At 36.7% G+C, this 72,089-nt stretch overlaps 4 protein-coding genes across 11 annotated transcripts; 2 read left to right on the top strand and 2 right to left on the bottom strand.

Moving 5' to 3' along the window:
- Positions 1 to 16,487: 16,487 nt before the first annotated feature.
- On the bottom strand, positions 16,488 to 16,853 carry LOC121990967. The gene has a single exon (XM_042545007.1). The coding sequence runs from the start codon at positions 16,851 to 16,853 to the stop codon at positions 16,488 to 16,490; it is 366 nt and encodes a 121-aa protein (XP_042400941.1).
- Positions 16,854 to 29,632: 12,779 nt separating this feature from the next.
- Positions 29,633 to 31,412, top strand: LOC121990154 (transcription factor HHO2-like). Its single transcript, XM_042544362.1, has 5 exons — positions 29,633 to 30,053; positions 30,144 to 30,316; positions 30,393 to 30,687; positions 30,771 to 30,847; positions 30,926 to 31,412. Exons 1-5 carry the CDS (start codon positions 29,648 to 29,650, stop codon positions 31,172 to 31,174), a joined length of 1,200 nt encoding a protein of 399 aa, XP_042400296.1. The 5' UTR covers positions 29,633 to 29,647; the 3' UTR covers positions 31,175 to 31,412.
- A 1,497-nt stretch (positions 31,413 to 32,909) lies between these two features.
- LOC121992427 lies at positions 32,910 to 51,114 on the bottom strand. 3 transcript variants are annotated; one of them, XM_042546800.1, is made up of 14 exons: positions 50,596 to 51,113; positions 50,409 to 50,506; positions 50,246 to 50,332; positions 49,976 to 50,129; positions 49,606 to 49,899; positions 43,668 to 43,813; positions 43,402 to 43,593; positions 43,245 to 43,335; positions 42,963 to 43,128; positions 41,796 to 41,915; positions 41,620 to 41,716; positions 33,555 to 33,667; positions 33,383 to 33,472; positions 32,910 to 33,209 (listed from the first exon to the last, which is right to left on the bottom strand). In XM_042546800.1, exons 1-14 carry the CDS (start codon positions 50,761 to 50,763, stop codon positions 33,187 to 33,189), a joined length of 1,839 nt encoding a protein of 612 aa, XP_042402734.1. In that variant the 5' UTR covers positions 50,764 to 51,113; the 3' UTR covers positions 32,910 to 33,186. The 3 variants fall into 3 exon arrangements, 2 of the variants coding, with proteins under 2 accessions (XP_042402734.1, XP_042402735.1); XM_042546801.1 differs by having other exon boundaries at positions 41,796 to 41,912; positions 50,596 to 51,110; XR_006114905.1 differs by lacking the exon at positions 32,910 to 33,209 and adding an exon at positions 35,805 to 39,391 and having other exon boundaries at positions 50,596 to 51,114.
- A 6,765-nt stretch (positions 51,115 to 57,879) lies between these two features.
- On the top strand, positions 57,880 to 61,702 carry LOC121992425 (DNA ligase 1-like). Of its 6 annotated transcripts, none has more exons than XM_042546796.1 (8): positions 57,881 to 58,041; positions 58,129 to 58,344; positions 59,111 to 59,178; positions 59,249 to 59,337; positions 60,757 to 60,798; positions 60,887 to 60,977; positions 61,071 to 61,142; positions 61,254 to 61,702. In XM_042546796.1, exons 1-8 carry the CDS (start codon positions 57,975 to 57,977, stop codon positions 61,284 to 61,286), a joined length of 678 nt encoding a protein of 225 aa, XP_042402730.1. In that variant the 5' UTR covers positions 57,881 to 57,974; the 3' UTR covers positions 61,287 to 61,702. The 6 variants fall into 6 exon arrangements, 4 of the variants coding, with proteins under 4 accessions (XP_042402730.1, XP_042402729.1, XP_042402732.1 ...); XM_042546795.1 differs by having other exon boundaries at positions 57,883 to 58,041; positions 61,233 to 61,702; XM_042546797.1 differs by having other exon boundaries at positions 57,886 to 58,041; positions 61,257 to 61,702.
- The last annotated feature ends 10,387 nt before the right edge of the window (positions 61,703 to 72,089 follow it).

Below are 72,089 nucleotides of genomic sequence, written 5' to 3'. Positions count from 1 at the left end.
GATTTGGGGTTGTGAGGCTTACGTTAGACGTCAAGTCTCAGACAAATTGGGACCCAAATCCGACAAGTGTTACTTTATTGGATATCTCAAGGAAACTAAGGGATATTACTTCTACATTCCCAGTCAGCACAAGGTAGTTGTGGCAAAGACTGGGGTCTTTCTAGAAAGGGACTTTGTTTCTAGAAAAACTAGTGGGAGTACATTCGATCTTGAAGAAGTTCAAGATGCGGACCATAGCACTGAAGCCTCGATGGAAGTTGAACTGGAACCACAAAGTGTTGTGGATGATGTTGTTCCACAAGCAGTTGAGGAACAACAACCAGTTCACGTAGACATACCTCTTCGCAGGTCTGATAGGGTACGTCGTCAGCCTGAGAGATACTCATTTCTCTTGTCTGACCATGATGACGTTGTGCTCATAGAGGATGAGCCTACTACCTATCAGGAAGCTGTGATGAGACCAGATTCTGAGAAATGGCTAGAGGCCATGAGATCTGAAATGGAATCCATGTACACCAACCAATTATGGACTTTGGTTGATCCACCTGAAGGGGTAAAACCCATTGGGTGTAAGTGGGTCTTTAAGAGAAAGACTGACTTGGATGGACTTATCTATAATGGTCGCTTGGTAGCGAAAGGTTTCAAGCAGATTCATGGTATTGACTATGATGAAACCTTTTCTCCAGTAGCGATGTTTAAGTCCATTCGGATCATGCTTGCTATTGCAGCATACCATGACTATAAGATATGGCAGATGGATATCAAAACCGCGTTTCTGAATGAAAACCTGCTCGAGGATGTGTACATGACACAACCTGAGGGTTTTGTAGATCCACAACATACTAGCAGAGTATGCAAGCTGCATAGTCCATTTATGGACTAAAGCAAGCTTCTCGAAGCTGGAATCTTCGATTCGATGATGCGATCAAACAGTTTGGTTTCATCAAGAATGAAGATGAACCTTGTGTCTACAAGAAGGTTGTAGGGGGCATAGTTGTCTTCCTTATATTCTATGTGGATGACATACTACTCATTGGGAAAGACATCCCTTTGTTTCAGTCTGTCAAGACCTGGCTAGGGAGTTGTTTCTCAATGAAGGACTTAGGTGAAGCATCTCACATTCTAGGCATTCAGATCTATAGAGATAGATCTAAGAGATTGCTTGGCCTAAGTCAGAGTACATATATTGACAAGGTACTCCTACGGTTTGCCATGCAGAACTCCAAGAAGGGATTTCTGCCGATGTCACATGGCGTGAGTCTTTTGAAGACTCAAGGTTCCTCTTCTAGAGAGGAGAGAGACCGCATGGATCAGATCCCTTATGCCTCAGCGATAGGATCTATCATGTATGTCATGCTATGTACTCGACCTGATGTCTCATATGCTTTGAGCATGACGAGCCGATACCAGTCAGATCCAGGTGAAAGTCACTGGATAGCGGTCAAGAATATTCTTAAGTACTTAAGAAGGACTAAAGAATATTTCTTGATATATGGAGGCGATGACGAGCTTGCTGTAAAGGGTTACAGTGATGCTAGCTTCCAGACCGACCAGGATGATTATCGATCACAGTCAGGGTTTGTGTTTTGCATAAATGGTGGTGTTATGAGTTGGAAGAGTTCGAAGCAGGACACAGTCGCTGATTCTACAACAGAGGCCGAGTACATTGCTGCATCTGAGGCAACAAAGGAGGCAGTTTGGATCCGCAAGTTCATCACTGAACTTGGGGTGGTTCCTAGTATCGCTGGCCCTATTGTGACAACAATGGAGCTATAGCACAGGCTAAAGAACCTCGCTCACACCAGTGGACCAAACACATACTACGACGCTTCTATCTCATTCGAGAGATTATCGAGAGAGGAGATGTGAAGATTTGCAGAGTACCTACAGAGGCTAACATCGCAGATCCCTTGACCAAGACTTTGGCACAGAGGAAGCATGATGGTCACACTAGGTCATTGGGGCTTAGAGCCTACACTGATTGGCACTAGTGCTAGTGGCAGATTGTTAGTTAGAGCCCTAGAACCAATCATTTGATGATTGTTGTATGGACTCATTGTATCATATTCTTGTATATTAATAAAGACATTTGTTTTGGTTATTATGCTTACTTGTATTGGTGTCAAATAAACTAAGTATAATAGCGTCCTTGAGTAGAGGGTTCTTACCTATATCAATCGGTTAGTTGAACCGATAGTGAGATGATATAGGGAACACTACTCTTAATCATTCCTAGTCGAGTATTAACATTCAGGGACAATGTTAATACGATGAGACTAGCATGTAGGTCAACTCGATGACTTGATCTCACAAGTCATGGATATAGAGATATCAAGTTGACACATGGGTATGCATTGGAGAATGTATACTGAATGACCCGCCATGAGAAAGTATCATGGATCGTTATATGATTGTCATATACTTTCTCATGTGGCTATTAGTATGACTACTAGTCCTTGGACTTGAAGTCACCATGGATCCCTACATAAGGAGTTACGTACTTTGGCTTCGTCAAACGTCACCCGTAACTGGGTGGACTATAAAGGCGATTACTGGGTATGTAACGAATTATGCAGAGGGATGTGAGTGATGTAGATGGATCTATCCCTCCTATATGACGGAAGCGACATCGATATTCTTGATAGAGTGAGACTACGAAGTGCATGACCATGCCCAAATGAGTCAATATGAGATATTGAGCTCATTTGATTGAGTGAGTCTACTTGGAGTTCAAGATTTAGATTGATTAGAGGATGACACGGTATATGCCTCACATTGATCAATCTAGATGTCTATGATAGACGGACACTTGTCATATATTGTGAGGAGTCACAATTAGTAGTCACAAGGTGATGAGGATCTCAACATTCTTATAACTTGGGTAGTAATGATGTGTTGCTAGATACCGCTCATTACTTATGCTTCTAAATGGGTTTAGGAGCATTGCCAACGTTATAAGAACCTATAGGGTCATACACAAAGGACAATTAGATGGAGATTAAGTTCATATGATGAACCAAGAGGGTTAGATTCATGTGATGAATCAAATTAGATTAAGAGTAATCCTAATTGTACTAATTGAGTTGGACTCAAGTTGATTCATGTGTTCAATGAGTCTAATTTAGATTATGACTCATTGAATCAATTTAATTAAATGAATTAGATTCATTATATTAAATTGGCTTGAATCAAATGGTTGGATTAGATCAACCATGGGAGTTATAATGTCAAGTTTGACTTGACTTGAGAGGAAGAGGAAAAGTCAAGTTTGGCTTGACTTTATGCCACATCATTTGTGAGTTGGCATTAAGTGGCCAATAATGGTGTTACACATCATCATGTTTAGAACATGTGTGTGCCACCTCATGGAGGTTACAAATCTCCTCCTCATTTTAATGGCCACATTAAATGAGAGGATGTTACAATAGTGGTCGGCCACTTATTGTGATGAATGGAATTCATTTTTCATTCAAGGCATTTTATTCCATCTTCTTCCTCTTGCTCTCATTCTCTTCTCCCTCTCCTCCTCCTTGGCCGAACACTTAATAGGTGCTAGCACACCTTTTGTTTGGCCTCTCCACCTAGTTTGTTCGTGTGGATACTTCTAGAGGATCGTACGCTTGACGATCTCGAGATCGAGTGAACCGTTGGACGAGGGGGATTGCGAATAGCGTCGCATCGAAGGTAACTTCCTTCTCCTAGTGTAGATCTAGATGTAAGAAACTCGTACTCGTAAAATTTTTGTTTTATTTTACTTCGCACGGATCCGGTGGCTTGGGGTTCGGGGTTTCCGCAACGCGAAAAAGCGGTTTTTGCGGTCTGAAATTCCCAACATTTTAAATTTAAGTTTAATTTTAATTTTTAATTTTAAGTTTAATTACTAATTTTAGGTTTAATCTTAATTTTTAATTTTAAGTTTAATTTTAGTATAATTTTAATTTTTGATTTAAGGTTAAGTTTAATTTTTGATTTTATGTATAAGTTAAATTTTTTTTAAAAAAAAATAGGTTTAATTTAAATTTTTCCATTTTGGGTTTAATTTAAAGTTTAAGTTTAACTTTTGATTTTAGGTCCTTAGTCATCTCACCCGATCTACGTTTTCAATTAGAGAATCCTATAATTTTGTGAGATAGGCTAAGTTTAATTTCAAGATTTGGTTTAACTTTATGTTAGATTCAGCTTTAGTTTTGAGTTCAACAAACATACATTCTTTAGATAAACTTCTGGATTATGGTGAGTCACCTAGACATCATTAGAGTAGTCATGCCTTTAAGGTTTTTCAAATAGTCTCATCCACTGAACTTAGTATAAAATCTTGGTCTAACTAGTTAGGATTCATACGGGGTAGCTTCAGTTAGTTCTACTTAGTCAAATACACTAGGTCTAAGTCATATCTTCCTAGACATGCATAGATAGAGTTTCTCTAACCTACTATCATCTAAAACTTCACCAGTACATTTGTTAAGTTAAATTGTTGTCTCTATTGTAACTAGTCCTAATTACCCAGCTGGGTAAGTTATTATTTTGGAGGTGTCAACTAATTTTGAGTCGCCCCTTGAATTATTGAGTTTGATTTTTAAGTTTTAGGTTTGTGTCAATTACTTTTATAATTATAGTGGACTTGATGGTAATTTGATTTATTTTATTTTATTTTATTTTATTTTATCTTCTGGATTTAGGTTTGATTTTATTTTGTTTTTAAGTTTAGAATTTAGTTTTGAAGATTTATTTTGGTTTGAATTTAAGGCTTTAGTTGGATTTGATTTTATATAATGGATTTCATTCTTAGGTACATAATATTGGTTAATTCCTACATGCTTGGTTAGGCACGCTTTTGGAACCCAAGCTTTAGTTTAGGTCTTATTTTGATTAACTAAGGATATAAAGGTTTTGTTAGTTGAGCTAGACTTGTATCTGAGTCCGGACTTGTTGTACACAGCTCTTTATGATCCAAATATCATGTCGAGATACTTGGATCTAGTTGTGAATTTTTGTAGTAAATCTTTTACTTCAATTATTTCATTTTTCAATCTGAAATTATCCTCCTCAAGTTTTGCAACTTGAGTTGAGATTTCAACTTGAATTGGTTCAGTTGTTGAACTTGATTTTAATTATTCATTAAGTTTGTTATTTTCTTTTATTAGTTTGTTTATGTAATTTTCAGAGTTAGTTAGTTTTTTATTTAAATATGCAATAATTTTTTTAAAAAAATCTTTTGCTTAAAGTAGAGTATACTTCATCGGAACCTTCAAAAATGAGTACGGACTCGTGGCTCGATTCGGGTTCGGACCCATCTTTCGATTCGTTCTCTGATTCTGATTTGTAAGCCATCAGCGTGAGGTAGTTGGTGTGCTTCGGTTCTCCGCTATCTAATTCATCTCTAGATGATTCATCCCACATTGCTTTAAGGGCCTTCTTTTTCTTCAAATTCAGACAGTCGTTCTTGTAATGTCCCTTTTTGTTGCACCCGAAACATGTGACGTTCATTTTGTTGTTATTTGATGATGAGTTGATCTTCTACAGGTTCCTTTTTGAGAAATTCTTCTTTCTCCTGATGAACATTTTTCTTATCAAGTTCACCAGGTGTTCTTCATCATCTGAGTCTTGGTCAATCTCAACTTTTGATTCTAGTTTGGTGCTGGTCTTCTCTTTTGATGTTCCTACAATAAGAGCAATACCTTTCCCGGTTCTAGCGTTAGTCTGTTCATGTAGCTCTAATTCACAAAACAATTTATCTAATTTTAATTTAGACAAGTTCCTCGAAATCTTATAAGCATCCATGATGGATGGCCACAGTGCATTTCAAGGAAACACGTTTAGCGCATACCTTATTAAGTCTCGATTCTCCATTTGATGGCCGATTGTATGAAGGCCATTTAGGATATCTTTTATCCTTACATGTAGTTGACTCACAGATTCTCCTTCCTGCATTTTATGTTAAATAATTTATTCAAATAAAGGTCCCTTTTTGTTACCTTTGCATCATTGGTTCCCTCGTATAATTCTATGAGTTTATCCCACAGCTCCTTCACATTTTCATGTGAGCTGATGCGATTCAGTTCTTCCTTCATTAGCCTGCACTAATTGTGTTGACATCCTTGAAGTCGATCTGAGCCTTCTTCTTCATTTTCGGATTCCAATATTCCAGGTCTATTGGAATTCCGACATTGTCGACAGGAGCCTTGTAGCTTCTAGTGATGCTGAACCACTAGTCAAAGTTAGTCTTTAAGTATACCTCCATCCACTTCTTCTAGTATGAGAAGTCGTCACCGTTGAAGAGAGGAGGGAGGGCGGTGCTGTATTCCTCATTTTGAGCCATGAATCTTACACACAAAGAGAAAAAGAGAAAGGAGGTCCCAAGACTTGATCTTGGATTAGAAATGTTTGAGATATAAAAAAAAATAAAAGAACTCAAGAGGTGTTGCACCAACTTCGAGTTCAAACCAAATGGGCGAAAAAAATTATCTGAATAGGTAAAGTTTTACCAATTCAGATAGAAAAAAAAACTGAAAATATTTTCCCCCGGCTTGATTGGTAGTTACACCAATTCAGAGCAAAACCTGCTCTGATATTACTTGTTGGATTGATACGCACGTGAGAGGGGGGTGAATCACGTGGTTTTTAAAAACTTGTTTTCTCATTTTTGAAATCACGAGTGCGAACGCAGCGGAAAGTAAATAAAAAATTACAAAAAAACATAGTCAGTTTCCTTGGTTCGGAGCCTTCGGTGACTCCTACTCCAAGACCCAGGTCATGTGGACCTACCGATGAGTAATCCACTAAAAACTTCTTTCGGTACCTCCAAAAGAAGGGATCGAGTACAAAAAAAGATTAGAACAAGTGCGACACACTACACTTGTCCTTTTGCAGAAATTAAGTACACAAACAAAATTCATTACCAACACTTAAGGATCGAAATAGGAGCACTCGTGTGTCGTTGTCAGTCTACCGGCCACGATCGGAAGTCCTCAGAATAGTCATCGGATGTAGTAGCTTTGCAGCAGAGACGTAGCAAAAGCCTGGAGTAATCAGAAGCTCAAATGGATGTGTAGTAGCTCGTATATCCATGTTCTTTCAAAGCCTTCTTGAGACTGCCTTAAATAGGACTTGGAAGGCACCTTCCATAGCTGTTGAAGGTGCCTTCAACCTGGTAAATTTGATCCTAAGCAGCCCAGCACTTATCCGAGACTACGTCCAAAATTTATTCTGTGGAAGACGCCTTCCCTAGCCATAGAAGGAGCCTTCTATGAACAGTACGAAGGCGCCTTCATTACTTGAAGGCACCTTCAGACACTGTTCATCCGAAGGTAAATTTTCTCATTTGTCCTGTAAAATAATGTTAGTCCAAATAATCTGCAACACAAGGATAATAATAATTAATAATAAAGAGTAGTAATTAGTTCCTGTCCTCACAGGACCAGGAACTAGTCAAGGTCTCAATTTAGGGATCTCAAATGGACCTAAACTGGACCGACACCTACTGTCCCTCAATCGGGGCGCGTTCTCACAAGGTCACTCTCCTCTAGTTACTTACCTTAACTTACCGATTTGCCAGACATCCGGTCAGCCCGTCGACTTGTCTAGACTTCATGCTAACTATCTGATCAGCCCGTTGACCTAGTTGGACTTCTCTCCAGATATCTAGTCATCCCGTCAACTTATTTGGACTTCGTATCCGGTAGGCACATTGACCTAGCTAGATTTCTACCAGATATCTAGTCAACCCGTTGACCTATCTGGACTTCTCTTGCACACTTAATCAAGTGGTTTGATCACAACAAAACCTAACTCAACTTACTTGTCATTCATCAAAACTTGAGTTAGACAGTTACTACAAGGCCCCCCCCCCCCCCCCCCCAAACACACACACACTCTTAGGATTTGTCCATCCTGGACAAACAACTAGTGCACACAAATTAGAAAATTTCAGCTAACTTGACACAAAACACTCCCTGCTTTATTTCTTTTTTTTCTACCAACTTAACCCTTTCGAAATATTGTAACTTCACTTGCATATAAGTATTCCATCAATGTACTTGAACTCCATTAGTCTCAGATCAGAAGATCAAGTAGGTATAGCTTCCAACATTTCAAAAACTACTTGATCAGGTTACAGCACTTCTAACAGCACACTGTGTCTGCATTTCAGCAGCAAAATAGTTTTAGAAGTGACCTTGTAGTGTCATCCACTTTGGTGAGTCATAGAAAGAGATGAAACGCCATTTGTTATAGATGATGCAAGAGTATGACTCTTCTATCTCACTGATTTATGAGATATTGATATATGTTGGTTTGTTACTGCACTTGATACAACACAATACTTCTACACCATTCTTTTCTTCCTTTTTTGTACTTCTTTTGAAAAATCACACTCACTTGTCCTTTTGAAACTCACAACTTCATCTTCAATAATTGTTAATGAGAGAATTACAATCTAGCCTCTGCAATGCCCAAAATCATTCTGAACATTAAAATCCAGCACTAGAGTTTGCTCATTATTGTTTATGCTCATTCTTGGTGTTAACTCCATTTAATTTACATTCCTTGCTACTGCATTATGTTGAAAGTTAGAGTACAATACTCCTAGAAACAATTCCGGTAGCAACTTCATTACATAAAATTGCTCAATATACAATTCTTCCATTTCCCTTTTCTAACTTCAAATATTTATCCAAGAAGCCTTCATTTGTCTACAAAAATCTTATCTACTCAACATAAAATCTTGGTACATAACTCAAAAAATCAAACTTGAGCAAGAAAATCGAAGTGCTCAAAATGCATCAATACTTTTAGCTCCGAAATTTAATTAAGCAACTCAAACACAAAGATAATGTATCAAGCTCCATGAATCCTTCCAAAATTTTCACAATTTCCAAATTATGCAACATCTTTCCCTACACTTAAATCTTTGTCCATCTTAGCCAAATCATTCATCATATAATATTCAAAGTATCCACATCCAAAAGATTAAGAAATGAGAGAAGATAAAATAATATGATGATTAACAAGAAGATTAGAAACATGTGGAACAACCTTCATAAGCATGATTCATGGTGGTTTTGAAAAAAAAAAAAAAATCTAAGCAAGTTCTAAAGTAACAATCACACAAGTTCATCACATAGATAAGCTAAATCCTCAATATGTATTCAAATTATCATCTCAATTCATCAATCAAGAATCCATCACTAAGCAGTAACTTCATGCAATTCAAGATTCCATTCATGACAATAAATGTCAAACTTAACAACCAAATTTAACTAACTTTCAGAATTCTCTAAGATGATATATAGAAATGCCAAGGGTTACATTTTATTCTGAAAAACCAAAAAAATTATTTGCAAAATTAAAATAACCAAGCATAAAGGAATGATATTTACAATGATGAATTTATTTTTCAACATCTGAATTCATTCTATGTGAAAGAAAAAAGATTGCAAATGTAAACAAAGGAATTATTCATGCAACAAAGTAAAGGTATAGATATCTACAAATGAAAAGTAAGTATGAGATGGAATAAATGTTAGGATCCTTCGTACGGAGGCTAGAGAGGGGGGTGTGAATAGCCGACACCAAATCGTCGCGTTTCTACGAACTAGGTTAGCGCAGCGGAAAATAACACGTAGAAACGAAGGAAAAGAAGACAAACCTCAAACAAACTGATGTAACGAGGTTCGGAGATTAGGGACGAGTCCAGTCAATCCGTCGGTGGATGAGCCCCCAGAAAACCGGCTAAAAATAACTCCTTATGGGTGGAGAAACCTCGCCACAATACTCTTGCAACAGCAAGATGAATGTACAAGAAATACAAGAAAGCAGAAGACAATACAAGTGTAAAAACAATCTTGCCTTCTCGTCGACTGGAAGAAGCAACAGCTCCAAGCGCCTACAACAGCAGATGATCCAGCCGGAAGCTCACGCGAAGCTTTGGAGGAGCTCAACAAAGCTCAAGCACAGCAGCACTTAGGGACAGGAAGAAGAAAAAGGATGGCTCGCAGCAGCAGCCCTCCTTTTATAACCTGCGAAGAAAGAAGCACAGAAGAAATCTAGCCGTTGCGTCGCAACGGCTAGTGCCCTGATCGGTCCACAGACCGATCAGGAGTGTGCCTGATCGGTCCACAGATCGATCAGCGCTTTCTCCCGGACTTCGCTAGCTACTGATCGTCCTCTGATCGGTCAGGGCTTATTGAGTGCGGTTCCTCGCACTCCTCAAGATCGTCACCTGATCGGTCGGCAGACCGATCAGGATATCGCCTGATCGGTCTTGCAGACCGATCAGGCTCCATGCTGATCGGTCCCCAGATCGATCAGTAAGCTCACAGAATCGATGCGTGCCTTCTGTTTGTCATCTCATATCGCTGGATCGGTCTGCAGACCGATCCAGAGCTTGGTTTTTACCCAAACCAAGTCCCAAACCTTCCAAACCAATATCCGGTCAACCTTGACCTATTGGTACATCATGCTTAGCATCCGGTCACTCTCTTGACCTGTTAAGACTCCCCACCAAGTGTCCGGTCAATCCCTTTGACCCACTTGGACTTTCCTCTTCGTGCCAAGTATCCGATCACTCCCTTGATCTACTTGGACTTCCCAACACCAGATGTCCGATCACCCTTGATCCATCTGGATTTTTCCTTGCCCGGCTTAACTCACCAGGACTTTCACCTAACTTCACTCACTAGGGTTTTCACGTGGCTTCACTCACCAGGATTTCCAATCCGCCTGGCTTCACTCACCAGGACTTTCCCGAATGCCTGGCTTCACTCACCAGGACTTTCCCGAATGCCTGGCTTCACTCACCAGGACTTTCACCTTCACCTAGCTTCACTCACTAGGATTTTCACCTGGCTTCACTCACCAGGATTTCCCGACTGCCTGGCTTCACTCACCAGGACTTTTCCCTGCGCCAAACTCCCTGTTTGGACTTTTCCCGTGCCAAGTCTTCATACTTGGACTTTTCACCGAATCAGGTCAACCAGGTCAATCTTGACCTATGGTTGCACCAACAATCTCCCAAACATCTATTCTTATCAAACATCAAGAATAGAACTTCTCTTCTCGTCAAACATCGTCAAACATCAAAACACAACTCGAGTCAGGTCAACTCGAGTCAGGTCAACCAGGTCAACATTGACCTAAGTTTGCACCAACAATCTCCCCCTTTTTGATGTTTGACAAAATCCAAAATCAAGTTAGGTTAACCCGATAACCTAACTTAGGTTTTCCAATGTTCTTCCTTGAACATTCTTCCAAAACCTACACTCTCCCCCTTGGGACATCTCTCCCCCTTTTTGACACACATCAAAAAGAGGGAATCAAGGTCAAGAGTTTCTTCCTAATGAAAGTCCCATATCTTTCATTGAAACCCTTAATTTCCCCCTTGATACTAAACTCAACACTCAACTTAGTGACAATCCCATATCACTAATCCTCAAAAGTCTTAAGGAGTAAAAAAAACTCCCCCTAAAAGTCAACTCCCCCTTGAAAATTAGTTAAGACTCCCCCTAAAGGTCAACTCCCCCTTGACCATTGCACCAACAATGTCTTGGAGAGTTTCAAACCTTTAGAAACCCGAAACTCAACTCCCACAACTGAAATTTCAGACCACAGTCGAAATTCAGCAAAATCAGCACGCCTGATCGGTCACCGGACCGATCAGGACCCCTCTGGATCGGTCCCCAGACCGATCCAGCCTTCCCTGGATCAGTCCAGTGACCGATCCAGCCTTGGACAGACTCGAGTTCTGATTTCCTTCTCCCGAAATTCAGAAACTCACAACAAATTCCAGAAAATTCCAAAAATTATAAAATTTTGAGGATATATTCCTCATAACATATACTATCAAGGAAAAATAGTTTTCTATGAAAATAATTTTCATTTTCAAATCTTGATACAAAATTTGAAAAGTTTTGAAATAGCTCAAAGTTTCAAAAACTTTGTATCACTTTGTTCAATGATGAATGCTATCACTAGAAAAGCTTCATCAAGGTTTTTCAAATCAATTTCAAAATTATTTTAAACCTTTTAATTTAGGACCATAATCTTAGGACTAAATGTACATGACTTGTACATAAGTTTTCCCTATGATCCCCCTTCTTGAATTAGTCTCATCTAGGTACAAGAACTATGCACCTTGATCCTAACTCATGATCCTAATATCTCACACACATCTAAGGTGTATCAAACACATCCAAGTCAATTTTGATGTGAGATATGGGTTTAGGTTATTTTAGGCTAGATTCTCATGCATTTTCTAAACATCAATTTGATCTCAATATCAAATTGTGTTTCTATCCTTAAATCAATTTAAATTGATCATTAATGCAAGAGATGATGACATGGCATGAAATAATATCATAAATAGAAGCATGTGCCAATGTCATGATGTCATGGCATAAAGTTTGAAACTTAAATAAACATGACATAAAACTAACCTAAGCATTATCATGACATTTCAAAAGATAAACTTAAATATGATGTCATGACATGTGAGGGCAAACAATTATGGCAAGATTTAGCATGAATAAGACATACCTAGATTACCTATCTAAGTATCCTTAGCCTTAGCTAATACTTAAGCTTTAACCCTTGATTGCCCTAATATGCCAAAATCCTAATTTTGACACTTCTTGAACTCTAGATTCATTCATGCCACTTAAAGATCAAATTTATCCTCAAATCTTGGCATGTTTCATTTTTCCTCAAGAGTTCTCTAGATTTTCCCAAATTGTGCCAATTGAAATTAACATCATCATTTTCCATGATGGCACATTTTACTCTTCCAAGGAGTAAATATTAATGATTGTTCCATTTCATTTTCAAAGGTTCCCAAAAACCTTGAAAATGCTCCTTGAGTGTCAATTTCCTCAAAGTTGGGTTAACTACCCTTCTAATCGGAGTTGACACTCTCTAACCCATCTATGGGGTAGAGAAGATGCTCCTAGGAACCCAATACCTATTTGAGCTCATTGGGTTCACTAAATATTCACTAGGGATAACTTCCCTAGCAACCCTCCTAATGACCCTCTTAGGCTTTAAAGCCTTGGTCATTTGGGACTCATCAAGATCAACTCTAGGGTTGACTCCCTTTGTGACCTTGGTGATGGTCTTCCTAGCCCTAGATTTTGTTCCATAATCGAATGGAACATTATGATAAGTGGGCTTGACCACTTGGGACTTAGGTTTGTGACCCAAACCTTTCTTGTCCTTGGACATTGGTTTTTGACCCTTAAACCCTAGAGATGACTTCTCCAATTTCTTAAGAGTCTTTTCTAAAGTATCAAGTCTTGACCTCAAGACTTGATTCTCCTTCTCTAATACCTCAAGTTTTAATTTGTCATTGTTCTTTGAGGCATTCCTAGGCATATGTCTAGTTGATTTGGGATTCCTACCTAGGTTTTCCTTAGCCTTAGATGAGTTAATTCTAGGGTTGGCTTTCCTAGTGTTATCCTTATCTAGGCTTACATGTTTGGCTCCTAAGCACATATATTGATTCCTAAGATTATCATGCTTATCATTCTTGACAATTACAATAAAACTACTAGCATGAGTCTTATTATTATTGCAAGAATGTGCCTTAAATGTTACCTTAGGGTTTGCCTTAGCTCCCCCTATCGACGTGCTCGGTCTCTTGTCCTTGTGAGATTGCCTCCCCCTCGGACATTGACTCCGATAATGTCCCCTTCGCTTGCATTGAAAGCACACCACGTGCTCTTTGCCTTTGCGTATCGGGACTCCGGCTTTCTTGACCTTTGGCGCCGGTGGAGTCTTCCTAACCCTCTTTGGACACTTACTCTTGTAGTGCCCAAATTCCCTACACTCAAAGCACATTTTGTGTAATTTGCTAGAAATTAAAATGCTTGAGTTACCTAGGTTTGAGGATGGATGAACGCTCTCTCCTTCATCCCTTCCGGAGGTAGAAGCTTCTTCTTCTTGCTCCGAACTTGAAGAAGAACTCTCCTCTTCTTCTTTAGATGTTGAGTGGCCCTCAACTTCTAAATCCATTCCTCCATGATGTGAACTCCTTGGCTCACTTGACTCCTCTTCATGACTTGAAGTGGAGTTCTCCTCATGGAACTTTGCCAAGTTATTCCACAACTCCTTGGCATCGTTATATCCACCTATCCTACACAAAACATCATTAGGTAAAGAGAATTCAATGATTTTCGTTACCTCATCATTGATGGTTGATTGGTGGATTTGCTCCTTGGTCCACTCCTTCTTCTCTAGGGTTTCTCCTTTCTCGTCCATAGGAGGCTTGAAACCTAATTGAACACAACTCCAATTTTCAAGGTTAGTCATAAGAAAATACCTCATTCTTACCTTCCAATACGCGAAGTCGTAGCACTCGTAGAAGGGTGGAAACGTGATGTCTTCTCCGAGTCGATCCATTCTCTAGCTTGTGCTCCTCCGGGTGTTAATCCGACGAAGAGCAACCTTGCTCTGATACCACTAGTTAGGATCCTTCGTACGGAGGCTAGAGAGGGGGGTGTGAATAGCCGACACCAAATCGTCGCGTTTCTACAAACTAGGTTAGCGCAGCGGAAAATAACACGTAGAAACGAAGGAAAAGACGACAAACCTCAAACAAACCGATGTAACGAGGTTCGGAGATTAGGGCTCCTACTCCTCGGCGTGTCCGTAAGGTGGACGAGTCCAGTCAATCCGTCGGTGGATGAACCCCCGGAAAACTGGCTAAAAATAACTCCTTATGGGTGGAGAAACCTCGCCACAATACTCTTGCAACAGCAAGATGAATGTACAAGAAATACAAGAAAGCAGAAGACAATACAAGTGTAAAAACAATCTTGCCTTCTCGTCGACTGGAAGAAGCAACAGCTCCAAGCGCCTACAACAGCAGATGATCCAGCCGGAAGCTCACGCGAAGCTTTGGAGGAGCTCAACAAAGCTCAAGCACAGCAGCACTTAGGGACAGGAAGAAGGAAAAAAGGGGAGGAGGCTCGCAGCAGCAGCCCTCCTTTTATAACCTGCGAAGAAAGCGAAGAAACACAGAAGAAATCTAGCCGTTGCGTCGCAACGGCTAGTGCCTGGATCGGTCTGTGGACCGATCAGGCTCCATGTGGATCGGTCCACCGACCGATCCATTCCCTAGCCTTCGCTTCTGTTCCGTCTCTGATCGGTCCATGGACCGATCAGGGAACCTCCTGATCGGTCCACAGACCGATCAGGGAACCTCCTGATCGGTCGTGGGGACCGATCAGCACAGAGAGTTACCCAACTCTCGTGTGGAATCTGATCGGTCCCCGGACCGATCCCACCTCGTGGTAGTGTCCCTGATCGGTCCCGGGACCGATCAGTAAGCCCACAGAACCATGATCGCACATTCGTATCACTGGATCGGTCTGCAGACCGATTCAGAGCTTGGTTTTACCCAAATCAAGTCTCAAACCTTGCAAACCAATATGCGGGGAACCTTGACCTATTGGTACATCTTGCTTAGCATCCGGTCACTCCCTTGACCTGCTAAGACTCCCCACCAAGTGTCCGGTCAATCCCTTTGACCCACTTGGACTTTCCTCTTCGTACCAAGTATCCGATCACTCCCTTGATCTACTTGGACTTCCCAACACCAGATGTCCGATCACCCTTGATCCATCTGGATTTTCCCTTACCCAGCTTAACTCACCAGGACTTTCACCTAGCTTCACTCACTAGGGTTTTCACCTGGCTTCACTCACCAGGATTTTCAATCTGCCTGGCTTCACTCACCAGGACTTTCCCTTGCCTGGCTTCACTCACCAGGACTTTCCCGAATGTCTGGCTTCACTCACCAGGACTTTCCCGAATGCTTGGCTTCACTCACCAGGACTTTCACCTTCACCTAGCTTCACTCACTAGGATTTTCACCTGGCTTCACTCACCAGGATTTCCCGACTGCCTGGCTTCACTCACCAGGACTTTTCCCTGCGCCAAACTCCCTGTTTGGACTTTTCCCGTTCCAAGTCTCCATACTTGGACTTTTCACCGAATCAGGTCAACCAGGTCAACCTTGACCTACGGTTGCACCAACAATCTCCCAAACATCTATTCTTGTCAAACATCAAGAATAGAACTTCTCTTCTCGTCAAACATCGTCAAACATCAAAACACAACTCGAGTCAGGTCAACTCGAGTCAGATCAACCAGGTCAACCTTGACCTAAGTTTGCACCAACAATAAACTCCCCTTCAAAGTGGGTAGATAGCATCATTATTGTCCACTTCTTCCACCACTAGTCCATTAACTCCTTTATGAAACTTCTTTATCCTGTGTCCATTCACTTTGAAAATTTGACCAGTAGACAACTCCTGTATCTCAATCACTCTATAAGAAAAAATATTAGTAAAACAAAAAGGGTCCTCCCATCTTGATCTTAACTTACCCTTTATCAGTTTAAGATGAGACCTATATAAAAGCACTTTGTCACCAATTTAGAATTCTTTTACTACAATATGCTTGTCATGGAAGCTCTTGGTGTTTTCTTTGTAGATCTATGAGTTCTCATATGCCTCGAACCTAATTTCTTCAAGTTCTTGAAGTTGCAATTTCCTTTCCTCTCCAGCTATGCTAGCATCGAAGTTACATGCTTTTACTGCCCAATAAGCCCTATGCTCATTCTCCACTAGTAGATGATAAGCTTTTCCATAGACGATCCTGTATGGAGACATTCCTATAGGGGTCTTATAAGCAGTGTGGCAACCCCATAATGCCTCTTCAAGCCTTCTACTCCAATCTTTCCTATCATGTCCCAATGTCCTTTTAAGAATAGATTTGACTTCTCTATTTGACACTTTATCTTGCCCATTTGTCTGAGGGTGATGGGTGATAAGGAGTAGCAATCTTATTCGCAACCCCATACTTGCTTAGTAAAGCTTTCATACGCCTGTTACAAAAGTGAGACTCTTGATCACTGATGATCACCTCGGGTACTCCAAACCTGTAAAATATATGTAACTTGATAAAACTAACAACAACTAAAGAGTCATCAGTCCTAGTGGGAATGACCTCCTTCCATTTGGAAACATAATCAACTGCTAGTAAAATGTATAAAAATCTGAAAGAAGCAGGAAATAGACCCATAAAATTGATACTCCATACATCAAAAATCTCACAAAACAATATAAACTATCAAGGCATTTCATTCCTAAGTCCTATGTTTCCATTTCACTGACACCTATCACATGATTTATAAAAAATGTATGCATCATGAAACAAGGTGGGCCAATATAAACCATACTCTAATACCTTCCTAGCAGTCCTTTGGGGTCTGAAATGCCCACCACATGCTAATGAATGACAAAAAAGTAAGTATAGAATGAAACTCATAATCAAGAATGCATCTCCTAATGATCTAATCACTACAAAATTTTCAAAATTAAGGATCATCCCACACATAAGATTTTGCATCACTTTTTAATTTGTTCTTTTGAGCTTTTGTAAATTGTGTGGGAAAAACATGTGCAACTAAAAAATTAACCAGATTTGCATACCATAGCGACGCATCATGCATCTGAAGGAGTTGCTAATCAGGAAAAATATCAACAATAGTCGTATGATCTAAATCCCTCTCGATCCTACTCAAGTGATCTGCCACTAGGTTTTTCTTCCCGCTCCTATCGCATATCTCCACGCTGAATTCTTGAAGTAGAAGCATCCATCTTATCAACCTAGGCTTAGCATCCAGTTTCTTTAGGATGAATTTCAACACTGCATGATCAGAAAAAATAACCACATAAGAACACAATAAATATAATATAAATTTATCCAAAGCAAGCACAATAGATAAAAGCTCTTTTTCTATTATGGTGTAGTTTGCCTGTGCAACATCTAGAGTCTTTGAAGAGTAGCAGATAGCATGTGGTGCTCCATCAACTCTCTGGGCTAGGATAGCTCCCACCGCACAATTTGAGGCATCACATACTAACTCAAATGGGAGAGTCCAATCTAGGGGCCTAATGATAGGTGCTGATACTAGAGCTTCCTTTAGTCAGTCAAAAGCATCCTTGCTGTAACACCCCAGAATTTATTATTATTATTATTACATAAACTGCAGACGTCACTCGCCCATACTTCCATAGTGGGTTCTCAGTTTAATGAAATTACATAGATGATTCAGGAAAACATAGCTAAATGCGGAAACTAAACTGGAAGGTCTTCGGGTTGTACTGCTGGTATTCCGAGTTGGCTCACTAGTCAACGCCTCCTGTCCCATTTGACCTATTGTCTAAAAAGGAAATGTTTAAATCTATGAGTCGAGAGGCTCAGCATATTCAAAACTATGTTATGCACTAGTTAGTATCTATATCCTAGTGTATTAAGGGAAACATAGGCTAGGTAACTTAGAACTTGATCATTGGCATATCCTAGACAGGAACACAAGCATTGGGGTTGACATAAGCATAAGAACATATAACAAACGTAGACATGAGTACGTACATAAGCATAGGCACAAGTATACTTGCATAGTATAAACATACACATAAGAATAGACTCAATCATGAGCATATACATAGGCATACATGAGCATGGGCATAACATATCATGAACCTAACATATTCATAACATATCATGGACCTGGACATAACTTGGACATATTATTTGGGTGTCTTAGTTGCACTTAGTGATACCGTAACATAAGTTGTTAATCAAACAACTACCCTAGTGCTAGGTTGGTAGAGGTCCGAACTTTAGACTAGAGCCCCTACTGGTAAGGATCCGAAATTTGGACCAGAGTCCCCATTATTCTGGCATGCTCATCGGGCGTAAGTTCCTTGATCATACCACCATCCCATAACATAACTTGATTGATTTTAACATGCTCACCGGGCGTAAGTCCCCGGATCATACCACCATCCCAGAACATAACTTGATTTATTCTAGCGCGCTCACCGAGCGTAAGTCCCTGGATCATACCACCATCCCATAACATAACTTGATTGATTTTAACATGCTCACCGAGCGTAAGTCCCCGGATCATACCACCATCCCAGAACATAACTTGATTTATTCTAGCACGCTCACCGGGTGTAAGTCCCTTGATCATACCACCATCCCAGAACATAATTTGGTAAGCTTCCAGGCTTACGTCCCCGGTTCATAACTTAACTCATACATAACATAAACTTACAACCAACATCCACTTACATTAAATTTTCTATTTAATTCTTATACATACACATATGCTAAAATATCCTAAAACATTACTTATATAATAATAAATTCTAAATTTAACAGTGACGGTTCTTGAGCTCCTAGCACACATGGTATATATTCTAAACAGTAAGTAGCATGCACATTACTTCTATAAAACCCTCTTCAACACCATGAGGCCAAACCTATACATGCATATATTTTTATGGAGCACTATTAACACATTTAAGCATGAAACGCATATGCACATATTTCCATAAAACATTATAAACAAAATAGAGCCTAGAAGCAAGAACCACACCTACACTTACTTACGCTTAACATATTACAACATAAAAACACGCATGCATATTATCATTACTTCCATAACAAAGATGTCCCTAAATTATGAACTAATCTAACATACTAAGTTGTCAAAACATGATTGAGTGCATGATATATTAAACCCAAAAACTCCAAAACTAACCTATACTACATGGTTATCAACGTAAACACTTTCTTAACATGTTAGCCCTAAACAAAATTTAACTTCTAAAATACAATGTCATCATGATACAGAGCATGAAGGAACATAAGCAATACTCTAAACCTGTGCCAAAATTACACCTATGTATTATAATGATACCATGATACGAATTAAGAAGATATATATACATAAACATAACTTAATTCAAAAATCACACATATCTCTTGTACTATTATCACATTCAGAATTAAGGTGAAACATAGACATAACTAGAACAAATCCGAATCACATAAAGATTAACATGTAACTCATTATGTTATTGTGATAAAAAAATTAGAAGACACATAGGCATAAAAAATAACATGTGACTCACTGAGTTTTCTTGATAGGTAGCAAGAAGAAACATAGACATAACTAGAATAAAAATATATGAAACACATAGAATTGACATGTGACTCATTAAGTTAGCAAGATGAGGAGCAAGAAGCAACATGAACTTACCTAATCTAGGGGTCCGAAACCTAGATGTAGCATATATACATAAACTTGAGGAACTAAAATAAAACATAATATGAGAGAAACACAAAAAAAAAACATAGAGCAACATCGTGATAAATATGGCTTCTAAAATATATATATATATAAACTACTCTTATCATGTTTGAAACTTGCAACATAATTTAAGCATGCATAGTTTTCTAGTTTCTAAGGGTAAACAAGTAGTAAAACATGAAGCCACTTATAGTCCAACATCATGATAATTAATCCTCTAAACAGAATTTAAACAAAACCTTAAGGAATCCGAAACTTGGAAGTTCTATTTTATAAATTGAACATGCAAAGTTCCCTAACTTTTAAGGGTAAACAAATAGTAAAACATGAAGCAACTTGTAGTGTAACTCATGATAATTAAACCTCTAAAATAGAATTTAAAACTACTCTTATGGATCCAAAATTTACTAGTTTTATAAGTTGAGTTGAGCATAGAAACGTTTCCTTCTCCTAATGGAAAATAATTAGAAGCATGACCCAAATTGTAGTGCAACATACAAATACATAACTCTTAGAAAGAGAATTCAAAACTACTCTTATGTGTCTAAAATTTACTAGTTCTAAAATCAATGGGAACATAAATAATTCTCTAGCTTCCATGTAGAGATGAGAAAAGAACCTAAGACATGGTATCATCTTCTTAAAAATACAAGAGAACATAAAGATCCATAAAATAAATTCAAAGCTTACAAGTCCTAAAATCAATAGGAGCATAAAAAATTTTCTAACTTCCAAGTAGAGATGAGGAAGGAACCTAAACCATGGTAGCAACTTCTTAGAACCGAAAAGAACATAGGAATCTATAGAATCTGAATTCCACAAGACATAGAAACTAATTAAATCTTTAACAAAGTTGAGAACATGCCTTAAGTACTTAGCTACTAACTCCTTGTCTTCCCTTGAAGCTCTAACACCGGTGGAAAAACAAAGGGGGAGGGGAAACCTTATTAGTATTGGGGTTGCAAGGTTGCAAATATAGTCCCACATTGGAAACACATGAGAAAGATCAAGGATTTATAAGAGAAAAGATATCTCTATTGGCATGAAGCCTTTTGGGTAGAGTCCAAGAGAAAAACCATGAGGGCTTAGGCCCAAAGTAGGAAATATCATGTAATTGTGGAGATATCTAAATTCTTTTCGATCATACAACTGGTATCAGAGCTCAGACTATCAAAAGGTTTAATCGTCGATTGTGCACAAGAGCTATGGTCTGATTGAGTCATGTGAGTACAATATTGACCTCGAACAAAGAAAGTGGGGGCTCCTATGTTCGGATCAAGAGGACCAGACACCAGACAGGAAATCCTAGTTGCGGCTAGGCAAGGAAGTCCTAGTAGGTTGAGTGGACCGAGGGGAAGAAAGACCTAGTGGGTCGAGGATCGGACGTGGGAAGCTTGTGGTCCTTTGTTTGAGGGGGGGATTGTTGGGGTTGAAAGGTTGCAAAAATAGTCCCACATTGAAAACACATGGGAAAGATCATGGATTTATAAGAGAAAAGATATCTCCATTGGCATGAGGTCTTTTGGGTAGAGCCCAAGAGCAAAACCATGAGGGCTTAGGCCCAAAGTGGGAAATATCATATAATTGTGGAGATATCTAAATTCTTTTCGATCATACAACTGGTATCAGAGCTCAGACTGTCAAAAGGTTTAACCGGATTGTGCACAAGAGCTAAGAGCTATGGTCTGATTGAGTCATGTGAGTACAATATTGACCTCGAACAAAGAAAGTGGGGGCTCCTATGTTCGGATCAAGAGGACCAGACACCAGACAGGAAGTCCTAGTTGCGGCTAGGCAAGGAAGTCCTAGTAGGTTGAGTGGACCGAGGGGAAGAAAGACCTAGTGGGTCAAGGATCGGACGTGGGAAGCTTATGGTCCTTTGTTTGAGGGGGGGATTGTTGGGGTTGAAAGGTTGCAAACATAGTCCCACATTGAAAACACATGGGAAAGATCATAGATTTATAAGAGAAAATATATCTCCATTGGCATGAGGCCTTTTGGATAAAGTCCACGAGCAAAACCATGAGGGTTTAGGCCTAAAGTGGACAATATCATGCAATTATGGAGATATCTAAATTCTTTTCGATCCTACAATTAGGGTCGGTGGCAATATCAAAGGTGAGACTTTTGAAGATAAGGTTAAATAAAAGAAGGATATATATATACACACACACATTAGGTACATAGGTTGATATATTAATTCTCATATTTTTTTTCTACATTAATAAAATTTATACACTAAGTCTTTATAAATTTTTATACATATTTATATTCTATTATTTTCTTAATATAATTGATTAATCCGACTTCCATAATAACTTCTTAATTAAATCTAACCTACTTAAATATGTGGACCCTCTTAATTGAACAATTGAGGTTTTGGACACTATACTTACACCTATGATCAAAATGAAATGTCACATCCTTCTACAGTAAATAGGTCAGTGGAAGGGTGGTTTTGCTGAAATCTCTAATAAAGTGTCTGTAGAAACCTACATGACCAAGAAAAGCTTGAATCTCCCACACACATGCGGGGTAAGATAGGGAAGATATAACATAAATTTTAGTAGGATCTACTTTAATACCCTCCCTAGAGATGATATCATCCAAAACTTTGTCATTCTCAACCATAAAATGGCATTTCTCGAAATTCAAAACTAGATCGATCTCAATACATCTACGCAAAACTCGCTACAAATTATCCAAACATGCATCAAAAGAGGAGCCATAAATTGAAAAATCATCCATGAATACCTCCATGCAATGCTCTAATAAATTACCAAAAATACTAACCATGCATCGCTAAAAGGTCCTCAGCAATAGCGACAAAATTTGATAAGTCCAAATTCAATGTCACGAGTGGACTCTAAATTAACAATTTGTATCCAATGAACCCCTTAACTATACAACGATGCTGTAATAAAGAGCCCAAGGTCAAATCTCTCGAGGAACTAACAATTGGATGTTTGTCTTAGACTTAAAATTATTTTTGGAGTTTTCTCCTTACAAATGGGGGTTGTTAAGTTTTCAAATTTAAATCCTAAAGTACGGAATGAAATGCAACTAAATAAAGAAAATGGAAAGTGAATAAATCTGATCTAAAATAGTAATTAAATCCTAGCTAAAAGAGAACTAATCCACTAAATAGAGTTGAAATCTAAGCTAAAGTGAGATTAACAACTTCTTGAGACTCAATTGAAACTAAATTACCAACTATAAGATAGAAGCTTACTTAAACAATTCACTAATCCACTTAACAATGACACCAATGTAAACAACTTCTTAACATAATTGAAGCTAATGGGAGCTTGAGACACACATTACAACTTGACAAAACCAAACCCACACTAAGTAATGTTACGAAAACTACTAATGAGACTTACAACAATTTTCTAAATTACTTGAAACCTCAATTGAAGAAACTAGGTTACCCGAAATAAGATCTAAGAATTAATTATATGAATTGAAAGTGCAAAATTTAATTGCAGTAACTCAGAAACTTAAGGAAGAAAAAGAATTGAAAGTGCAATAATGAAGTGTACAAAAACTGAAAACAAAATTGGAATTATAGAAATGAAAGTTGAAGAATAGAATTTCATCAACACAAATTTAGAAACTAAAGGAACAAAAACATCCCAAATCCCTAATCACACTCCAACACTTCTTCCCCTTGCTGTCACACAAGGAACCACAATGACTACTTCATGCTGTGTTGGTGGAAGAGAACTTTAGCTACAAGCTCAATCCTAAACAGCTGAGAACACCTAAGAAACCTCCCAAGTGAGCGAAGATCAATTAGGACTGTCAACGAATGAAAAACTAGAATTCTGCAAATTAGAATTGTTGAACCTTGATGAAGACTATGGAGGATAGATTGTCATCGGAGAAAGCTCAGTGACACTGGAGGAATGCCTCCCGTGTTGCTGAGGTGAAGATGAACCACTAGATCGGAGGAACGCCTCCAATCAATGATGAAAATAGAGAATCGAGGAAATGGAATTACCACCGTGAAACCTCTCGTCGATGGTTCCTAATGATTAGAAGCTGGATGCCAGTGGTTGAAGACCTCAATGACGATGAAGTTGTGCTGAGATACAGATCTAGGAGAGGGGATGGGGTTGTACGATCACGTGAAGAAGACGGCACAGTGAACAGTAGCACGGGCCACTATTCACCATGCCAAAACCTGGGTTAAATACCTGGGATTGGCTAGGTTCAAAAAAATAGACTTGGGTTGGGTTCAAGTGGGATTTTTAGGGCATTTAGTAGGAGATTAGATTTGGGTTAAGCTCAATGGATTTACTCCTTGAGATAGGTTGGAATCGAATTGAACCCAAGTAGGGTTTGGGCTTCTTTACTTGGTTGAAATGAATCAAGCATGTTCTTGAATCATGTATCAATTTCAATGTCCTACAAGACCAAATTCAAATTGTGAGGAATATATCATGAATTAAGAGAAGAAATACAATTTAGCTCAAAACAATTCTCAATTTGTAAACAATCTAAAATATATCAATTAGCAAATGTCATTAGCTCAAAATCACCCAATATCAAACAAAATGATGTGTCGAATAAATGAATTATCAATCCACTAACCAATTAGGGTTTAGGAGCATGATTCTATATAAATAACATAGAAATAATGGAAAGGGAATTTTCTTTTAGTATAAAACTCTATGTTGGTGATGGGTACATAACATGTAACCCAATGTTTTGATATATGACTAACATTAAAGTTAGGTTAATTATGATCTAACCAATTATATCAAATTTGCAGGTGTAGAATACTTGGCAAGTATTAAAGTCCTGGTTATGAACTAGGCAATGATCAAGTTCTAGTGAATCTAGGCATGAGTTAAGTCTTAGTTGGAGTCAAACAAACAAATTCCTAGCTAAAAGATAGGAGAATCAAGTCTAAATGATCAAGACTTGGTAGACAAATTGCTTGGTGGAAGCAAGGTGAATCAAGTCCAAGTAGTTAAGACTAGGTAGACAAATTCCTAGTTTAAGGTTGAGTGAATCAAGTCCAAGTGGTTAAAACCTGGCAGACAAATTTCTAGCTGAAAGTTAAGTGAATCAAATCTAAGTGATTAAAGTTTGGCAAACAAAATTCATAGCGGAGTTTAGGTGACTTGAGTCCAAGTGTGTGGAATCAGCTAGAGGTTGATTGCTTGGTAACAAGTCCAAGTGAGTGGAGCTAATTGCTTGGCATAAGTTCAAATGTGTGGAATTAGTTAAAGGTTGATTGCTTGACAAAATCGAACTAGACGGGTTAATCTACTCAAGTATGAGTAACTTAAGATTCTATATTATACTCATTACGCATAACAACTATAGGAAAGCATGCTAAATTGTTCCAAGCAACTCGATGGAGTTCGGAGGTAGACTAGCTGGTGACAACTCTCAATGAAGGGATTTAGAAGGATCCAGGCGACCGAGTATACAATCGACCAAGCAGCTTTCAAGCGACCATGGAGCAACATTATCAGTAACCCGAACATAGCTGTCAAGATGAAGTTTGTGTTGAGGTTGCAAGTTGCAAACATAGTTCCACATTGAAAACACATGGGAAAGATCATGGGAAAGATCATGGGATATCTTTTATAAGAGAAAAGATATCTCCATTGGCATGAGGCCTTTTGGGTAAAGCCTAAGAGCAAAACCATGAGGGCTTAGGCCCAAAGTGGACAATATCATACCATTATGGAGATATCTAATTTTTTTTTGATCCTACAATTGGTATCAGAGCCTGAACTGCCAAAAGATTTAACTATTGATTGTGCACAAGAGCTATGATCTGATTGAGCCATTTGGGTATAATATTGACTTAGAACAAAGAAAATGAGGCTCCTATGTTCGGATCAAGAGGATTAGACACCAGGCAGAAAGTCCTAGTTGCGACTAGGCAAGGAACTTCTAGTAGGTCGAGTGGACCGAGCGGTAGGAAAACCTGGTGGGTCGAGGATCGGACATGGAAAGCCTATGGTTCTTTGTTTGAAGGAAGGATTGTTGGGGTTGTAAGGTTGGAAACATAGTCCCACATTGAAAACACATGGAAAAGATTATGGGTTTATAAGAGAAAAGATATATCTATTGGTATGAGACCTTTTGGGTAGAGCCCAAGAGCAAATTCATGAGGGCTTAGGTCTAAAGTGAACAATATCATACCATTGTGGAGATATCTAAATTCTTTTCGATCCTACAATTAGTATCAGAGTGAAGGAGAAGCTCAGACGAGTCAACAGACTGACCTGACATCTGGCACAAAGTCCAGCTAGGTCGACGGGCTGACATGATAGCTGGCACGAAGTCCAGATGGGTCGAAGGGCTGACCTGACTTCTGGCACGAAGTTCAGTTAGGTCGACGGGCTGACCGGATAGCTGACACGAAGTCCAAACGGGTTGACGGGCTGACAGGACGTCAAGCAAGTAAGTTGAGGTAAGTCACTGGAGGGGAGTGATTCTGAGGATGCGCTCCCGAGAAGGGAACTTAGGTGTCGATCTAACTTAGAACTATTTCAAAACTCTAAGTTGAGATCTTGACTAGATTCCAATCTTAGTAAGACGAAATCTAATTACTATTCTATTTAATTATAAACTGTGCTAACACTTTATTTTGCAGGATATATAATTTACATTTGCCTCTGGACTAACGTCTTCTTGCAGGAAGGAGATTGCTGAAAAACAAGGGTCCGGGCTCCCGGAAGGGATCCGGGTGCCCGGAGGTCCGAGCGCCTGGAGGCAAGTTTTATCCTCCAACGCACGTCGACACGTGGAGCTTTGTGATTGGCTGGGCTACATCACATTTCAAGCACCCGGAAGGGATCCGGGCGCCCGGAGCCTCCTATATAAGGAGGGTGAAGGCTGGAGCAAAGACAACCGACAACCCAAGATCTTCCATTGCTTGCTCTGCTGTGCTCCTGCGACACTGCGACCGATAAAATGTTGTTTTTATTTTTACTCTTTATTGTCGGTATTTCTTTTTTCTAAAAGTAATTCTGTAATCTACTTTTGTAATATTCCGAATTGCTAATGGATTGTCCAACGAAAGTACTCAACGAGTGCGGGCCTTGGAGTAGGAGTCGACCAAGGTTCCGAACCAAGTAAAAAATTACTTGTGTTAGCATTATTTTGTTTTCATGTTTTCCGCTGCTTACTCGCTTAAATTTTAAAATCGATATTCACCCCCCCCTCTATCGACTTTCACGATCCAACAAGTGGTATCATAGCCCGGACTGCCAGAAGGTTTAACCATCGACTGTGCACAGGAGCTATGGTTTGATTGAGCCATGTGCATACAATATTAACCTCGAACAAAGAAAGTGGGGGCTCCTATGTTCGGATCAAGAGGACCAGCCACCAGGTAGGAAGTCCTAGTTGCGACTAGGCAAGGAAGTCCTAGTAGGTCGGGTGGACCGAGGGCAGGAAGACCTAGTGAGTCGAGGATCGGACGTGGGAAGCCTGTGGTCCTTTGTTTGAGGAGGGATTGTTGGAGTTGCAAGGTTACAAACATAGTCCCACATTGAAAACGTATAGGAAAGATCATGGGTTTATAAGAGAAAAGATATCTCCATTGGCATTAGGCCTTTTGGGTAGAGCCCAAGAGCAAAACCATGAGGGCTTAGGCCCAAAGTAGACAATATCATAGCATTGTGGAGATATATAAATTCTTTTCGACCCTATAGTTTGACCTCTGCCCAAGCGACCGGGCGGTACACAGGTGACCGGGAATCTTCGTTAACGTTTTCTTATGGATAGAAAATTGCATCCATGTCAACACTTGTACAAGCGACCGAGAGGGCTATAGGCGACCAAGAGAATACTACTATATAAGGAACTTCAAGGCAAAACTTTCAAATCATCCATTTCTCAATCATCTAGTTTTTTTCTAATGCTTTGAGTGCTCTTTTCGCTTTCTATGTTGTAACACACTATGACACACTTTTTATTTTTAATTGTCAAGTCCTAGAGTAACATTTTCATATTATTTTAGTGTTGTCTTAATCTTTTTAGTGTACTTAATTTTTAGATTTTTTCTATCAAATTTCTCCTTTTAGAAGAAAATAAAAATAAAAATTAATTTTTTAAACTGATGTGTATCTATTCTTTTAACTTGCTTAATCAATTTATGTTTATACTGATAGATTTCAATATAATATTTATTTTACTTAATTGAATTAGTGTAAGTTAATTTATTATTTCCGTTGTACGTCTGATTCAGTTATTATCTGTTAATTATTTTTATTTTAAAAAGTATTATTACTATTCACCCTCCTTTTAATGGGATCTCGATCCTATACTATAGCCCTTTTTCTTCTTCTACGTTTTTATTACTTTATTTTCTTCTATAGTACCATGATAATTTAAACATCAAAGAGATCTCACTAGGATGACTCTTGACGAGTCCTCTAAGGCGTATTAATCTATACAGAAGGTGCTGTCATCGAGGTCCAGAGAAGTGGTCAAGCAGCATCAACAAAAAAATTCTCTCCTCTTCAAAACACAAAGAAATATGAAAAGATAAGGAAATTTAAAAAAGTTCTTCCTTCATTCAAGTTATTTTCCTAAAAAGAAATGCTATGTTTTTTATTAACCAACTATTGTTTTCAAAAATATAAGTTTTCTTAGTAAAAATTAAAAGAGTGTTTCAAACTATATAAATCCTCAAACAGGCCGGCGTTCCTTAATGAGAAAAAAATACAAAGACGCTCCACCACTATAATATGAAATTTTAACTATTTTATTTTAATCAAAATTATTATACATAAACAACTATAATATCAAAATATTTAAACTCCATCACTTTCAATTATTTGTGTGGCTACTTAGCTAGTTGCAACCTTGTTAAAACTAAATCTTAAATCCTAAAATCTAAATATTATTATATCAAAATATTTTTTATCAATTTAATCAAAATTATTTAAACTTCATTAAAATTATTTTAAATTGATCAAAATCATTTTAAAATAGTATAACAGTTATTTAATGGTTGAACAATACTATAACAATTTGATCCTTAAATGTTTATAAAATTGAGAAGACATCATATCGTTGCACCATTGCCTAAGGGCGAGAGTATTTTCAATATCAAACATGATAGAATGTAAGACAGATCTAAGAATTAGGGTTTGGGTGACTTCAACTTAATATAATAAGCTATACATTATTACTTTAAAATATAATAAATTATATATATAATAAAAAATCATTAATAATAATAATAATCTATATGTGTTTATGGAAGAGATATTCATTTGATAATTCGTTAAATGTGAAACGTCCATTCAATCTTTATCCATTTTCATTGCACTGAACACTCAAAATAATCTATAAAAAATTCCTCAAGAATATTCTATCAGCCCATGAAGCACACTTTGCAAATAAAAATAAAATAAAATAATCTAACCTCTTTAATTTTTTTTCGCCAAGTAGCTATTCAGAACGGAATATACTTATGAATTCGCTGCTGAAGCAGCCAGCAGCATGAACGGAGGCGACCACTACAATGACAGCACCGCGGTATCTTCCCAGCATATTCTCCTGCAAGGAATCCCCAAGATTCCCTCCGCGATCCCCTCAATCACCTCTCAGGAGCATCTCGGCGGTCCGTCCTCCTTCAAACAACATCCTGCCCCTTTGTCCTCGATAGCGAATCCCAATGCAGAATATTCAAAACGTGTTCCCTCATCCTTCTCCTTTACCTCCCGTCGCCGACGCGCCGAGCCATTTCTGAACAACTCCGCTCTCTTCCCTACCTCAAACATGGCGATGGCTGAGCGGCCGGCCCAGGGGTGTCTCGGCGACTACATCAGGGCGCTCGAGGAAGAGCGCAATAAGATCGAGGTGTTCCAGAGGGAGTTGCCTCTTTGTCTCCAACTGATCACGCAAGGTATTCCTCTGTTTCCATGCCGCGCCTTTCTATGGGATCGATTTCATCTGCACAATGAGCTCGATGTGACGATCTGAGACATCGTTGCAGCGATCCAGACTGCGAGACTGCAGATGGCGAATAATCGGCCGGTTCTGGAAGAGTCGCTTTCTCTCAGGCGGAGCCCCACGTCGACGGAGGAGGAGGAGGAGGAGGAGGAGGAGGAGGATGCCCCATCGGAGACTAAGGCCGATTGGTTCATATCGCTCCAGCTCCAAAATCGAGTGAGCTATATCGACAAATAAAACAGTTAATTGTTGCTTTGATTTGATTCGATCTGATCTAAGTTTGCGTTTGAAGGAGTGGCCGAAGAAGCCAATAGCGGTGAGCCTGAAGAAGACGGGCGGCGGCGCATTCCGGCCATTTGAGAGGGAAAATCACAGAGCCTCCACGACGGTGGTGACGGCGGCAAGCAGCTCCGCCACTGTTGTCGCTGAGGGCGATGGTAATGATGACGAAGACGTTGTGGTAGTGGATAAAGATAAGGGGAATAAGGAAGGCGAGGCTCAGTCTCATCGGAAGGTGAGGCGGTGCTGGTCACCGGAGCTCCACCGCCGCTTCCTCATCGCCCTCAACCACCTCGGAGGTTCCCACGGTAATAATAATGCCACGATTGAATTACCAATCAATTATTTTAAGATTGCGAATCCTAATTAAACTTGGATTCATGGATCGCAGCGGCGACGCCAAAGCAAATCAGAGAGATGATGAAGGTGGACGGTCTCACCAACGACGAGATCAAGAGCCACTTGCAGGTCAATTTGATCGATGAAATCCGTAACCTTTTGATCCAGAAAGTTTGAAGCTTTCGATTTTGTTTTTTGGTTGATCAGAAATATAGGCTCCACCATAGGCGACCGAGTCCGGCATCTCAGAGCAGCAGTCATGGCTATCAGCAACCGCCACAACTTGTACTGATCGGAGGAATCTTGGTTCAGCCGCCGGAGTACGTGATAGCCACTGGCGCCGTAGCACAACCGGCTGCTATCTATACGCCCGTGCCGTCAAATCTGCCTCCACTAGATGCCGGCGTCAACGCAACCTCCCCAGCAACCTCGGCAACTACTGCAGATTCCATCTAACTCATCGGCGATTTAGATTGCTGGGTTTTTTAATTAAATTTTGCAGGGAGAGAAAATGATTTCTGTGATTGGAGATGAAAAGAAAATTGAACAATTAGTGAAACAACCAAAGATAAATGGGGAAAAAATTGTATCAAGGGAACTTTTATAAGTTCAAACTCCAAAGTGATTCAACCATTTCGAAATTACTAAATTAACACGGAGAAAATAAATTATGGATAATTATTAACTATTAATGCAATAGTCAAGATAGGAAGAAAGACATGATAAGAGATGTCAAATTTGGATCCCATGACAATATCTCATATTTAATCATCATACCATTAAGAAGGAACACTACAAATTTCAATGATCAATAACATAATTGATAATACTAACCTTATATACTCTATTGACCTGGGCAATCCACAACATATGTAACTTGTTATATAGTCCACGACATGGTTTACTGTATTCAATACATTACTTGAGTCTAGGAAGACGAAAGCCTAGCAGATGTTCCTTCTTAGCATATAAGTGCTTTCGTCTGGTCAGTAGTGAGCGACTCATCACAAACCGTTTTTCCCATTATGATAAATTGATAATTAAGGTGTTCTTTTGATTTTTCTATAGAATATTATTAAATTCGCAAACCTTTTTTCTTATGATTGAAATGGAATGTTTTTCAAAAATAAATATTTAAGATATAATAATAATAAAATCTCTACCCGTAATAATTAAAAAGATTTCACTTTTATTATCATAAAAAAACATCCCGTATTGAAAAATTAACAAAATAAAACTCCTTAAAATTTAAATTATCCTCTTACTCAACCAATCTAAATACAAACAAGATTGAACAAAAAAAAAACATCAAGTTTATCATGGTAAGATATCTTTGAATCTTGAATAAAAGTTTTATAAAATGATGATTAACCTTGTTATATTATATAGAGCTAAAAATTAAATTATAAATAAGTAAACAAATAAAGATGAGAGTTACAAATATAAAAAATATTAAAATAGATGTGCGAATATAAGAAAATCAATAAAATAAAAAATAAAAAATAAAAAATAAAAAACATTAGAGAAAAGAATCAAAATTACACCTAGTGAGGAAAAACTTACGTTTAATGAATAAAATAAAAAATAAAAATATTAGAAAAAACTTCAAAGTTACACTTAACAAGAAAAAAAACTTACACTTTTATATATATACACACACAAGTACACAACCAATAAATACCTCGCTATAAAGCCTATAATAAATATGCACATTAACAAAAAAAAATCCAATAAGACTTAATCAACAATAATAAAATAAAATAAAATTTATTTAAATATAAATAAAAATACAATAAAGGATCAAACCCAATGATATAAAAGAACCTATATAGTCATAATCTTTATGATTGTTGTTATACTCAACCAGCTCAAATATTAGCTAAACCTGCTTCTTATAATATTAACTAAAACTACAACACATTAGACCAATTATGTATGAAAAAGAATACTTACAAGAAAGAAACTTAAGATAAGAAATCCTCTAAATTTTTTAACATAGGAGGCACTTCTAACGAAAAAAAATATTCTCATAACCTTTGCCTAATTTGAATTTGTATACTTGTCCTTTTCCTTCAATTTTGTACAATGCATAAAGTTCAAAAAATCATCTTATTGATCAAATTACAATTTTTCTGAAGTAAAATATTGGCATGCTTGACAATGTCCAAATTTGACCATTATTTTTTTGAAATTTTAGGATCTTTATAAATGAAGAAAGTCTTGATGGCCACATAAAGAAACCTGAGATGCTGTTGATGCGGTGGTGAGCTACTTATTGGGGCAACTCTGGCAATAAATAGAGACAATTTGCAAGCTACTTGTGTGGAATCAAATGCTGGAGAAGAAGGTTTGAGACATTTTCCACCTCCCTATCATGAACCTTTTATAAACTTACAGATGTTGGTCACTAAAGGAAGCAAACCAGTGCAATTTCCAATCCAGTTTGCCTCAACCATTGATCTTTTTTTCTATGATGACAGAGAGAAATCACCTACAGTTAGTGCAATAGCGGCAATGAGTAGATGGGGCTTCGAATGAGAAACCAGACCCAGAAGAATCAAATATTGCCATGGCCAGCTTAAGGGAAAAAAAACTCTCGAGGACTTCAAGACATCATTGTCAATGTTAGTTTAAGAATTGGATTTTTCGTCTCTTGGACAGTACCTGAATCCAATTGCTGCATCTCCTGGCCACTTCCGGAATCCAATTGTTGTGCCTCTTGCCCAGTTTCTGAGTTCCCGCTTCCACAAGCACCTAGTAAAATAGATAAAATGAAGACTCACAAAGGATCGAGCAGTATTCCTCCAGCTTTGAGGTTAATAAGATCACATAATACCTTCCTCGCCCTCCGTGTCTGAGCAACTTGAAGATGGATCGTTGGAGGAATTATTGCCAGCACTATGCAATAGCACTGACTTTTGCCTCAGTGAGCTTTCCACGTTCCTCTTACTGTTTTGTAAATGAACTGTGTTTTAGAGAAATGACAACAAACCAAAGGAACAGATTGTTCTAATCTGCTATAATCATGAGTGTAAATCATTATATTAACCAAATGATTAAAATTGATAACTTTAAACTAACATCATAAATTTAAGACCTTAAACAAAATGGAGCAACCCTTCTGGAGTTTTCACTCAATATATCTTCTATTTATTTATTTATTTTGCTCCAGCTTGAACAAAACAACATTGCATACCAATTCCAATAGAATCAACAGGACCAGCTAATCAGATAAGGTAAATTGCCATATAAACATAAAAAATTCAAACGGTTACATGTATGGCCAAAACTCCGCCCATGACGAACCAGTCATGGCTGATCCCAAGCACGGATAAAGGAGGAGGGTTGCGTTATGTTGCCAACCAACATAAAACTATGACAAATATTCAACGAATGGATTCATTAAACTTATGATAATACTAGGTTGTTCCCCGGAAGGAACGCGTTACAAGATCCGACTATAACGTCTCGGCAAGGATCGCTACATCTCTAAAATTCGGGTATAGTGCTAAATATGCAAAAGTTCGCGTTGCAAGGTCCGACTGTAACGTATCAGTAAGGACCACTACATCTCTATGAGAACTTGGGTCTACTGTTAAATAGACAAGAGTTCTCACACCATAAGTTGGATAAGAACAAATATGATAGGAAAACTAATAATCTAGGATTTGAAATATGGAACGCACCCTCACTGGTAAATTAATGTAGGTAGTAGATATGATAATTAAGAGAAAAATTAGTATTTTGTGTGTACAAAAGACAAAATGAATAGGCGAGAGAAAGCAAAATTGATAGAGAACTCGAGTTTTAAGTTATGGTATATAGGAAAGAGTAAAACAAGAAATGGAGTGGGTATTGTTGTAGATAATTCGTTAAAAGATGTTATAGGAGTAGTTAGAAGAGAGGATAGAATTATAGCCCTTAAGATAATATGACAAAAGAAACTATGAATATAATTAGCGTATATGCACCGCAAGTAGGATTAGATAAAGCTAACAAATCAAGATTTTGGGACGACTTAGATGAAATATTACAAAACATTTCGTCAAATGAAATGATTTTAATAGGAGGCAATCTAAATGGGCATGTCGGAGTGAAAAATGAGGAATATGAGAGGATACATGGAGATTATAAGTTTGGATCAAGAAATGAGAAATGGAAAACTATATTAGATTTTACGATAACATATGACCTTATATTAACTAATACGTATTTTAAGAAAAGATAAGAACATTTAGTTACGTTCAAAAGTGCGAATAATAAATTGCAAATTGACTTTCTTATACTTAGGAATAATGATAGAAAGATTTGTAAAGATTACAAGGTAATCCCTATAGAAAGCTTAACTACCCAATATACGTTAGCAGTGTTGGATATACGCCTCAAGCATAGTATCAATAGAGAAAATATATATAACTCCTAGAATTAAGTAGTGAAAGTTAAAGGATGGAAAACAAAATATATTTAAGGCGAAGGTATGAAATATACGGCGATTCTAATACGACATGGGATAAGATGGTGTCAAAGTTGAAAATAGTAACTAAAAATATACTCGGTGAGTCAAAAAGGCATACACCACTAAATAAGGAATTTTGGTGGTAGAATGAGAAAATACAAGAGAAAGTAAACGAAAAACGAATAGCTTATAAGAAATTATATATTTGTAAGAACGCAAAAAATTCAAAAATATATACAATAGCCAAGAAAAAAGTTAAGAGAATAGTGAATGAAGCAAAGAATAAAACTTTTGAACGACTATATCAAAAATTAGATACAAAAGAAGGGAAAAGAGCTGTGTTGTTAAAGGCGCGCCTGAGGCGCGCTTGAGGCGTCAAGCGCACAAGGCGCTGAGAAAATCTCCTTCTACAGCGCGAGGAGGGCGTTGTTCGCTAGGCGCGTGCCTAGGCGCGCCTGGGCACGCCTAGGGCGCTTTCTCGCCTCACAGAAGGCACAATCGAAGTGCATCGCGCGATCCTTCCCGTTCACGATTTCTAACCAAAAAAAACATTTCAAACCTAATTTGGTTTGGAATTAGGGCACGGAGAAGAAAAGGGAAGAAGAAAATAACAAAAGGAGAAGAAGAAACCTTGTAGAAGAATCGCGCCATCCTCCACTGCCGCCGCCGCTGCTGAGTTGCTTCCGTCGCTGCCCAGGTATGCGTTTTTTCCATCTTTTTTTTTTGTTTTTCTATTCTTCACTTCATCTTCTTCTTTTGTAATCTTCTTCGCTTCGCTTCTTCGCTCCTTCTCTTCTTTTTCTGTTTTTCCTTTTTTTTTCTTCTTCTTCTTTTCGTCGTTTTCACTATTCAATATTTCAAGTTTTCAATGTTTTTTCATCACTTTCGTTTCTTCTCTCTGTTATATCTTCTTCCTATGTTTTCTTTTTTGTTTTTTCCCTTCTCGTTGACAGCAAAACTGCTGCTGCTGTGATGCTGTCCCGTTTCTTTATTTCTTTTTTTTTTTTGCTGTTTTTCTTTTTGTTTTTTTTTTGTTTTTTTGTTGCTGGGACTGTAAAAAACTGTTGCTGCTGTGAAAACTGTGATGCTGTCCCTGTTTGCCGGTAATTTTAGCCAATTAAAACAATGTGCTTGCTAGTAATGTGATGTGCAAATATTTTCTCTCCCCTTTTGCATAATCAAGCAGTTGTCCTTGTTTTTCTTTTTATTTTCCTATTTTTCTATTGCTGGTACCAGTGGTATAGTACTTTTCTATTATTATTGATATTAGGTATAGTAGTTTACCATTCCATTAATTTATTAATTTTTTTTTTATTTTGTTTTTAATTTTTTAGGTTATTTTCTTGTTCAATTATCATGGAAGGTAGTAATGATACTCCAACATATATATCAAAAGATCCAGCATGGAATTATTTTCAAAGAGTTAATCCGAATAACAAAAATGATTTGATTTGTAACTTTTGTCAAAAAGTTACAAAATGAGGTATCTATCGTGCAAAACAGCATCTTGTTGGAGGGTTTCGAAATACTACGACTTGCAAGAAATGTCCGCCTCATGTACGTGAAGAAATAAAAAATTTCCTGGAGAAAAAGGTAGAGAAAAGCAATCTTTCTAAACTTGTGACATTAGATTTTGAGGATGTAGACCCTCTTGGTGATGATATTGATATAGATGATATTGGAGCTAAAGTTGTACCGCCTATAAGTACAAGTACAAGTACAAGTTCTAGATCAGTGAATATGCAAAAAAGGCCAAGACAAATAGGTCCAATGGATACATATTTTGCTCCTAATGTGTAAAAAAATGTTGAAAGTAGAAAGGGTAAAGAGAGGCAAACTATGATAAATGAGGCATACAAGAAAGAATTGAGGGAAAAAACTTGTATGGATATAACTGAGTAGATGTATGATGCGGCAATTCCTTTTAATGTCGTTAACTATTCAAGCTTCAAAAGGATGTTGGACTTGGTTCGTCAATATGGTGTAGGTCTAAAAGGACCTAGTTATCATGAGGTGCGGGTTCCTTTTCTAAAAAAGGCTGTTGATAATGTGACTAATGATTACATTAAGTCGTGTAAAACAGAATGGGCAAAGTATGGTTGTAGTTTGATGGCGGATTGGTGGACAGACAAAAGACAGAGGACATTGATTAATTTTTTTAGTGAATTCTCCTAAAGGTTCAGTTTTCATCGAATCGGTAGATGCTTCTGATTATGCAAAAACTGGAGAGAAAATATTTCAGTTGCTTGATCGATTTGTGGAGTGTATAGGAGAAGTAAATGTTATTCAAGTTGTAACGGATAGTGCAAGTAACAATGTGCTTGCTGGTAAGAATTTATTTAATTTTTTCTTATCATTATGTTTTTTCTTATATATGTTAAAATTATCTAGTTTTCTAACTTTTTTTATAGGAAAATTATTAGAAGTAAAAAGATCACACTTGTATCGGACTCCTTGTGCTGCTCACTACGTCGACTTGATCTTAGAAGATATTGGGAAATTGCCTGATTTTAAAGCAACATTGAAGAAGGCAATGAGTGTAAATGCTTACATTTATGTTCGCCCCGACATGGTAAATATATTGAGGCAATTCACAAGACAAAAAGAGCTTGTCGGGCGGGTGTCACAAGATTTGCTACTGCTTTTCTCACTCTTGAAAGGATGCATCTACAGAAGCAAAATTTAAGAAAAATGTTCATTTCAAAGGATTGGACAGAGAGTAAATGGGCAAAAGAAGCGGCGGGGAAGAAGGTAGCTAAAATCATCATGACACTTAGATTTTGGAGCAGTATTGTGCATATTTTAAAAATATATAGCCCTTTAGTCCGTGTTCTGAGACTGGTTGATGGCGAAAGAAAACCTGCAATGGGGTATATTTATGAGGCTATGGATAGGGCAAAAGAAACAATTATGAAGGCCTTTAAGGAGAAAGAAGAGAAATACAAAGAAGTGTTTGAGATCATTGATAAGAGATGGGAATGCCAACTTCATCGGCCTCTGCATGCTGCAGGACATTATTTGAATCCAGAATATTTTTATTCATACACAGATTCAAATATTTGTGGAGAAGTGGTGAATGGTTTGTTTGAAACTATGGAGAGATTGGTTTCAAACGCTGCCGAGCAAGATAAAATCACTGCCCAGCTCTCTATATATCGAAAGGCAGAAGGGCTATTTGGGAGGAATGTAGCAATTAGACATAGAAGAGCATTATCTCCAGTAGAATGGTGGGAATGCTACGGAGCAAATACCCCAGAATTACAAAAGTTTGCTATTAAAGTGCTTAGCCTCACTTATAGTGCTTCTGGTTGTGAGCGCAATTGGAGTGTATTTGAGCAGGTATGTAATAAATATAAATGTTTGATACTCTATTAGTATGCTACTTTTATAAGTAGAAAATATTCTTTGATATTTTATTATACTTATTGTGATTTTTGACATTTTGTAGATTCACAGCAAAAAAAGAAATAGGCTAGCTCAACAGCACTTAAATGATTTGGTATTTGTGAAATACAATCGTGCCTTAAAGCTTCGGTATGATGCACGTGATAAGATTGACCCCATCTCTTTGACAGATATTGATGATAGTAATGAATGGTTGATGGGTAGAATGGATGGAGAAAGTGATAATGAAGAAGATGAGTTGATTTTTGAAGGTGATGACTTGACATGGGATGTCGTTGCTAGGGCTAGTGGAGCTGAAGAGCCTGAATATTGTACTAGAGGAAAAAATATTGCAACCATGACCTCTAGTTCAAATGCTAGGCCTAAACAAGTCGAGAAAGGAAATGCATCTTCCTCTATGAGACACTCATCTCTAAGATTTAGAAATGAAGAAGAAGAAGAAGAAGAAGAAATTGAATTTGAAGAAGATGAAGATAACGAAGAAGAAGAATACAATGAGGATGATCTTGAGCTTGATGATTAATTTGACTTATTACGCTTGTTTTGATGGACTTTGTTAGTTTAAATTAGAAAGTTGAAACTTGAAAGTTTGAAACTTTTATTAATTTTATTATGGTGTTGTTCTGCTTGCTATATTTGATATTGATGTGTGTGGAATATTAATAGTTATCATATTTGACATAGTATATGAGTGTGGCAATAGTCTAGTAGTCATCAACCTCATGTTCAAGAGGCGTGCGCCTCAGGCGCGCCTCGCGCCTCGGGCTCTAGGAGCCTTTTGCACCTCGGTCCGCCTCACGCCTCTAACAACACTGGAAAAGAGACATTTATAGAATAGCTAAAATGAGAGAAAATAATACAAGAGATCTAATCCAAATAAAATGTATTAAAGATGAATGTAATAGGGTGTAAACAATGGAGAAATAAATGAAGGTATTTTCATCAACTTTTTAATGAAGGTTTAGGTTACCAACTTAACTTAGTTAATTTACGTAAGTCAAATGAGCACAGAAATTTAAATTTTTATAATATAATTCAAACTTCAGAAATAGAACAAGCTAAAAATGGGATACATAATAGAAAATTCATTGGACCAGATGATATTCCGATAGAGGTATGGAAGTGCCTAGAGAAACAAGGTATTAAATGGCTTATAAAATTATTTAACATGATATTGAAAATGGAAAAAATATCTAATCAATGGAGGATAAGTACTCTAGTTCTCTTATATAAGAACAAAGGAGACATAAAATTGTGTAAACTATAGGAGTATTAAACTAATGAGTCATACCATGAAACTTTGGGAAAAAATAATAGAAAGAAGATTAAGGAAAGAAACTACGACGACCGAAAATCAATTTGGGCTCATGCCTAGAAGATCGACAATAGAAGTGATACATCTTTTTAGACAATTAATTGAAAAATATCAGGGGCAAAAACAAGATCTACACATGATATTCATTGACTTAGAAAAAGCTTATGATAGAGTCCCAAGAGAAATTATATAAAGAATTCTAGAAAAGATATGTATTAGCGTAATATATATTGAACTAATTTAAGGATATGTACGAAGGATGTAACGACTAGAATAAAGATTTCAGGCGGAGTAACTGAAATATTTTCCATAAAGATAAGATTACATCAAGAATCAACTCTAAATCTCTATCTTTTTACACTAATTATGGACAAACTCACTGCACACATTTAAGACACAATAGAGTGGTGCATGTTTACAAATGATATTATTTTAGTAGATGAACACGTGAAGAAATAAATGTTAAACTAGAATCTTGTGAGAAACACTAGAAGGGAAAGGTTTTAGGCTTAGTAGAATAAAGACAGAATATATAGAATTTAAGTTTAGTATTATTAGACATAATGAGACAATTATTAATATAGGAGATAATAAGTTGTCCGGAACCGAAAGGTTTAAATATTTAGGATTATTTTTATAAAATGATGGAGGGATTGAGAGAGATGTCTTATATAGAATACAAATAAGATAGTTGAAATGGAGAATATATAGAATTTAAGTTTAGCATTATTAAACATAATGAGACAATTGTTAAGATAGGAGATGATAAGTTGCCCGGAATCAAAAACTTTAAATATTTAGGATCATTTTTATAAAATGATGGAGGGATTGAAAGAGAGGTCTTACATAGAATACAAATGGGATAGTTGAAATGGAGAAGAGCGTCGGATGTTTTATGTGATCGTAAAGTACCTCCAAAAATTAAAGGAAAATTTTACAAAACTGCAGTTAGACCTGTTATGTTATATGGAGCTGAATATTGGGCTATGACTCGAGCACATGAGCAAAAGATGAGAATTGTCGAGATGAGGATGTTAAGGTGGATGTGTGGACATACGAGAATAGGCAGAATAAGAAATGAGAGCATTAGAGAGAAAATCGAAGTGACGTCTATTGAGGCAAAACTCCGAGACACGTTTAAGATGGTATAGGCATGTACTTAGACGATCAATAAATGCTCCAGTTAGATGATGTAAAACTATAACAAACATGTATATCAAATGAGGAAAAGGAAGACCAAAAAAGACTTGGTTAACAATAATAAAACATGATAAAATTTATTTAAGTATAGATGATGATATAGTAGGAGATGGAGCTCCAATGACGTAAAAAGATCCGTATCGCCGGCCCTACCTAGTAGGATAAGGCTTGGTTGTTGTTGTTGTACACATATAGCCAATCATAATGTTACATATGATTATCCATGTCAACACTCCAGAGTATCCATTCATTAGTTCAAACAAAAGAACTTTCTAATTTTTTGCATTATTATTTAGTGGAAAGAGAGAGCGCAGAAAGGGGAAAGTTATAGGGAAGTCCTTTTCCGGGCTGTGTTGACATTCATTCCTAACTATAAAAGTTAAATAACAAAAACAGGGTTAGTAATTTCAATTTGAACTTATTCAAACCAAAACTAGCATTTCAATTTGAACTAACAGTTGGACTTGTTGTCGTTCGACTAGGTAAACAGCACTAACAAATATTAGTTCACAGTTTGTTTCATACCGCAAAAAGGAAATATCTCTCTCCACTAATTTATCTTCTTCTTCTCCATATGCATACCATTTATCCTCAAGCATCGCCGAATCCCAACTCTGTAAAACTGCAAAAGAATAGAGTCGCATATCAACTGTCCTATAAGAACACATAGAAGGCCACATAATAATTTTAGGAAGAAAAACCTTGGTGTAAGATGTTGGAGCCACCATAATAGCTTCCCAGTTTCCAATAAACATGTCCCTCTCCTTCCAAGTATATAGACTCTGTCCGTACAGCATGTCGGCATATGCTATCAAAATCTGCTTTACAGATAAAAAGAACTGATAGATTCAAAGTGGGTGGTAAAGATGATTTATCACTCAGTCAAGAATATCACTCTGAAGATAATGCCAGAGGAAGCAAGAAAAAGGAAGGCGCATGCACATACATTATAAAGTCCAAACTAACCAATTACAGAATAAATGAACTCAACCAGATTTGAATTATATAATAGCATCTTTGCAGTGCAGTGAGTAATGAGGTGCTGATAGAAACTACTCTGCCCAACAAGTTATAAGTCAAAACCGAAAAATGGTATCTTGCCGGTTGCTAATAATATTGATTTTGTCTTAAAAGGGAACCCCTTCATGAGAAATATATATGGATATCAATTGCTTATAAGTTTATAAAAATGTAGGGGGAAAGCCAATTAGCAAATGTGCTTGAAGGAAATAATGTGTTCAAGACTGTTATATTTAGAACGAAAGATTTAACTTCATATTTCTCTATTGGCTGAACAGTGAGTAATAGAATGGACTAGCAGAGCAAGTTTTGACGATGTAACTATAATTTGATTTTCTTTAATGTATAAATATCAGGAACACTTTTCATGTCTGTATTAGAGTTATCTAGAAATAATATCTCACTAGTTATAGCATTGGTGGAGAATAGTAGTGGGAGGCAGCATAAGACCAAAGATTCATTGATATCTTGATATAATTACACAAATGATGCCCACACTTCTTGTTCTAACTCTTCTTGTATTTTGTAACTACTGAAGGCTTCGGAAACAAAGAGAAGATGCATACAAAAGAAATATCTAACAAGGACAAGGTTATTATACAGAGAATAGATAGTATTACAAAACATTTGAATTTATCTCAAATGCAACTAAAACTTGTGCTAAGAAATGATACACACTAACTTATATTACTAGAAACTTCTTACACATATGTAGAGGTCAATCATCAAAACTGAAGAATAGATATGTATTCAGTCAACATCAATACATTATATCATTGGTTCAGCACATGAATGGTTACTATGATGATACCTAAACAAAGAGAAGAATTGCATGAGTATAAACGTACTCTTTGGTAATTGTTCCATTATCTCTTGCTTCTCTGCATGTGCTTTCTCTGTCTCTGCTCTTATCTGTGACATAAGATTTTCATGGTCCTCACTAGAAATAGGTCCATTCAAAGAAAGTGTTGCTTTGGCCATTTCATCCTTCAGTTTTTTCTTTAAATCCTTTTTCTGCAGAAAATCTACAAGTTCAATAACTAGAAATCAAACTGGTATTAAATATTTTAAGACCTTTTTCTTTCAGACACTCCCTGAAGAAAACCAGCATTGTATTTGGGACAACAAACCTTTTTGTTAGCTGCAACAATTGTTCCTTTAGCTTCCTTTTTCCTTTCAATGTATCTTTGATTCTCTCCATCAATCCAGTCCCGCAATTCCCTATAAAGGATTGACTAACGATAACTAATTGAGCATATTCATAACAACCAAGACATTAACACATACTTGGTCTCTAGTGTCTTATCACAGAGAAGGTTCAAGAGTCGGAGCTTATCCGATGGAATCCAACTGTCATATTCCAAAGAAACCTCATCCAAAACTTCCAAAGGGGCCTTCCGGTCACCGTCAGAGTCATTTAAACATTTGATAACTAATTGTAGCCATTTATCTTCATTCATTGTTGAATTTGAGACAGACCTAATAAATTGAAAATAAGAAACAGTACGAAAATACAAATATATTTTAATAAATTTAAGAGAAAATTAGCACACCTATCACCACCCTTGCCATTTTGTATAAATGACAATAGTTTCATATGGAACTTTACAGTAGAGGAATACTGTCCTCTGCGCCCAACAGATCCTTTAGCAAGTTCCCAAAGAACACTTTTTGGTTCTCCCTTCTTTATATCAAGTACCTAAACGATGGAAATTTCATTAAAATAGAAACCTATGAATCATATAGCCTGAACATAATGTTTCATTTCAGACAAATAATAAAGTCATAAACTCAGATAGCATATAGCCAAATTAAGTATGAGTTATGAATTGATACCAAGAAATCAAGAATGTGATTGGCATGTTAATTTTTTGCTAAACAAAGTTCTTGCACTGTTAATTCTTTTAATAATGAGCTGGTCCTGGACTCCTTACAATCTTTCCATAATTATTCTCATTGCTCAAACCTTCATCATCTATAACTTGTTTGGTTTTTCCTAAATTATGATATCATGATATAAATAAGATGATGGAAAACAGGATATTAATCAACAAACCAATCAAATTACAAGTTCAAACTTAGAGATAATCATAACCAGACCATCCAAACAGACAAACAATATTAGCAGATACAAAATTCATTCAAGGTTTCAAATTACTATTCAGAATTGGTCAGACTAATCCACTATACAGAGAGACGAAAGAATGAGTATGACTGACTGATCTAGAGTGAGCGAGGGTGACAACTAAACCAGAGTGAGGGAGCGTATCCCATGTTATCGAATCAGTACCGAACCGGCTGTTTCTACAGGAGAAAAAACCATACCCATGACCCAATCTGATCTGGTGGTTTAATTGAATCGGATGTGCATGTGTCCCAGAACCGGTTGATTTTTGTCAAAGATGGGAATTTCCAAGAACATGCTTCATTGTCATTTGATAATGCCGGTATAAATCTTTCAATAATTAAATAATACTCTTAAAATAAAGCATTTTCTTTGTCACACTGAAACACCTAAACCGAAGTGGTCTCGATATGTATCATATCAATCATTTTGATAATGATGTTTTATTAAAAAAAAAAAAGACAGCCCGGTGCACGAAACTCTTGCCTTGTAGGTCCAGGGAAAGGATCCATTGTACGCAGTTTTACCCTGCTTTTTGCAAGAAGCTGTTTCCAGGTTTCAAACTCGTGACCTTTTAGTCACAAAGCAACAACTTTACCATTCCGCCAAGGATTCATTGACCTTTTTGGATAATGATGTTTATCCAAAAAAAAATATCATATTAAAGATTATTTAACTTTTGATTATTATATATAATTTCACATCTTTATAACTTTTTTTGAATTGTAAATTTGTGATGATTATATTTTTTAACAAAAGTTGGAAAATTTTAGTAGGTTTTCAAAATTAATATTCAACAGCTTATCATAGCAATGTTAAATATTACACATTCCTGGTTTTATTAATATATATTTTTAGGTGCTAAAAATTAAATATGTATTTGTATTAATTAATTTTTAGATATCTGATTTTTGGTTCCTAGTTAGCTTGGCTGAGTTGAGTTCCTATTCAATATGCAATTCAGCCAATTGAACTACCAGTTCGACCAATAAGTCAATGACCCTTTTCGAGCCAATTTCCAGTTCAGTTCTACTAACTATGAGAGTACCACCCTACACCGGGTAAGGGAGGGTACCACATGAAATAGAGGGAGAGTACCAACCAAAATCAAGGGAGGGAGGGAGGTACCAATCAAAGAAGTATTCTATAATAAGAAAGTATTTTAAGTAAATGTAGCAAATAATAAGTAAATTTTATTTAAGCATTAACTCAATTAAGCAAACTTCCAATGTTCCATATAGACAAATTAGACAGAATAATAATTCTCATTCTAGATAAAATAAGCTTTAATGTACAATTGTCTTGCTTCATTTAACATTTCCATTTACCTATTTGTTATGTTACACAAAACTTTGAAGATAGAATATTTGCATATACCAAGCATGCTAACATAGTATATATTTCCATGTCAAAAGACAAGCAATACAATATATATCTAAAAAATGAATAACCACAATTTGTCTTTTGCAATGGAATTTATGCTAAAACCAAGGTCAGACTACTCTACAAAGTGATATGAACAGACTTCCTTTGCCAAAAGGTTTTATTGTGTTTCTTCTATAGTTGGTTGTCATAGTGATCGCTCAATCTAGTAATAGGCAAGGCGAAGACACTACCAAGAGCCTAGGTGTACAGAAACACGTGCATTAGCAGCCATTAGACAGAGCTGGGCAATGCATGCAATGAGCTCAATTATTAGGACATCAAACGAGCAAAGACAACCGTCTAGTAGAAGGATCTAGAGGACCATCCTTTGTGATCAAGGAGTGTCATCTATGGATCATACACCAACCCAGTTGAGGTATGCCAAGTATATGGATCAATTGACCTTGATGTGTGCAAGGTTGGGTATTACGTACAGAACCTCTCTAAATCCAACTTGGGTGCTTATAATGAAGCAATAGAAAAAGTTGACAATAAGCGGGAGATCTAGAAGGATGTCGACAAAATCATGCGATCCAACAAATCCATCGTGGAGGCTGCATATCGTCCTTACCAACTTTAGCAATAAACTATCAGATGTACATACAAGTGTCTAGTTCTACATTTTGCTAATTTCTATCTTTCATAATGACATCTATACTAAAGCTAAATCACGAGTGCTAAATACAAAATAATGCACTCTTCTAACCAATATACATGGAAATAGACTTTTTCCTTGTAATATTTTAATTCATTGCTTATGCAATTTTCAAAGTCATTTTGCAAATTTTTAGGAAGATAAAAAACAAAAAAGTATACAAAAGAACATACCATCTATGTGGATTATGGATTGCATAGCCCACTAGCACAAACGACCCATTGGTCAAGCACATGATGGTCATGAGCTTATGCTTATGCTTATGCTAGCGTGATGAATGCAACCAAATCCCTTCTAAGGATTTCAACTTCAATTTTTAAGGGGTTACATGCTTTTAGATAGGGATTGTAATAGAAGCTCAAGGTGCATGTGAAGACTATTAAAGATTAGACTACTTGTAGAATTGAGGTTTTCATATCAAGTTCTTTTTGTGGAATGCATGAGATCATTACTAGTATTCACCATTAATGTTGAGGGAAGAGCCTACGAAACATGGTCGTAAAGTTTGTAATCGGAACCAAAGGATCTTATGAACTTCTAAACCAAATTAACTTAAGCAATCTAGATGTTGTGTAGGATTTGAATTGGACTCAAATCTTAGGAATCCACGATCTAAAATTCCTATATATGATCTTGATTACAATAACCCTAACTAAATGTTGTGTAGGATTTAAATTTACTTTCTTATAGTCATTTAAAGTTTGACATTTATCGAAAGCTAATAAACTTTTGGAGTCATGTCCTTTGAAAAGAAAAAAAGGCAGCTCGGTGCACAAAACTCCCACCAATGCAAGATCCCGATGAAGGATCTATTATACACAGCCTTACCTCTACTTTGCAAGAGGTTATCCGAAACTCGAACCAGTGACCCCTAGGTCACACAACAACAGCTTTACCGCGCCCCTTTGAGAATACGTTTAATTAATTGAGATTCTTTTAACTCCTAATTATAAAATAACCTTTTTATTTATATTAACTAGCATCCATCGCTCATCTTATAGAAGTTGTTTACTTTTTACCTTATGATACAACAGTCGAAGAATTATATTGAATTGTTCATATATTTACTATTGCGTCAAAGTTTAGGATTGTAACATCCTACAATTTAATTAAAATGAATTGTACAACTATTATATTTAGTTATTATAATTCAAATATGGTTCATGATATTTGAATGATAAAAGTAGAAAATGTTCATATTACTTTTATCATATATAAAAAGTTAGTACATATTATAAATTATAATGACTAAATATAATAGTTGTACAATTCATTTTAATTAAATTGTAGGATGTTACAATCCTAAACTTTGATGCAATAACTCGAACTTTTAGGCCTCTTCTTGTTTCCAAAGAGGATCACGATCCTAAAACCTTGCTGGGAAGGTAGAGAGTTTTCTTTTGAATGATGCAAAATAGTTGTCCCAATATCTTTTTTTTTCACTAACATTTTAAAGATTTAAAATTCTCAAAACATATACACTTAAAATCAACTTTTATCATTCTTGTTTCTCTTTCGTATTGTGACATTTGGTGTTTATGTGTTGGCAACAATTATGTATTGTTTCTATCATGGGAGATGAAAGATCTTGGAATGTTGCTTAACGGTTGGTAGATCCGTAGTCAATCTAGGAAAAATGGTTTGCTATAGAAGATTGGGGCATTTACTTTATTGGATATACAATATCAATGTTATCTTGTTAGCATTTATCCTAACATGACTCAATCACAATTCACATAGAGCATGAAACAAAGTCCCCGTTAATATTAGATAATTCTACTTAAATTTATATTGTTAGTCAAAGGCCTTTTTTGTTCTTTTCCCAACCTATTTAGTCGGACTCCAATACTAATATTAAGATACAGGGAAGGATCCAAGTGTTTGACACATGATTTGCTTTCAAAGAGGATGCTAATCTTTACCTTTGCTCAACACCACCCAAGGTATGTTCTGCACCCTTCCCATGCAACACCACCCTCCCAAATGACGTCACTACCATGCAATCCTCCCTACACGACACTGTGTGCAACTCTTGTGATAACCCTCCCTTCTCTACATGGATCTTCTTCCCTCCCTCTCATGATGTGAGATGTTTGTGAGAAGATAACTTCCTCGTTTAAATCTTCTTTCTCGTACTTTTGTTTTTTTTGTCCCACGAACAGTCCAACTTGTTGAACTTGCATTTTTTATACCATGTCCTAGTCGTGCCATTATTGATACAGTTATGGGAAGGGGTAGTAATGAGTCTAAATAAAAAACCTCCGACCATAAATAATTAAAAATGAATCACCGAAGATAATTTAGATGAAAAGTTCAAGATGAAAAGTTAGCTTTTTCTAAAATATAGAAAATTTTTATCCTCCACATGATTATGGGTTCTCTCACAGTTTATATATGAATCATTAGCAATGTTACAAAGTGAGCTCATCTATCATCTGCTCTTATACATGTTTTTCTAACTCAAATGCTCACAATAACAGAAATAAGGAGCAACTTCACCAGATATCATTGCAGGCTTCAAACCAAGTAGCATGTCTGTAGTTTTAAACTTCAAAATATATAAATAAGTAAATTTATGTTATTTTTCAGTATTTGATATTACTTGTGAAATGACAACATGATCATCACATAAATTGTCCAACTAAATAAAAGTTATCCTCTATACTATTTTGAGTGTGTTCTCATGGTCTACAAGTTTGTTGCCTCTTTATCTTACAATGATAAAGTAGGAAAAAATTCTTATATATAGTAACAAAACTGTCCACACTCCTCTTCCATCCGTCCTTGTGCATGCTTTTGTTAACTTAAATACTCACAACAGTAGAAAAATAGAGGACAATTTCATCAAAGACATCATTTGCAAGTTATAAGCATCAAAGAAATATAGATTTAGTTACTATATAAAATATCATAACCATGCTAAATAAATGTAGTTAGTGGAAATGTTATGACTTATAATACATTAACATACCATATTTTATTATCAGTAGAATGCCTAAAGAACAATCAGTTTTCCAAATATAACTTTACTTCAATTGCAACTTAAATTTGGACAACCACTCAGCGACCTATATTTTGTACACCCATTGAGCAACCTAAATTTGTGCAGCCATTGAGTGAGAATCATTCATAGCTCCTACCAAAGTTGCATACAAAGCTTCAGTCAGAGCAGTATTATTTGGAAAATAGCAGACTAGAATAAGAAACAAAGACACTACAACAGTATCACAAATCCTTATTTAACGTGATGGTTTACTGTAACCACATGAGTGATGCAGCAATATACCTCAGAAAATGCATTGCAGAATTCCAAAAATTGCAAGGCTGCTCCTACATCCTCATCTGCCCATGCAGACTCTGCAACCTCTGTTAACAATTGACCCTGAGGAATCACAATTGCCACATTGCCATCAGAATTATACATGGGGGAGTCTGCATGCCTTCGTTTCTTTGAAATACTTTTCTTCTCCTTTTGTGCAGATGTTTTAATGTTTTTATCATCGGATCCAGAAGATTCAGGATCCCTTAGTTCATCAAGGCAATTCTCTTGATCAACGATCCTTCTAGGAGATATTGACAGCTTAAAAACCAAATGCAAACTGTTCAGCAATAGAATCAAAAGAATAAAACATGGAAATTAGAAAGTGATGTAACACCTTTTTAGAGGTGTCCATTTTTGAACTTCTTAATCTGTTTGAACTTCTTAAAACATCAGATCCCTGCTTCAATAGCAGTTCATGGACTGAAGTAAATCCAGTAGACTTTGCTCTGTGGATTAATATTCCAGTGGGTTGGTGACCCTTCTTTTTCCTATAAAACCAAAACACAGACATTTTTAAGCAAGAGAAACCAATACCATACGTATATTGTATAGCAATGGTAAGTGTATCTAGTGAGACGATCTGACGCAATAGAAAATAAATTACATGCAGAGACTGCAGTTGCAATCACCGCGGCACTTGGGACAAATCCAACTCTCCAGCAAAGAAGCATCCTCAGGTTTCTCCCCGTACCTGAATCACCAAAAATCACGCCATCGCTTACCTCTGACGAAAACCAAAGCTTCAAAAACTAATAATCCAAACGAACCTATTGAGGAGGCATTTATGACAATACTTAATGGGGCAAGGTTTACCCCGCCGGATCTGCCCGCACGGCGCTGAGAAATCCGTCCTCTTCTGCCGGCACTGCGAGTATTAAAAAGAAACACAAAACACGAACGATAAAACCGGGATCAGCAGGAGAAAAGAGATTGCAGCGAGTGTTTTCAGCGCACCTGATGGCAAGTCTTCGGCTTCCCGGGATTGTCAGCATCGTCATCGAGGCCCGGAACAACGAGTCGGTCGAAGGGCCGGGCGGGGGAGGACGAAGACGCCCCATCCGGCTGGATGCGTTCTTCGGCATCGAGGCTTCCGTCGGCAGGGGAGTTCTGCGGCACAGCCATTGAATCGGAGACGGTGGTCAGAGTGCTATCTACTAGCGAAGACAAGCGCGAGGACGAGGAAGGAAGAGAGGAGATTTGAAAAATGAGGGAGATATTTGTTCGCTGCGACCGGGCGACTGCAGGGAGCTCGATTTGAAATGGCGCCCTAAAATTTAGGGACGAAGGGAGATGTTTTCATCGAGTAAAGAAGCCCTACAAACTGTTTGCGCACACGGTAAATCTACGAACTCTCTTTAAATGGCTCAGAGACCTCGTATCGGAGCAATAGTTAGAAGGGTAGATCAGCAGGTAAAACTATGCCTCTGTCCGGCGTTTCTTCTCTCGGCGTCTGGGACTCGGACATGCGGAGGACCGGTAACGGCGATGACAGGGAAAACGTTGATCGCGTCAACGGTGGGTAGAACTGCCGTTGGGAAAATGTGGGGCCCACAGTCTAGTCGTCAATCTGGTTAGTGATTATTTCTATTTAATAATATTTGTCATACAAATAATTATTAAAAGTTAAAACTATTCTTTTATTATTCTTAAACATATGCAATGATACGATAAGAAAAAAAATTCAAGGAAAAATTAGGAATAGACATATAAAATCATAGTTTATCATTTCATTTTTTGTGGACCCCATCACTTTATATGTTTTATCCTTGAATTTTTCTTTGAATTTTTTCCTTAGCATATCATTTTTCTTAAAAATTATATCAAAAGAATATTTTAACCTAAGTTTTTTAAAATATATATATATCGCTGATCCAATAATATTATAGTAATTTTAATTAAAACTAATATAATTTTTTAAATTATTAAAATAAATTTTAACCGAGACTTCAAACTACATGGCAAATTATTATATTGTATTTTTTTCAAAAAAAATTTAAAAAATATTATTTATCTTCCATATCTAATAGATTTAGATTGTATAGTAATTACTTAGCTTATGTGTGACTGAATGTCATCCTAAATTTCATATTATCTAGTTTAATATTTGATCAATAGAAAATTTTAGACTCTTATCCGGTTATTGTATAGTAATTTAAAGCTTTTTTATATATTATAGTAATTTTAATAAAAAAATATTATAATATTTAAATGAGTTTAGGGGGGAGGGGGGGAATTAAGTTGGAAAGTATTTTTTTTTTCAATAAGGTCTCCTTTTTATAATAATAAAAAAGTTTTTTATCCAATAATTATTTCATTCATTTATTAACTTTTCACGTTGGAAGGCAGAAGCTGAAATTATCAAATAAATTTAAAAAAATAATCAAAAACTGAAATCATTTATTAATTTTATGTATTATGCGAGATGTCTGGGAAGGCATTGAATTGGTAAGGAATTCATGCATTCCTAGCTAAATTTGTGAAAAAGAAAGACAAATTCATACTGGCATACAGGAGCAATGTATAAAAAAATGAAAAAAAAAAAATATTTACTCATGTATAAATTAGAAGGCATTAACAAATTATTTATTTATTTTTGTTATATCGTCAAAGATATATATTGTACAAAATATATTTTTATAAATATATTTTTATATCTATGTCTCCTAGTACCTTTGTGCTACGATGTTGGTCGCAGTTACATCAAGTTTACATAAATTTTTTATTTTTCATTGAATGATGAAATTTTACTTATGTTTTTTTAATCGATAAATTAAATGATATTTCAATTTAAATTTCTCCTGTTCTTCTCATCTGATAAAATAATATTTAGCTCCTATTATTATTTATGATAGAGTTCGGATTTTAAATATAAAATTATTAGAAGAAGGAAGGTTGCCGATGGCAATCTAAAAGTCAACAAGTACAACTACTTTCACGAGGTGAGAGCAATTTAGAAATTTTTATTTTGGTTTGTTCTCACATGGCAAAGAAAAACAGAACGGCTGCGATTTATCCAAATCTGGATTCATTTCCCATTTTATCTTTCTCAAAAATCACGTTGCGTGATCATTTGAAGTAGGGAGGTTTAAACGATATTTGAGACATTTCACTGAATTACTCGTGCTTTTTCACGTAAAAATATCTCAACACAACCTGAATCGGCGAAACCAAAATCCCTAATTTTTGTTGGATATATATGGGGGCAAAAGACGAATATATTCATCTCCAGTGTCTTGCCAATCCTTTCCAATCTTGCTGGATATATATGAATGGAGAAGAGGTAGAAGAGGAAAAAAACTTCATTGTGAATAAGACTTTAGTCTCATATTGGGAGTTTCAAAGCATATTAGTTGATTTATATTGATTCACATGTATTGATGTGTGAATAAATATATAGGGAGAGGCTCTCTCTCACGTATATATATACAAGGGGGCAAATTCATGATTTGAATTGCACTAAATCATGTTAACTCTTGTGTGAGCATGACATGAGCGTGCTAAATGTCGAATCGATCGGGACAAAATTTGTCCAAGTGGAACAATTTATATTTTGTCATCTGGATTCTTTTTGTTTGCCCTTCAAGAAGGTAATAGAAGCATTAACTATGGTTAATGGTAATTTTGTAACCTTCCGAATAGTAATGGTCGTCGACTATCATTACTCGGCATTTAACGCAGGTGAGGGATGATGCTCCTATATAAAAGGAGATCATGATCTTGAGAAAAAGAGAACACACAAAAAAATTGAAGCTCTCCACCTATATTCTCCCTCCTCCTCTATTATGCATCTCTTGCTCGGTGGAGTACCCGTGATAGCAGTCTGGTACCTCTCAGTTCGCTGTGACCACCAGTACTTGTTAGTGCAGTTTGCACTAACGGTCGAATTCAAGTTTTGATGAATGACAAGTAAGTTAAGTTAGGTGTGTTTGTGATCTAATTAGTTTACCAAGTGTGCAGGAACGGATGATCTAAAGGACCTAACACCATGTCAAAATCCAGCTAGGTCTATGGGACCAGATAGTTGGTGTGAAGTCTAGATGGGTCAACGGGGCGACCTGAGATCTAGCAGAAAGTCTGATTGGGTCAACGGGACTTGACAGCCGGTAGAAGTCCAGTTGGATCTGCGGACCGGACAGCTGCATAAAGACCTAGTGGGTCAAGAGGCTAGTCAACCTACTGCAAGTTAGTAAGTAAAGGTAAGTCACTAGAGGAGAGTGACTTGGTGAGGACGCGTCCCAGTTAAGAGACAATAGACGTCGATCCAGTTTAGGTCCAATTTGCAGTTCAAGAAGGTAATAGAAGCATTAACCATGGTTAATGGCGATTTCGTAACCTTCCAAATAGTAATAGTCGTCGACTATCATTACTCGGCATTCAACGCAGGTAAGGGGTAATGCTCCTATATAAAAGGAGACCATGGTCTTGAGAAAAAGAGAACACACAAAAAAATTGAAGCTCTCCACCTACATTCTCCCTACTCCTCTATTATGCATCTCTTGCTCGGTGGAGTACCCGTGATAGCAGTCTGGTACCTCTCAGTTCGCTGTGACCACCAGTACTTGTTAGTGCAGTTTGCACTAACGGTCGAATTCAAGTTTTGATGAATGACAAGTAAGTTAAGTTAGGTGTGTTTGTGGTCTAATTAGTTTACCAAGTGTGCAGGAACGGATGATCTAAAGGACCTAACACCAGGTAAAAATCCAGCTAGGTCTACGGGACCAGATAGTTGGTGTGAAGTCTAGATGGGTCAACGGGGCGACCTGAGATCTGGAAGAAAGTCTGATTTGGTCCACGGGACTTGATAGCCGGTAGAAGTCCAGTTAGATCTGCGGATCGGACAGCTGCATAAAGACCTGGTGGGTCAAGAGGCTAGTCAACCTACTGCAAGTTAGTAAGTAAAGGTAAGTTATTGGAGGAGAGTGACTTGGTGAGGGCGCGTCCCAGTTAAGAGACAGTAGGCGTCGATCCAATTTAGGTCCATTTCAGATCCCTAAACTGAGAGCTCAACTAAATCTTGGTCTCAGGGGAAACAGGGTCTAATTACTACTTATATTATTGTGTTAACACTTGTCTTGTAGGTTATTATTTGGTTTATTGAACTAACACACTTTGCAAAGCAAGAAGAGCACAAAAAGTCTCGGGTGAACAGTACCCGAGGCGTCTTCCAGGGGATGGAAGGCGCCTTCAAGCATTGAAGGCGCCTTGGCACTGTTCATAGAAAGCGCATTCAGTGCATGGAAGGCGCATTCAATAGGATAAAAGTTAACCTCTTCGACGATAAGCATCAGCAATTCTCGAGATCAAATTTTACACGTTGGAGACGCTTTCAGCTCTATATAAGGTGCCTTCCACAGCTTATAAAAGAAGTGTCCGCCCAAAGTTTTCAACACAACTTCTATACGAGCTTCCTGTTGGTGCAATTTGCACTAATGATCTAACTCATATTTTGATGAATGATAAAGGGTCTAAAGTTAGAGTGTTTTGTTGTCTAACCTTTCTACTAAGTGTGTAGGATTTGACTAATCTGAAGGACCTGACACCAGGCTAAAATCTAGCTAGGTCCGCGGACCCGATAGTTGGTGGGAAGTCCTAATAGGTCCGCAGGGCCCGATATCTGGCGGGAAGTCCAGTTGGGTCCGCAGAACTTGACAACCAACCGAAGTCCAATTGGATTTGCGGACCTGACAACTAATGGGAAGACCTGGTGGGTCAGAAGCAAGTCAAGAGATTGCAAGTGGTAAGTGAAGGTAAGCAACTGGAGGAGAGATTCAGTGAGGACGCGTTCCCTGTTGAGGGAACTATAGGCGTCTGCCCAGCTTAGGTCCATTTGGGAAATTTAAGCTGAGACCTTAACTAGATCCTGATCTCAGGGAGACAGGATCTAATTACTACTCATATTTTATTATGTTGTGCTACCTCTGTTTTGTAGAGTAAATATTTTTTCTATTACTTGGACTAACCTTTTCTTGCAAGGAGGAAACTGTTGGTTAGTCCTAGGAAAATCGTACCGGTTCCACTGTACAAAAAAATTTATACAAGTGTCGAACCTTTCCTTAAATAACCTATTGTGTTCTTTAGAAGTTAAATTAGGAATCGAAGACAGAACTTAACATCATTGATTCCAAATTTAACTTATCTGTTCTTAATGGTTTAGATTTGAATCGCAAGCGGAACTTAACACTATTGATTCAAATGCACCTATGTTATTAATTCCATTAAATATTAATTTTCAAAATTGGCTTCCAGGACTGCATGGCGAGGCACATGACCTTCTTAGATATAGGAGCAACCACCACCGCCTAGACAAAACCTTTTAAGGAAAGCTAATATTTAATTTCCTTAAATAACTCTAGGTTAACCAAAAAGAACAATCGAATCACAAATTCGAAAAAGAAGAAAACACAAACTCAAAAAACTAATTCGAAAAACTAGATCTAATGCCTCTTGTGTTTGGAATTCTTACAAAAAGAAATAACTAGCATGATGCGGAAAACAATTGCTAATTATACCTTCTCTTTGTAAACTAACGACCTCGAGATCTTCTGTCGTATTTCTCGCCTCGCTTTGGACGTCGTGTGGGCGACGATCCTCCAAGATGAACACCGCCCAAAAGCTATCTTCTTCTTCCTCTAAAATCCGACCACCACCACCACCAAGGAGAAGAGAGCAAAGGGAAAGGAGAAGGAGAAGGGCCCGGCCACACCAAGATCTCCAAGCAAGAGAATAAGAGTTGTATCACATGAGGCCTCCTCACCCCTTCTTTTATATTACTTGCCCAAGGCAAATAAGGGAAGAATTTTTACAAAAAATTAAAATCTTCCTCTTGTTTTTCCTTTTCCCTTTTTATTTTCCTTTTCTTTCCTCTTGATTGAATCAATCACCAAATCAATGGAAGGATTGATTTAATCTTGGCTGGCCCCTTGCTTGGGCACCAAGCAAAGGTGGCCGACCACTTATAGGAAGAAATAAAAAAAAATTATAAAATTTTACAAGATGAAATCCTCTTATAAAATTTTACAAGCTCTCTTTCCTAAAGTGGATGTTAAAAAGGAAAGTTTTAAAAAATTAAAACCATGTTTTAAATTTAAAACTTCTCTTCAAAAGTTTCCTTTTTTAACGTGAATAAAAAATTTTTAATTTTAAAAATTTCTCTTCCTTTTTTCTAAAACCATGAGGATGGTTAAAAAAGGAAAGTTTTAAAACTTTTAAAACTCTCTATTAAACCATGTGGCCTAATTCAAATAAGGAAAGTTTTTAAAATTAAAATCTCTCTTTTAAAACTTATAGTTTTCTACAAAGAGAAGATTTTAAAAATTCAAAACAACCCTCCTTATTTGATTAATGTGGGTGACCCCTACTTGTTTGGTCACCAAACAATAGGGCCGACCCCCATAGAAGAGGATGTGGCCGACCCTTGCTTGGTCACCAAGCATTGGACCGACCCCTTTCTTGGACACCAAGATGTGCTTATATTTAGATGGACTTGAGACTTTAATAAGGCTACGACAGGGACTTAGAGGAGAAATTGGTTTTGGCCTTCCGATGAGCTTGAATATCCCATGTTCGCCCCGAACACACAACTCAAGTTCATTGATAATAACTCATTCTACTAGAGAGTTATTATCGCACTACCGCACCAATCCCAAATTACATTATGAGCTCCTTCTTATCATGAGTGTGTTAGTCTCCCTGTGTTTAAGATAATGAATGTCCACTAATTAAGTAAGTTACTGACAACTCACTTAATTAATATCTAGCTCCAAGAGTAGTACCATTCAACTTCATTGTCATGTCGGACTAAGTCCACCTGCAGGGTTTAACATGACAATCCTTATGAGCTCCTCTTGGGGACATTCACTACAACAAAAATGTCAAAAGACAACACCACAAAGACAACGGTTTTGGAAGAAACCGTTGTGAATTTGATAAAAGACAACGATTTTTGACAAAACCGTTGTCTTTGAGCTCCCATAAAATATAAAAGACAACAGTTTTGATAAAACTGTTGTTGTTGAGCGATTTTATTTTAAATCAACGACACATTTTACAACGGTTATTTAAAACCATTGTCTTTAAATACTTCTTAGGGGTTAAGACAACAGTTTTATAAACCGTTGTGTTTTTATATTATTTTATATAATCAAAGACAACGGTTTTAATAAACCGTTGTCTTTGACTTTATTCTTTCATTGTTTTCCCCTTCACATTTTTATTGCAACCGTGTTTTACTTTCCCTTTCTGCCAAAAATTTTTAGCGCCACCTTTTCCCCCCTTAGCCTTCTCGAACCCTAACCTATTTTTCTTTCCCTTTCCTTATACAATCTCTTCATGCAATGAACCCTTGCTGTTTTTTCTTCCTCCTCCTTCCTTGGTCTCTGATCGAGTTGCCCCTCCTCCATGGTTAGACTAACTTCCACCCCGATCTTCTCATCTTTGGCACAAACTTCTTCTACACCTTCACCCTCAACCTCACCATCTTCTTGCTAGACGTGAAGACCACTTCTCTCACTATGAACGTTGCCGGCGTCATCAAGGATGGGCTCCTCATTGCCTTCTCCCGGTCCATCATCCGTGACACAATCAACCCCGTCAACCTCTTCCTCTATGATGTCACCTTCCTCAGCGTTTCCTACTACAACAAGGGGCCTTGTGGCCTCTTCTCCCACCACATCCATCCGTCTCTAGGGTTTCTTTGGATTTCGGGTACCGATTTTTTTTCCTCTTTGTTTCTTCTACGAGTACCAAAGTTACGATCTTTGTCGACTCTCCTCCCGGCTCCTTTGATTGCTTTTCAATTTTAGCAGGTAAACGTTTCTTTCTCTTTCTGATCTTATGTTGTATTTTCCAACCTAGGGTTACTAAATCGGTTGTTCTACTTCGTTTCTGTGCGATGGTTCCACTGGAAACTGTTCGAGTAGATTTTTTTTTCCTTTTTCCTTTAGTTTTTCTCATAGTATTCAGTTAGATTGGGAGTTCAAGATCGGAACTTTCAGTCCATTGAGGTCAATCTTGAATTTTCTCTTACAGTTCTTGTTTAAAATTTTTACTTCTCCTTTCTTGGTATATGTGTCCGTGTCGTGTGACTATCTTTTGTCTTCTATGTTCTATCCTGCTATTTTCTTTCGTTCTATTGAATTTTTTTTTCAATGATGTTTCGTAATAGATTATTGGATCAACAAAGAAAATTGTATGACATTGTTCTGTAAAGCTGCAGATGTATTGGATCACGGTGCATTTGCTTGAAAACTGTTTGGTGCTTGTGTAATTCTATTGTGGTCAGTGTCTTAAGAATAGGCAGTTTGTTGCCCCTAAACCCTCTGTGCATTGCATACCTGATCTCTTTTCCTTTATGGACATTTGTGAGTAAGATTTTCTCGTAGACTCTATTATTTTTTTTTTTGCTTCTGTGCTTATTTTGACCCTTTTACTAATTTATTCTTTGAATAAGAACGGAATTCTTCTTGTGAAGGAATTATGGTGAAGACTCTAGATGATTTTGGGTATTCTGCATCAAAACGTTGTGAGGCATGGCTGAAGGTATCCTAGTTTCTAATTGTTCTATACAGACAATCATTTTACTAATTTTCTTTAATTTTCTTTCTTTTAGGTAAAGCGTGATTATGTTGAAGGAATAGGTGATAGTATTGATCTTGTTCTTATTAGTGCTTGGCATGGAAATGGAAGAAAAGTTGGATGGTACAAATTTTGAGTTTTTTGTTCTGTTGTCATTTTTTATGAAATCCATGGCATTTGACATTTCACAAGGATATTTCATATTTGTGGATTCCATCGTTCAAGTATAGTCCTTTCCTCGTGGCATGCTACAATCTAGATACTGAAGAATTTCAAAGTGTCTGTCGCATCATGTCTGGTTTTTCAGATTCATTTTATTTAGAGGTACTCTTTTTTTGTTTGGTTTCATGCCCAGCTCATACATTCCATGCATAGCAGATTAAGCAAATTGATTATTTTGAAATTTTGCTATATATATATATATATAATAATAATAATAATAATAATAATAATATAATTATTATTATTATTATTATATAATTCTTAAGCCTAAGATTAATGGTATTTTTGGCCTAAGATTTATATTTCTCTTCTGTTACCTTCACCATGCTATGCTCCAATGAAAGGTAGAAACTTTAATAAATTAAAGAATGTATGTTTGGTGCTTTTGAGCTTCCCTGTCAGGTAATTAGTTTGTGTTTGATGTATCTGTCTTTACTGTGTGACTTCCTTTTACCATCATGCTTCGTTCAACTACTTTACTTTATCAAGATCGATTAGAAAAAGGATTAAATTTTATTTTCCCTTTCCAATCGATAACTTTTGAATTGGTCATGACTTTTACAACTGCTTCTAAGATTCTGCTCAATTGCCTTCTTCTTAAAGAATTGGACGCTCTGTAGTTGTGGGCGAAGTAATACTGATGACCTACTTGCACAAAAAGCACAATGAAAAGAGAAATACATAATTAATATAAGACAGTTCTATAGTGTTGTAGTGCAAATGTACTATTATTAAAGGTTAAAACAAAATAATAATCTTAAAATTACCAACTTGTGTTGGAAAGCTTGCAATGCTCCCCTTTGATGGATCAAATCAAGCTCGATTATTATAAGTTAAAGGTAGTAATCTGTAGCCAAATGTGATGGATATAGTTTCCCATTAGATGTGTAATGGGCATTTTTCTTGCAGGGGAATGGTTGGCTGATCAAGAACCGGACAAGTAATATATATTATGTGACTTCCTTTTCTCCAGAACATAAATAAATAAAGGAAATAATGTCTTCTAGTTTTAAGTCTGAAATTTATTTCTTGTTTTTATTTTTGATTTCTCTTGCATGACATAATGTTTTCTGCTTGATTTTTCTGTTGGAGCAGTTCATGCTATCCGATGGTTTTGGAAGAAGAGAAACAAAATATCAAAATGAAATCTTTCATTTTAAAACTTCATTCTTCTTGCATTTATAGTCTCTAGCTTTTCTTGGTGTTTAGAACAAAAGTGAAAAACTAGTTCAGCAAGCCTATCATTGGATTAAGGTATTATTAATTTTCCCACTGTTTAAAACTGTTAAAAGATAACGGATTTTATCCTTCCACAATCAGGATTCATTCTCTGGTTGACAAACAGAAACTGAGATTGAAGCGGTAGATATTGAATACTATTTTAGGTACCTTAATATCTGTAAGGTATTTTTTTTCATGCAGTTAATAATTTAAATTGTTTCTGCTGCAGCGCGGATAATCTCTGTAAGGACATTTTTCTTCGTGGCAAGATGGATGATCAAGGTTGGGTTCCCGTCTCATTGATTACTACCTTTAACATGGTGAGTAATCCATGTGATTATGGATATGAGGAGTAATTCCATGTTCAAAAAATTTAACTGCCTCTACTTCCTAACACATCACAATATATGCAGGTCAAAAGGGTGACCACGAGCATAGCGATGATATTGAATGCTCTAAGAGATTCGACAGAACTTGAAATACAAGTACTTCACCTCCATCATTTCCCCTCTTTATTATACTCTTATCAGCTATGTTTCTTAAATAATTCATTTTGATATTTTTCTTCAAAACATGTTCCTGCAATCATCTACAAGCAGAGAAAATTAGAAGACGAGAGGATTGGATGAGATGGTTACTGCCCTCGATGGAAAATCCAAATGGTCATGGTTCCACACCTCACTTGACATTGAACCATGATGATTCAGTCATCCACCCCATGCAGACTCTCGGATTAGAGGAATATTCCAGCCAGGCCACCATGAGTTGTACTCAAACTGAGGTAGCACTTGATAGGGGATCAACATCCTGTAGCTGCAACAACCAGCAAGGTAGAGATCCAGCTCAACTAGAAGAACTTTACCACAGTGGTTCAAATCATGAAATAGGCAGTGACTGAATCATCATGAAATAGTCGTTTGGCTATTGTTCATTAGTTGTAAATAGAGTTTATTTATTTATTTGTATTGGGATAAATTTTATTTGAACATAAGATATGTTTCTTCTTTTATGATTGTAATTCTTGGATAACTAACATTTTGAATGATATCGATGTGGGAAATATTCTTTCTTGATTATGATTCTTTATTATATTTTAAATTGATATATGATATATTGGTATTAAAAGATAATAAATTAAAAGACAACGATTTAAAACTGCTATTGTTGTCTATCACCCTCAAAGACAACGGTTAAAAACCGTTGTCGTAGCCCCAAAAACGGTTGTAATTGGCAGAAAAATGCTCTAAATAACAACGGTTTTAAACCGTTGTCTTTTCATTCAAAGACAACGGTTTAAAACCGTTGTAAAACTGTTGTCTTTTCATTCAAAGACAACGGTTTAAAACCGTTGTCGTAGCCCCCCACTTTTAACAACACTGCCAATTACAACGGGTTTAAAGGGCTACGACAATGGTTTTTAACCGTTGTCTTTTAATATTTTTGTTGTAGTGATTCTCAACCTAGATAACTAAGACACAGATTCCTTCTATAATCAACAACACACACTATAAGTAATATCATTTCCCAACTTATCAGGCATATTGATTTATCGAGCTAAACCTCACCCTTTGATAAGTCAAAGAAATAAATATTAAATATATGTGTTTGTTATTATATTAGGATTAAGAGCACACACTTTCATAATAACTAAGGTCTAGTTCTTTTATTAAGTCAGTACAAAAACTTACCTAAAATGGTACTACTCAATACACTTAGAGTGTATCAGTGTAATTTATTAGTCAAGATAAACTAATACTTAATTACACTACAACTATTCTAATGGTTTGTTTTTCTCCATCTTAGTCGCGAGCAACTATTTATAATTTATAAAGAACCGAGAACATGATCTTCTGAGTGTGACACCACACTCCATGTTATCTACTATATAAATTAATTGAACAATTATATTTAACAAATAAATACAGATATTGACCAATGTGATTCTTTTATTTCAAAAATAAATGTTTACAAAAGCTAGGCTTTTAGTATATACTTCAACAATCTCCTACTTATACTAAAAGACTAAGCTGTCATATCTGTTGCCACACATTTGATTCTTATCCCCTCCACATGTCGATCAAAAGCTTTCGCCGGAAGGGTCTTAGTGAAAGGATCTACCAGGTTATCTGCTGATGCAATCTTGGCGACGACAACTTCTCCACGCTTGACGATGTCTCTTATCAGGTGGTACTTGCGCTCTATATATTTACTTGCCTTATGGGCTTGTGGTTTCTTCGAGTTTGCAACTGCACCGCTATTATCATAATAAATTGTGATGATTTTAGGCAAACCAGGAATCACATCTAAGTCCATTAGGAAATTCCTGAGCCATACTGCTTCTTTGGCTGCCTCAGAGGCTGCCACATACTCAGCTTCCATGGTGCATTAATACTCCTCCATGCAATGGCTCCACCTCCTAAAGTAAACACATAGCCTGATGTAGACTTACTGTTGTCCCTATCTGATTGGAAATCTGAATCCGTGTAACCCACAGGGAGCAAATCATCTGCTTGGTAAACTAGCATATAATCTTTAGTCCTTCTCAGGTACTTCAATATATGTTTTACAGCAGTCTAATGTCCTTGTCCAGAGTTACTCTGATATCTGCTAACCATGCCCACGGTAAAACAGATATCAGGTCTCGTACACAACATTGCATACATAAGGCTTCCTATAGCCGAAGCATAAAGAGCTGCCTTCATCTCCTCTATCTCCTTTGATGCCTTCGGAGACATCTCTTTAGATAAGGCTACTCCATGCCTAAAAGGTAAGAAACCTTTCTTGGAGTTCTGCATGTTAAAACGAGCAAGGATTGTATCTATATATAAAGCTTGGAATATGTGCAACATTCTTTTCTTGCGATCCCTTATAACTTTGATCCCAAGAATGTGTGCATATTCTCCTAAGTCCTTCATATCAAATTGTTTGGACAATCATACCTTTAAGTCCGATAATACTTGACATTGTTGCCAATTAACAAAATATCATCTACGTATAGTACAAAAAATACCATCACGTTTCCGTTACACTTCTTGTATACACAAGACTCATCTGGACACTGAATAAATCCATATGACTGGATTACTTCGTTAAACCGGATGTTCCAAGATCTTGAAGCTTGCTTGAGTCCATAAATAGACCGATTAAGCTTGCACACTAGATGCTCTTTGCCCTTTTCAATGAACCCTTCTGGTTGCTTCATATGGATGTTTTCTACAAGACTTCCATTAAGGAAAGCTGTCTTGACATCCATTTGGCAAATCTCATAATCCATATGAGCGGCAATGGATAAAAGTATCCAGATAGGCTTAAGCATGACTACCAGCGAAAAAGTCTCCTCATAATTGATTCCCTCTTTCTGAGTATACCCTTTCGCAACAAGTCTTGCTTTGAAGGTTTCTACCTTCCTGTCTGTCCCACTTTTCCTTTTGTAGATCCACTTGCATCCAACGACTTTTATACCATGAGGCGGTTCTACAAGCTCCCAGACCTTATTAGAATACATAGATTCTATTTCGGAATTCATTGCCTTTTGCCAAGATACTGCATCTATATCTTGGAGTGCTTCGTCATATGTTCGGGGATCAGGTTCATGTTTACCCGAGATCAAGTCTGAAGACTCTCCCAAAAACATGAATCTCTCAGGTTGCCTTATAACCCTTCCACTACAACGAGGCACTGTCTCTGGTTGTGTATCCTGTGTGACACGTGTTGCAGTTTCTAGTGGTACTTCATCTTGTACTGTTGGTATTAAAGTAGACGTGTCCTCTCTTATTTCTTCTAGAACTATTTCACTCATGGGCTTATGGTTTATTACATAATTTTCTTCTAAAAATCAAGTATTGGTGCTAACAATGATCTTCTGATTTTTAGGATTATAAAAAAATCACCTTTCGTTCCCTTAGGATATCCCATAAATAGACAAACTTCTGTACGTGATTCCAACTTATCAGTATCTCCCTTCAGCACATGTGCTGGACTACCCCATAACCGGATATGATTCAGACTAGGCTTACACCCATTCCATAATTCCATGGGAGTAGAAGGAACTGTTTTAAAAGATACCATATTCAGAATATACACTGTTGTTTCTAAAGCATATCCCCAAAATGAATTTGGTAATTATGAATAACTCATCATCGATCTAACCATTTTCATAAGAGTCATATTTCTTTATTCTGTCACACCATTCTGTTGGGGTGTACCAGGTGCAGACAATTAGGATTGAATCTCAACTTCTGATAAGTAATTCCTAAACTCTCCAAAGAGGTATTCGCCACCACGGTCAGACCGTAGTGTCTTGATACTTTTACCAAGATGTTTCTCCACATCAGCCCTATATTCTTTGAACTTGTCAAAGTATTTAGACTTGCGGCGCATCAGGTAAATATATCCGTATCTTGAATAATCGTCTATAAAGGAGACGAAATATTCATAACTACCTCTTGCCTGGATAGACATAGAACCACACAAATCAGAATGAACTAGTTCTAACGCATCTTTGGCTCTATACCCCTTGGCCTTAAAAGGTCTCTTGGTCATTTTACCTTCCAAGCAGGATTCACATGTTGGAAAGTCTTCCAACTCTAATGAACCCAAGAGTCCATCGGCTACAAGCCTTTGAATCCTACTTAAGTTAATATGACCAAACCTTAGATGCCAAAGATACGTTTGGTTCATTTCCGAAGGTTCTTTTCTCTTATTAGAGTTAGAAGATGTGTTATTAATTTCCATATTTTACTTTGTGGAAGAAATTAGATTTAAAGTATATAAATTGCCAACCAATGCACCAGAACAGATAATCACCTTATTTCTCTTTATAATTACATTGTTACTAAAGGAAACTGAATATCCATCCAAATACAGTTTAGAAACTGAAATTAAATTCTTTCTAAAACTGGGTACATAAAGATAATTTCTTAAAATCAAATTTCTATTCCTATCAAAAGATAAGTAGACGTCTCTCACTGCAACAGCCGCCACCTTAGTAGCATTGCCCATGTAGACGGTTATCTCTCCTTCAAATAGTCATCTGGTTTCCTGGAACCCCTGCAAAGAATTGCAGACATGATCAGTGGCTCCCGTATCTACACACCATGTGCTGGTAGATAACACCGCTAAACATGTTTTAACTACTACAGCATGAGATATACCTTTATTGTTCTGATTCCTACGAGGACAGTCCGCCTTCCAATGTCCTTTCATTCCAGCTTTCTGTCCTGTACACTGAGGTTTATTCACCTTCTTTGCTGAAAAGACCTGTTTTTTCTTCTTCTTGCCTTTCGACTTAGAAGTAGAACCATTTTTAGCATAATGAATCTGAGAACTGTGACGAAATACTCCTTCTGCTGCCTGTAGTTCTGTCAGAAGTTCCGCCAACGTATACTCTCTTTTGTTCATATTATGGTTCAAGCAGAACTGCTCAAAACTTCTGGATAGCGTTTGGAGAATTATATTGACCTGGGTTTCCCCATCAATTTCTCCTCCAATGACTTGTATTTCATTCAGATAAGCCATCATTTTGAGGATATGATCCCTTACGGGTGTCCTCTCAGACATGGTGGCTGTCATTAGATTTCTCATTGCCTCTTGCCTAGCACACTACAAGAAAAAAGCTAATAGACAACGCTTTAAAAGCGTTGTCTATGTGGCTGAAAAAACGTTGTTAAAAACACTGTTGTTAAAAGTCTGCTCAAAGACAACGCTTTAAAAGCGTTGTCGTTTGTAACAAAGACAACGCGTTTGCAACGCTTTAAAAGCGTTGTCATTTTTTACAAAGACAACGCATAAAAAACGTTGTCTTTGTTAAAGACAATACATAAAAAGTGTTGTCTTTGTTAAAGACAACGCATAAAAAGTGTTGTCTTTGTTAAAGATAACGCATCAAAAACGTTGTCTTTTTTAACAAAGATAACAGTTTCACAATGCATAAAAAATCGTTGTTTTTTTAGTAAAAGATAAGAAGTTTTAAACTATTGTCTTTTAATACCAAAGATAAATAAAAGATAAATGAAAATAAATCTATTTCAATCAACAACATATTATTAAATAAATAACTAAGATCAATATAGAAATTATCATCCTTACACTTCTATAACAAACATAATTACTTGCATACAAAGAAATTTTAATTAGGAAATACTCAAAACTACCTCTATGACTACATCTTATTGCATGAACTTAATGTTGGTTGCTACTCGGAAAACCTAATGGTTCCACTGTACAAAAATTTTGTACAAAGGTCTGAACCTTTTCCTAGCTACCATGTGTTCTTTTAAATTAAACTTAGATCGCCTGCGGAACTTTACACGTTTGATCCTAAGTTTAATTTATTTGTTCTTTTAGGTTTAGACTTGGATCTCCTACGAAACTTAACACGTTCGATCCAAATCACCTAGGTTATTAATTCCATTAAATATTAATTTCCAAAATTGGCTTCCAAGACTGCATGGCGAGGCACATGACCTTCTTGGATATGGGAACAACCACCACCGCCTAGACAAAGCCTTTTAAGGAAAGCTAATATTTAATTTCCTTAAATAACTTTAGGTCAACCAAAAGGAACAATCAAATCATAAGGAAAAGAAAAATAAAAGAACACAACATCGAAAACTAATTCGAAATACTAGAATCGCATGCCTCTTGTATTTGATATTTTTACAAAGAAATAAAACTAGTATGATGCGGAAATTAAATACTAGTATACCTTTTCTTTTGCAAACAAAAACCTCTAGGTCTTCTACCGTATTTCTCTTATAATCTCGGACGTTGTGTGAGCAACGATCTTCCGAGACAAGAACCACCAAGGCACCTTCTTCTTCCTTCCTTCAAGTTTCGGCCAAGCATATCTTCTAAAGGATGAAGAACTTTTTTTCACCAACCAAGCTCCAAGGGATGCAAGCTTTCTCTCCTTCTTCCTCAAGCTAGATCCGGCCACCTCCTCCAAGCTCCAAGAGATAAAGGATTTTGGCCACACAAGAGAAAGAGAGAAAAAGAAAAGGGCCGGCCACACCAAGGAAGAAAAGAGGGAGAAAATAGAAAAGAGTCGTTCACCATGAAGCCTCCTCTATCCCCTTTTTTATAATCCTTGGTCTTGGCAAATAAGAAAATTTTAATAAAAACTTCCTTAATTCTTTTGCCATGAAAAAGAAAATTTAATTAATTAAAAATCAATTTTATTTTCTCAATTCATATGGCCGGCCACCACAAGCTATAAACAAGGAGAGTTTTAATTAATTAAAACTTCCTAATTTATCTCCAGAAATTTATAAAAATTTCTCCAATAATTTTAATCCCTTCATGGTTAGTAAAAAGGAAATTTTATAAATTAAAATATTTTTTTTAAACATGTGGATAAAAAGAAAGTTATCTCTAAAAATTAAAATCTCTTTTAATCTACAAATAAGAAAAGATATCAAATCTTTTCTTAATCTCTTGTAGAAACTTATAAAAGAGAATATTTAATTTTTAAACTCTTTTTTAAATCATGAACATGGTTAAAAAGGAAAGTTTTCTTAAAATTTAAAATCCACCTTTTAATCAACAAATAAGGAAAGATTTCAAATTTTAAACTCTCTTTTAAACATGTAGATGATTTACAAATAAGGAAAGTTTTTATCAAAATTTAAAACCATCCTTTTAATCTACAAATAAGGAAAGAGATTAATCTCTTCTCTTAATCTTTTGTAGAAAGCTATAAAAGGAAATTTTTAATTTTTTAAACTCTCTTTTAAAACATGATATCCACTTAAGAAATAATTTTAATAAAAATCATTTTTAATATTCTAGTGGCCGGCCACCTAAGCTTGGGATCCAAGCTTTGGTCGGCCACCAACTTGGCTCATCCACTTGGTCTTGGCCGACCCTCGACCACCTTGGATGGGTAAGAAGGTGGTATGTGGTGGGTATAAATCTCTATATACAAGAGGCTATGATAGGGATGAGGAGGAATTGATTTTGGTCTCCGATGAAATTAAGCATCCCGTGTTCCCCCCGAACTTAATTTCATCAATAATAATTCATTCCACTAAAGAACTATTATTGAACTACCGCACCAATCCTAATTTGGGCTCCTTCTTATTATGTGTGTGTCGGTCTCTGTGTTTAAGATGTCGAATGTCCACTAATTAAATGAGTTACCGACAACTCAATTAATATCTTAGTCAAGAGTAGTACCACTCATCGTTACCAACTGCAGGGTTTAACATGACAATCCTTATGAGCTCCTCTTGGGGACATTATCAACCTAGATCACTAGGACACAGTTTCCTTCTATAATCAACAATACACACTATAAGTGATATCATTTCCCAACTTATCGGACTTATTAATTTATCGAACTAAATCTCACCCATTGATAAATTAAAGAAATAAATATCAAATATATGTGCTTGTTATTATATTATGATTAAGAGCACACACTTCCATAATAACTGAGGTCTTTGTTCCTTTATAAAAAGAAACGACCTCTAATGGCCCTACTCAATACACTCTAAGTGTACTAGTGTAATTATATAGTTAAGATAAACTAATACCTAATTATACTACGACCTTCCAATGGTTTGTTCCTTTCCATCTTGGTCGTGAGCTACTGTTTATAATTTATAAGGTACTGATAACATGATCCTCTGTGTGTGACACCACACACCATGTTATCTACAATATAAATTAATTGAACAACTACATTTATCATAAATGTAGACATTTGACGAATGTGATTCTTATTTCTAGATAAATGTTTATACCAAAAGCTAGGCTTTTAGTATACATCTTAACAATCTCCCACTTATACTAAAAGACTAAGCTACCATATCTGCTGTCATACATCTGAATCTCAACTCTTCAACATGCCCATCAAAAGCTCTTGCCTTACGGGCCTTAGTGAAAAGATCTATAGGTCATCATCTGATGCAATCTAGGCAGCAACAACTTCTACTCGTTTATATGATTTCTCGTATTGGGTGGTACTTGCGCTCTATTTTGTTTACTTGCCTTATAGACTCATGGTTTCTTCGAGTTTGCTACTACATCACTATTATTACAATAAATTGTAATAATCTTTGGACAAACCAGAAATCATATCTAAGTCTATCTTGAGGTTATTAAGTCATTCAGCTTTTATGACTACCTCAGATGCTTGCCATATACTCAGCTTCTATGGTGGAGTCCAGAAAAACACCTATGCTTATCACTCTTCCATAGTTATGACTTTACCTCCTAAAGTAAACACAAAACTCCGAGGTTGACTTACTATTGTCCCTATCCGATTGGAAGTCAAAATCCGTGCAACCCACAGGGACCAAATTAATTGCCTTGTAAGCTAGCATATAATCTTTAGTGCCTCTAAGGTACTTCAATGTATGCTTTACTGCAGTCCAATGTCCTTGTCTAGGGTTACTTTGATATCTGCTAACTATGCCCTTGGCAAAACAGATTTATGATCTCGTACACAGCATTGCATACATTAGGCTTCCCACAACCGAAGCATAAGGAACTGCCTTCATGTCCTGTATCTCCTTTGATGTCTTCGGAGACATCTCTTTAGATAAAGATACTCCATGCCTAAAAGGTAAGAAACCTTTCTCAGAGTTCTGCATGCTAAACGAGCAAGGATTGTATGAAGCTCGGGATAAGCACAACATTCTTTTCTTGCGATCCCTTATGTCTTTGATCCCAAGAATGTGTGCATATTTTCCTAAGTTCTTCATATCGAATTGTTTGGACAACCATACCCTTACTTCCGACAACACTTTGATATTGTTTCCAACTACCAAAAATGTCATCTGTGTGTAGTACAAGAAATACCACCACGTTTCCATCACACTTTACAAAACTCATTCGGTTATAAAATAAACCCATAGGTTTGGATTACTTTATTAAACCGGATGTACCAAGATCTTGAAGTTTTACTTCAGTCCATAGACTGATTAAGCTTTCACATAAGATGCTCTTTGCTCTTTGCAATGAACCTTTCTGGTTGCTTTATATGGATGTTTTCTTCAAGACTTCCGTTAAGGAAAACTGTCTTGACATCCACTTGCTAAATCTCATAATCCATATGAGCAACAATAGATAAAGGAATCCAGATAGACTTTAAGCATGACTACTGGTAAAAGGTTTCCCTTTTTCAACAAGCCTTGCTTTGAAAGTATACACCTTCCTGTCTGTCCTTCCTTTTCTATGGCTTTTACATCATTTGGTGATTTTTCGAGATTCCAGACTTTATTAGAATACATATATTCTAATTCTTCATTGCTTTTTGCCAAGATGCTGCATCTTTTTCTTGGAGTGCTTCATCATATGTCTGGGGATCAGATTCATGTTTACTTTGGATCAAGTTCGAAAACTCTCCCAAAAACATGAATCTCTCGGGTTGCCTCACAACCCTCCCACTACGACGAGACATTGTCTGTTGTTGTGATATATGTTGCAGTTTCCTTGTGGTATCTCATCTTGTACAGTTGATACTAGATTAGACGTGTCCTTTATTAAGAACAAATTTACTTATGGGCTTGTGGTTTATTATATAGTCCTCTTTTAAAAATCAGTCATTGATTCTAACAATGACCTTCTGATTTTTAAGACTATAATCCTACTTTCGTTTCTCTAGGATAACCACAAACAAGTGAATTCCTATCCAACTTATCATTGTCTCTCTTCAGCATATGTGCTGGACTACCCGAATCCGAATATGCTTCAAAATAGGCTTACGCCTATTCAACAATTCTATATGAGTAGAGAGTTCTGACTTTGGAATGTACTATGTTCACTTTCTTTTTCAGAGTATATCCTTAAAACGAACTTGGTAATTTCTGAATAACTTATCATCAATCTAATTATTTTCATAAGAGTCATATACCTTCTTTTTACTACACCATTCTGTTGGGGTGTACCAGGTGCAGTTAGTTGGGATTGAATCCCTACTTTTGATAAGTAACTCCTAAATTATCCCAAGAGGTACTTGCCACTACGATCTTACCATAGTGACTTGATACTTTTACTTAACGTTTCTCCGCATCAGCCTTGTACTCTTTGAACTAATCAAAGCACTTAGTCTTACGACACATTAAGTAAATGTATTTGTATCTTGAATAGTTGTCTATAAAATAGATGAAATATTCGATACTTTCTCTTGTCTGGATAGTCATAGGATCACACAAATCAGGATGAACCAATTCCAACATATCTTTGGCTCCATACCCCTTAGACTTAAAAGCTTCTTGGTTATTTTTCCTTCTAAGTAAGACTCGCAGGTTGGAAAGATTTCCACTACTAATGAACCCAAAAGTTCATCAGCTACCAATGAATCCTACTCAAGTTAATATAACCTAGCCTTAGATGCCAAAGCTATAATTGGTTCATTTCCGAAGGTTGCTTTCTCTTAAAGTTAGAAGATGTGTTACTAATTTCCATTTGTTGCATCGTGGGAGTTA

This window comes from Zingiber officinale, chromosome 6B (genome assembly GCF_018446385.1).
Source record: "Zingiber officinale cultivar Zhangliang chromosome 6B, Zo_v1.1, whole genome shotgun sequence".
NCBI lineage: Eukaryota > Viridiplantae > Streptophyta > Magnoliopsida > Zingiberales > Zingiberaceae > Zingiber > Zingiber officinale.
The sequence above is the reverse complement of the archived record's forward strand: the minus strand, read 5'-3'. Positions and strand labels throughout refer to the sequence as shown.

Excerpts from the sequence above, each read along its gene's own strand:
- LOC121990967 (XM_042545007.1), bottom strand. The coding sequence starts at position 16,853 with ATGGGGTTGCGAATAAGATTGCTACTCCTTATCACCCATCACCCTCAG.
- LOC121990154 (XM_042544362.1), top strand. The coding sequence starts at position 29,648 with ATGAACGGAGGCGACCACTACAATGACAGCACCGCGGTATCTTCCCAG. Across the intron at positions 30,317-30,392 it reads CGCTCCAGCTCCAAAATCGA|GAGTGGCCGAAGAAGCCAAT; the intron begins GTGAGCTATATC and ends TTGCGTTTGAAG. Across the intron at positions 30,688-30,770 it reads CCACCTCGGAGGTTCCCACG|CGGCGACGCCAAAGCAAATC; the intron begins GTAATAATAATG and ends CATGGATCGCAG.
- LOC121992427 (XM_042546800.1), bottom strand. The coding sequence starts at position 50,763 with ATGGCTGTGCCGCAGAACTCCCCTGCCGACGGAAGCCTCGATGCCGAA. Across the intron at positions 49,900-49,975 it reads AAATGGACACCTCTAAAAAG|CTGTCAATATCTCCTAGAAG; the intron begins GTGTTACATCAC and ends TTGGTTTTTAAG. Across the intron at positions 43,129-43,244 it reads TTGTTGCAGCTAACAAAAAG|AAAAAGGATTTAAAGAAAAA; the intron begins GTTTGTTGTCCC and ends GATTTTCTGCAG.
- LOC121992425 (XM_042546795.1), top strand. The coding sequence starts at position 57,975 with ATGAACCCTTGCTGTTTTTTCTTCCTCCTCCTTCCTTGGTCTCTGATC. Across the intron at positions 58,042-58,128 it reads CGAGTTGCCCCTCCTCCATG|ACGTGAAGACCACTTCTCTC; the intron begins GTTAGACTAACT and ends TCTTCTTGCTAG. Across the intron at positions 58,345-59,110 it reads AGGGTTTCTTTGGATTTCGG|GAATTATGGTGAAGACTCTA; the intron begins GTACCGATTTTT and ends CTTCTTGTGAAG.